General features: G+C 58.9%; 5 protein-coding genes and 1 long non-coding RNA gene across 11 annotated transcripts; 4 read left to right on the top strand and 2 right to left on the bottom strand.

Moving 5' to 3' along the window:
- Positions 1 to 11,288: 11,288 nt before the first annotated feature.
- On the top strand, positions 11,289 to 19,519 carry Ppp1r26 (protein phosphatase 1 regulatory subunit 26). Of its 4 annotated transcripts, XR_013090319.2 has the most exons (6): positions 11,672 to 11,746; positions 12,146 to 12,257; positions 13,284 to 13,392; positions 14,128 to 14,250; positions 14,429 to 18,255; positions 18,371 to 19,519. XR_013090319.2 is itself a non-coding variant. In XM_076845110.2 (5 exons), the coding sequence occupies exon 5, from the start codon at positions 14,486 to 14,488 to the stop codon at positions 18,134 to 18,136; it is 3,651 nt and encodes a 1,216-aa protein (XP_076701225.2). In that variant the 5' UTR covers positions 11,289 to 11,318; positions 12,146 to 12,257; positions 13,284 to 13,392; positions 14,128 to 14,250; positions 14,429 to 14,485; the 3' UTR covers positions 18,137 to 19,519. The 4 variants fall into 4 exon arrangements, 3 of the variants coding, with proteins under 3 accessions (XP_076701225.2, XP_076701226.2, XP_076701224.2); XM_076845110.2 differs by lacking the exon at positions 11,672 to 11,746 and adding an exon at positions 11,289 to 11,318 and having other exon boundaries at positions 14,429 to 19,519; XM_076845111.2 differs by lacking the exon at positions 11,672 to 11,746 and adding an exon at positions 11,469 to 11,539 and having other exon boundaries at positions 14,429 to 19,519.
- Positions 19,520 to 22,037: 2,518 nt separating this feature from the next.
- Pierce1 (piercer of microtubule wall 1) lies at positions 22,038 to 26,288 on the bottom strand. 2 transcript variants are annotated; one of them, XM_076843035.2, is made up of 3 exons: positions 26,091 to 26,288; positions 25,041 to 25,119; positions 22,038 to 22,304 (listed from the first exon to the last, which is right to left on the bottom strand). In XM_076843035.2, the coding sequence occupies exons 1-3, from the start codon at positions 26,231 to 26,233 to the stop codon at positions 22,116 to 22,118; spliced, it is 411 nt and encodes a 136-aa protein (XP_076699150.1). In that variant the 5' UTR covers positions 26,234 to 26,288; the 3' UTR covers positions 22,038 to 22,115. The 2 variants fall into 2 exon arrangements, with proteins under 2 accessions (XP_076699150.1, XP_076699151.1); XM_076843036.2 differs by having other exon boundaries at positions 22,038 to 22,301.
- A 933-nt stretch (positions 26,289 to 27,221) lies between these two features.
- Mrps2 (mitochondrial ribosomal protein S2) lies at positions 27,222 to 29,604 on the top strand. The gene is made up of 4 exons (XM_076843034.2): positions 27,222 to 27,293; positions 27,367 to 27,471; positions 27,903 to 28,032; positions 28,559 to 29,604. Exons 1-4 carry the CDS (start codon positions 27,260 to 27,262, stop codon positions 29,151 to 29,153), a joined length of 864 nt encoding a protein of 287 aa, XP_076699149.2. The 5' UTR covers positions 27,222 to 27,259; the 3' UTR covers positions 29,154 to 29,604.
- Positions 29,605 to 36,567: 6,963 nt separating this feature from the next.
- Positions 36,568 to 40,093, top strand: Lcn1 (lipocalin 1). Its single transcript, XM_076843033.2, has 7 exons — positions 36,568 to 36,657; positions 37,066 to 37,202; positions 37,611 to 37,681; positions 38,231 to 38,341; positions 39,099 to 39,200; positions 39,394 to 39,420; positions 40,064 to 40,093. The coding sequence occupies exons 1-6, from the start codon at positions 36,568 to 36,570 to the stop codon at positions 39,417 to 39,419; spliced, it is 537 nt and encodes a 178-aa protein (XP_076699148.2). The 3' UTR covers position 39,420; positions 40,064 to 40,093.
- A 1,915-nt stretch (positions 40,094 to 42,008) lies between these two features.
- On the bottom strand, positions 42,009 to 42,899 carry LOC143641380 (uncharacterized). 2 transcript variants are annotated; one of them, XR_013155303.1, is made up of 2 exons: positions 42,409 to 42,899; positions 42,009 to 42,209 (listed from the first exon to the last, which is right to left on the bottom strand). It is a non-coding gene; the product is annotated as an uncharacterized LOC143641380 (long non-coding RNA). The 2 variants fall into 2 exon arrangements; XR_013155304.1 differs by having other exon boundaries at positions 42,009 to 42,062.
- Positions 42,900 to 63,118: 20,219 nt separating this feature from the next.
- On the top strand, positions 63,119 to 65,618 carry Obp2a (odorant binding protein 2A). Its single transcript, XM_076844968.1, has 6 exons — positions 63,119 to 63,211; positions 63,726 to 63,862; positions 64,105 to 64,175; positions 64,581 to 64,691; positions 65,209 to 65,310; positions 65,593 to 65,618. Exons 1-6 carry the CDS (start codon positions 63,119 to 63,121, stop codon positions 65,616 to 65,618), a joined length of 540 nt encoding a protein of 179 aa, XP_076701083.1.
- Positions 65,619 to 66,666: the final 1,048 nt, after the last annotated feature.

Genomic DNA, 66,666 nt, shown 5'->3' with positions numbered 1-66,666 from the left:
GGCTGCCGGCAAGGCCCTCTGCAGCCCCCTGTGGGCTGGGGCTCCCGAGGCTGGGCCCCTGGTCCACCTGGTTGGGCTGGACAGCTGGCCAGGGCTGGGGGCCCCATTGTGCTGGCCAGAGCCTGGAGACGGGTCCCCTCTGTGCAGAGCCCATGGGAGGGTGCGGCTGTAGAATGCCCTAGACACTAAACACTTGGTCCCTCTGCATCAGGACCTGTCTGGCTCTGATTCCTGAGCCTGACCCATAAAAGGCCAGAACCCAAGCCTGTGCTGCCCCTCTCCTATACAGAGATGGCCTCTGTCAGCTCGGACAGATGAACCGAGTGGGTCTCGGCCTGGTCTCCATCTCTCGTTCCTCACTTTCCCTTCATTTTGGTGCAGAAACCCAAATCGAGTTCCCCAGTGTGTCCACTCCCCTCTTTGAGAGTCACTGAGCATCCCCAGGCCCCAGTGCAGATTCCATTATGGGACCAGGCCCTCCGTTCTGCCAAATGGCCTCTCTACACCCACCATGGGACGTTCCAGGTTCCAGGTAAGACCCCTGTCTCTGGTTGACCTAAACGACGTACGGGTCCCAGGAAATGACCGTTGAATGTCTGGCACTCCCAGGGTTACCATGTGGTCAGGGGCGCCCCCAGCCACAGCTTTCACGGCTTCGGCTGATCCCTACTGTTGACCGGGTCTATGGGTGGTCTTTTATGTGGGTCCTGGGTTTTGAGGAAAACCACCAAGGGTGATTGGGAGTTGCTCCTGTGAGACCTCTCATCTCTACCGCTTCTGCCCCTTCTACGTAGTCCCAGCCGGGTGCCAAGTGCCTCTGAGGGCTACTCCCCCATTGCTCACCCAGCGGTGGTGACGACCCTGTGTAACTGTCCTCCCCACTGGGTGATCACTAGAGACTGGGGGATGCCCCACCCCTAAACTCACCTCCTCCATTCCCTCCCAGAGTCCCCTGGGCTGCCTCCTGGCTAATCTAGGGTCTCTCTCACCCTGGACCTAACCCCCCCAAAACTTGTCAGCTTGTGTAATCAGATCTGGCTTCAATATCCTTTGGATAACGACTCTGAATAGCTGCTTAACGGCACTCTACATCCCAATATTTTTTTAATATTTTTTATTTAAAAAAATTGTTTTTGTAGTTGTGTATGGACAGAACGCCTTTATTCTGTTTATTTTTCTGTGGTGCTGAGGATGGAACCCAGTGCCTGACACCCTAGACCCCAGTGTTGTCAGGGATCTTTTTCACTACTGTGAGAATTCGGGAAAATGGAAGAGAGATCCTAGCTTCAGGCTTCTCCTCCCTGCATCCCGAGCCCTCTCTCTGCAACTCCTGCTCTCCCCACAGTCCTCTCGGCTCTCACCTCCCTGCGCCTGCTGCCAAGGGTCAGGCGGTCCCATCCAGGGCTCCTCTTCCATCCACCCACACCACAGTTCTCTTCCTGAAGAAGCCTCCAAAGCAACTGTCCCCTCCGCCCCTCGGCCCTTCTCTCCTCCCGCCACCCGCTCACGGCTGCCACTGCCCAACCCGTATCTCTGTGTCCTCTGTGCGAGGTGGCGGGGTGGATGGTGTCATCGGGGAACACATGCATTCTCTTGGTCTCATCTTTCACAGATAGAAAAGTGGCTTGGGTCCCCTTCTTCAAGCCCCAGCACATAATCAAGGAGTCTCAGTACCTGACCCATCACAGGATTTGACCTTCCCTGATGTCCATATGACCTTGACTAACACCCTCCTGCCCGAGGAGCACAGGTGAGTTTGGGAGCAAGCTGACGAGGTACCTCAGACCTCCCTGCCCATCTGATGGGCACTGAAGCAGTCCCTGGTCAGGACCCAGTTGGGATTATAGTTCGCCTGGAGGAGTGACTCGTAGAGACCAATTCCTTACTCGCCTCAGGCAGGACTTGGAAAGGCGGCCCATGGGCTATCGACTGTGAAAGGCTCCAGGAGGTCCCCCAAGACAAGAATGAAACCCTTCAGCACCTCAGACCCCTGACCAGGGCTGTATTACAATATACCAACCTGGACCCTGGACTCCAGGGGAGACCTCTACTAATGACCTACTTTTCTCCCAGAGTTTTCCCGATATTAAGGCCAAACTAGGGCACCTCGAGAGGGGGCCCTAACTGCCCAAGCTGAGGTTCTGGGAGTGACCTTTAGGGTGTGTAACGGGAGAGACGAGAAGGCCCACAAGCAGAAATACCAGATGGTCGCTCAAGCCGTCCGGCCGGCCTCCGCATCTGTCCCTGGTTCCACTGGCCCACGGAAGGGTCTCTCGGGACCACCCAGACTCTGTTTTAAATGTGGTCAGATGGGTCACTGGGCTCATACTTGACTCAAGCCTCACAACCCTCTGGCCCTTGTCCTAAATGCCATCAGGAGGGACACTGAGCTGTTGACTGTCCCTGAGCCCATAGCAGCCCCCAGCCATCTGGCCCTTCTGGTTCCCCTTTCCAACTCTTAGGACTGGCTGCAGAGGACCGACGAGGTCCAGGTCCCCATCACTGACCACCACCTTCACTCCGCAGGAACCCAGGGTCACTGCGTATCTCAGGTGGCCTGCCTCCTTCCTCCTGGACACCAGGGCTACTCAGTCCTCCAGGGGTGCTGGGGCTACCACTCGCTCTGGGACCTCTGTTGTGGGCAGAGGGAGAACCTGACCAGCCCTGCAGACACCTGGCCTTGTTGGCACTTTGGTCTCTAGTTTCCACCCACCCCTGTTGGTCACTCCACAGTGTCCTGTCCCCTATGGGAAGGGACATCCTCACAAAGTTGGGGGCTTTACTTCCCTTCTCCCTCCATATTTGCTTCCACCCAGATGCCTGCCACTCCCTGATCCTCACCCTGACCTCAGGACCATCCCCATTCCGTCTGCCAGGGCCTCCCATGACCCCCTTCTGAAGTGGACACTACTCTCCGGGATGCTTCAGGTCCTGCTATGCCTCACACCAGGAGCCCATTCTCATCATCTCACAGACCCCCTGCCCAGTCACCGTCCCACTGTCCCCCCTGCTGCCGTCTCTCTCCTGCAGAGGAGAATCCCTGTGTGCAGGCCTTCTCCCTTCTCCACTCTAGGCCCGCCCCCTGCTATCCCGGCTCCCCGTCAGGTAAAGGGCCTCCTCTTCAACTGTTATCTCTACAGGTCCCCTGGGGGGGACCCAGGCTTACCCTCCACACCTGCTCACCTTCAAACCCTGCCTCTCTCCTCCCCGCGCCCCAGGACCCTCCACCTCCCTCCTCCCCGCGCCCCAGGACCCTCCACCTCCCTCCTCCCCGCGCCCCAGGACCCTCCACCTCCCTCCTCCCCGTGCCCCAGGACCCTCCACCTCCCTCCTCCCCGCGCCCCAGGACCCTCCACCTCCCTCCTCTCCCCGTTCATGCACTAATCTGAAGGAGCTCCTTCCCACCCCTCCCACACACAGGAGGCCCTGCTCCAGGCCACTGTGGGGTTCACAGATGGCTCCTCCTTCCCCCAGGAGGGAGTCCGTGGGCAGGGTGTCTCTCTCACCCCTGTTGTGGAAGCGGCTCCCTCCCCAGTAACACATCCGACCAGCAGGCTGACTGGCTGCCCCCATCAGAGCCCTCACTTGGGCACAGGGAGCCCCCTCGACGTTACTGTCCCTTGAGTTACATTGAGAGTGGACTAAACTCCTTCCCTTGGCTCTTCTTAGGTATGGGCCCCCCCAAAGAAGCCACCCAACATTTCCCCTTTGAGCTCCTATGCGGACAGCCCGTCCCCTGCCCAGCTCCCCCGATTCCCCACTGCCCCTTGCTCCTCCTCTTTCCTGGCCCTTCCTGCAGACATTAGGAGCCTCTTTGGCAGCACCCGATGCTGTTCTGGCCAAGCCGAGCTCTGCCTCTCCCCCTCCCCGTCTCCTGGAGACCTGGTACCTTTTAACCCCCTGAACAGGCCCCCGCCCCCTCAACCCTCCGCAGAACGGACTGGACCCTATAGGGTCACTCTTACCCCTCCCTCGGCGGCCCCCCTTGAGGGCCTCCCATGCTGGGTTCACAATCCCACTTAAAACGGTTTTCTCCGCCCTTTTATACAGTGACACCCCAGGCCCCTCAAGCTGCATTTCTCTGAGGCCGGAACCCCCAGTCTTCCTTTGGCCTCTGGGGACCACAAGCACACTGCAGAACCCTGAGGTCCTCCTTCCCCTGTCACCTTTGCCCCCTCCCTCCTCCTGCACTCACCTCCCAGGGGACGTTACCAGCAGTCACCACTCCAGTTTCTCGGGGACTCACAGCAACTTGCTCAAGCCTTACTGACCTCACGGTCCCAGCTCGATTTCTCAGCTGCTGCGGTTCTGCAGAAGGAAGGGGCCTCGGTCCTTGATGGCTGAACAGGTGGACCTTGTCTGTCCCTCGGGAGGGACAATCCACCTGGTGCACAAAGGACAAGACAGACAGCCCAACAGGACCTTGAAGGTTGCAACAGCGCTCCTCTGCTGGGGAATGGCAGCTGAGCACCCCTTCTCCAGTGGGCACCTCCCTTCCTGACCCCCCTTGTCACAGGCCTGCTTGTCCCTGCGTCACTGGATTGGCTCAAGACCAGATCCAAAAACTCTCTGACCAAACTGTGGACCAGCTTTGGTTACAGGGATACTGGCCCCTCACCAAAACCGGGGTGCAGGGACAGCATCCCTCACTCTCCACCTCCGTCTCCGTCCTTCGCTTCTCACTGACCGCCTCTCGTTCCTCGCTTTCCCCTCAGTGGAGGCCATGGGCGCGGAGGGCCTGTCACCACGCCCTCCACCCTGGGCTCTGTCTGGTTGTCAACTCACCCCCTGAATGTCGCTGAAAGCTGGGCCACACAAAAAGCATAAAGTCCCTGCTGTCTGGGCACTGCAGAGGCCCCGTGGCGCTCCTGCTGAGGGGACGGCGTGTGTCCACACAGGGCCACCTCTGTCCCACTGTCCACCTGGCTGTGTGAAGCCCCTGGCATCCTGGAGCACAGTGTCCCCTCTCTGGCTTCCAGGGACTCGCTAACCCCCTTCTCTTTCCAGCAGTTGGCTGAACCTCCCCGGAGTCCCCAGCGGGACAGTGGGTCCAGAAGACAGCCGGGAGGTCCCGCGCCTCCTGTAGACAGCAGGTGGTGCCTGCAGTGGGCGAGCTTCGCCCTGGGGTTCTCCCCTCCGAGCCCCACAGCCCCCGCCTCCCATCTCCACAGGCCCTCGGGCAGCTCACCCCATCAGCCCCCACCTTCATCAGTGCTCTGGGACATGCTGGCCACGTGTGCACAACCACACAGTACCACCTGAAGAGCAAGCACACTCCTCGACCTGACGCCTCAAAACCTCAGTGTGAAAGCCAGAGTGAAACCCTGGCCACCTCCCCAGGCCTGGGCCCAGCACCTCTGGGCCTAGGGTCCCTGCGCTGACCCAGCAGCTCCCTCAGGAGGGGCGTCCCCTCCTCACAGCCCCGCTGTCAGGAGAGGGCCCTGGGCATGGCGAGTGACCAAGGGAACCCACCCCGGGACCAGCAGGAGCAGGGCCACACAGAAGGTCCCCACACTGTCCCCAACAAGTGGAAGCAGCTGTCCCCTTCCCAGCACATCTGCCAGCTCCTGCGGGGTGGAAAGGGCCCGGTGGTTTTCCTGGGCCGTGCAGGGGCAGCTGTGTGGGGGACATGCTATGGAAGACAAGGCTTCTGGAGCAGGTGGGCAGGGCCTGCGGGTGGCTCTCCGGTGGCACCCTGGGTACATCCCGCAAAAGTGCCTGTGCGGACATGTAATCCTCCCACAACGCTTTGGGGGAAACAGGTTAATGAGATCATGAGGGTGGGCTTTATGAGGAGACCTGAGCTGGCACAACTGTGCCCTGCCACGTGACACCCTCCACCATACCAGCATGCAGCAAGATGCCAGCCATGCTCTCAGACTCCCAGACTGCAGAACCAGAGTCAAATGAATTTTTTTTATCAATCACCCAGTCTCAGGCATTTTGTTATAGTAATAAAAAATGAACTAAGACATCCATCAACTCCTTTCAGTCTGGGCTGGTCCAGTGGGAAATGGGGACCCCATGTACCCGTAACTTACTCCAATGGCCCCAAACTGCTGTACAAAGAAGCGATAAACCTTTACCAAGCCTGGAGGACATGTGTTACATCCCATCTTTCAGGATATCAGAAGTAGATTTTCATACCAAAAACTAAAAAAATGTAAGATGTTCCACACTGCCTTCCAAAAACTCAGACACTACACAGCCAATTCTTGCTTCTTTCCGTCCTACGATACCTGAAATAGACTGCTCTCCATGGGCCTGGAGAACATTTCGGAGACTCGACAGGAACGTGCTGAGCTTTCTCATCTTCACTCTGCGCCACATTCACCCGACACGACGACGTGTGGCAACTTCCGCGTGGCAGGTCATGCGGGCCGGCTTCCTCCATCACATCTGCCGTCACGTTAGTGCCGCCGTTGAAACTCTATTCTGGGTTTTTAGATCTAAGTCCCATGATCTTAGAATTCCTGACACATTTTCTGCAGCTTCTTCCAATGAACTTATTTCAAATAAAATGTCTGAGAGATTTAACAAATTAACAAACTGCCTAAAATAGGGAGCGCACGGCTCCTGGTAGAACTTTCACAGAAGATTCCAGAGGCTGGTTCTAAAGGAAGAGCACGGGAGCCTGGAAGGCTGGTGGTGCACACAGGCAGCTAGCGGCCCGGGCCTCAGGGTGGAGGTGCTGGGGGCAGGAACACCCCGTCCCTGGCCCACGGCTGCAGTGCTGCGGGAGCTTCCCCAGCAGGGCACTTCTGGGCTTTCCTCACGTGGGGCACGGTCACAGTTTGGAGGTGTCTCCAAGCTGCCGTCAGTGCAGGGATGTTCAGAGGTGAACTGAGGGACTGTCACCGCCTCAGCCCTTCCTAGTGTGAATGGACCGACTGGGTGTGGGCAGGTGGGTGTGGCTGAAGGGGTTGGGCACTGGAGCTGTGCCCGGGAAGGGGGCATCTGTCCTGTGGCCCCTTCCCCTCTGTCTGCTGGGCCCTTCTGCCACGATGTGCAGCCCAGAGCAAAGGAGCTGGCCATCTGTGGACTGGGACCTCGGACACCACAAGCCGAAAACGAGCTCTTCCTCCTCTAGGTCTTCTAGCAGTAAAGAAAAGCTGACGGACACTCCCTCTGAGGGACTGCCCCAGGCCCACGTCCTGTGCCAGGGGAGGCTTCTGTGGCATCTGCAGGACATCCCAGCTGCACTCTCTGCCAGACCTGCCACCGGGATGCTTACAGCCAAGTCCCTCACAACCTCCCCTGCCCACCTGTGTGGGGCCCACCTGTGTGTGGGGGCCCACCTATGGGGGGACCCACCTGTGCAGGGCCCACCTGTGTGGGGCCCACCTGTGTAGGGCCCACCTGTGTGTGGGGGCCCACCTATGGGGGGCCCACCTGTGTGGGCTCACCTTTGCAGGGGGGGGCACCTGTGTGGGCTCACGGGTGCAGGGCCCACCTGTGTGTGGGGGCCCACCTGTGTGTGTGAGGGCACATGTGTGGGCCCACCTGTGCGGGGCCCACCTGTGCGTGGGGGGGGCACCTGTGCGTGCTGCTGTCCCTCATGTGAGTGATGCACCACGCCCTCTGCCTTTGGGAAAGGGACCTTTCTGGCCTGTCCCCGACCCCAGGTGAGCTCTGAGGACCTCAGTGGGCTCCACAGGCCCTCGGTGAAGAGAGCAAGTTTCACAAGCTGTCTCATGAGAAGAGCCTTTCAACAACTCACTTTTCTGTAAAAACCAGTGAGAAAATAATCCTTCTCTCAAATCTCGACTTGGCAAGCGCCCTTCTCTTTCTTGAATGAACCCAGAGTGTCCTCGTTTTCCCTTTGTGGTGCATGCAGGGCCCGCCTGGATCATTCTGTCTCCGGAAACTGATTTTCCGCCATAGCTTAACATGCTACTTATAAATAGCTCATCTGAAAGCCACGCGGCCTCTGCCATTGTAAACCACACATCAGGTAAGATTCTTGCCAGAAAAATTCTAAGAACCTAACACTCAAGAAACAAAACCAAAGTCATTGCTGAGGTAAAAGGTTTTAAAGATTGTTTTGCAGAAACAGAATTTCCAGAGATGGAGTCCAGTGGGCCGAGGAGTCCCTCAACCTGGGCGGAATAGGCTGTCTCCCTTTCTGTGGGCTCAGGAAGGATGAGGGCACTGCCTCCCACCTGTGATGGGTCTGCTGCCCCAGGTCAGGTGAGCCCCCCTACAGGACAGGTGAGCCATACATGGCTGCATCTGCATGTATCTGTAGTCACCCACTTTCATTAAATATAAGCTCATTTCTCATGTTTAAGAAATGATGATCTTAGAAACTCAAACAGCATGAGAGCACAAATGAAAACATGTCCCCTCCCCAGCCCACCCAGAAGGGTCTCACTGGTAACATGGCACACCAGGCAGAGGCAACCCCACCTTGCTCCTCCACCCTCCTGGAGATAGAACCCAGGGTGCCCTACCGCGGACCCACATCCCCAGCCCTGTTTATCTTCTTGTTTAGAGACAGTCTTGCTAAGTTGCTGAGGTACCTGGAACTTGCCTCAAACTCCTCTGCCTCAGCTTCCAGAGTCCTAGGATCACAGCGGCAGCCCCGTGCCTGGCCCCTACCTGGCTGTTCTAAAGTGCACCGGGGTGGCCCTTCCTGGTCTGTGGATGGCCTTTCCCTCCAGGATGGGCCTCCTGGGAGCAGAGGCTCAGCAGTGCAGGGCATCCTCCCAGAGTGCCCTGCAGTGTGTTCTCCCACCCTGGGTTTGGAGCCGCACCCCCAGGTCTGGGATCTCTCGCTCAAGAGGTGGGAAACACCTCCCTTCACGTGTTCTTTAATTCTCTGTAAAGGCACGCAGAGCCCAACTGAGACCTGGGGCTCATCTCAACAGAGCCCCGGCTGACACTCCGCCAGGTCTCCCTGGAGGCCTCCCTCCTCCACATGCACAGTGACTGTGGGAGAGTCCCAAGACTTTGCTCCTTCTACAGAGGGCTGTGCAGGGCCCTCAAGGGTGCACTGTCCACACTGGCCACCGAGCCTGCCCAGAGGCTGGGCGAGAGGGAAAATGAGAGTTCCCAGCATCAAAGCCAGCACCTCAACAGTGCCTCTCCGGGTTCCCCTGAGGAAGACCTCACAAGGTGCAGAGGTGAGGTCTCCTGAAAGTTAAAAACCCACCTACCAGGACCTGAAGATCAGAAGTTTCAGGAAGAAGAGAAGAAAGTGCCCTCTCCCCTGAGAAACAGCTTCTTATAGGCCACATGCTCCAGGGTGCAAATCCCCCAGGAGGCCCTGGTCTTATTTTGCAATCTGCCCATGAAACCAGCAGATGCTTTGGAAGTCTCCGCAGAGTCAAGACCATCCTAGGTCTTAGCCCAAAGCAGAACCCATCCAAGAGAGTCTGACAGATTGACCTGCAGAAGTTAAAAGTGTGTGCAAACAGAAACACCCAATCCAGAGTCCAGAGACAGATGACCACCTGAGGCCCACCGACACAGGTCCACAGGTCCATGGCAGAGGCAGCTGCACCCCTTAATATCAAAGGCTCTCAGAACCAACAGAAAAAGGATGTGGTCCAATGGAAGAGTTAAACATGAACTGAACATACACAGGCAATTCTCCAAATGGCCAAATGATAAAATGAAAAGAGGCTCAATGTCTCCAGCAGTTGAGAGGAATTAAAATTAAAGTGACAAAAAGCCTTGTTTTACCTGTCAGACTGCCAAAGACGAAATGGTGTGACACCACTCAGAACTGGCACAAAGCCAGAAAAACAGCATCATCGAGGCTGGATGGCAAGTTAGAGCAGGGCTTCTGGAGGGCATTTTGGCAAAAGGCACCATGGTTCTGCCCCAGCAGGCTGTCCTCTAGGAAGCTATCCTAGGGAAATATCCAGTATTCCAAGGACATCCAGCTGTTCATCATGAGCTGGCTTAAAAACCGCATAGAGCCCAGAGGGCACACAGCTGGGATCCCAGCCTCTGGAGGCAGAGGCAAGAGTATCACAAGTTTGAGGCCAGACTCAGGAAATTAGAGAGGCCCTAAGACCCAGTCTCAAAATGAAAAATAAAAAGGGCTGGGGGTGTGGCTCAGTGGCAAAGCACCCCTGGGTTCAATCCCTGGTACTAGAACATGCCAAAATATTAATAGCCCATGTCTTGGGGGTGGTGACTATTAATTATTCTCCCAGGTTTAAGTAAAGAGTATTAATTTATAATGAGGAAAAAAACTTGTTTCTTGTAAACAATTCGCAGAGGCATTACAATATTTTAATGGGTTTCTTGACCCCCAAACTTGATCGCAACTCCCCTTCTCATTCTCTGGGGTTGACCCTATCCAATCTCCTACTTTCTGGTCAGGAAAGAAACCCCCAGTGCCTTGGCCCCTCCAGGAGTGGGAGCTGGGCTCTTCCCTGCCATTATCAGAGACACTTGGGGTGACCCCAAGCCTGGACAGGTATCTCCAGACCATTTGATAAGGCGAAGGAAACTAGCCCAGGACTTCGACTTCCATGGCCAGTGAATTGCAGAGACACATAGGACAGGACCTCCGTGCAGAGCCGGTCACCTGAAGTGCATGACTCTGGAGGTCACTTGCCCAGTCTCAGGCTCTGGGTGTGGGCTGAGGCTAGGAAAGCTAAGGTGTGTGGCAGTGCGCGCGACACAGAAGCATTCAGCAACAGGGAGCGGAAGACAGCTGGAGGCCTGGCAGCGCAGGCAGCGTGGGGGGCGCCCGCAGAAAGCTTCCAGCACAGGAAGGCCAGGTTCAACTCTAGCTCTGTGCACACCTGCGCAGGGCATCACGGCATCTCCGGAAGCCTGCGGAAAGGGAAGGCCGCGCTGGGCAGGTGCCAGGCACCCGGGACACGAAGCAGCGCCTAGCAACGCGGCAGCTTAGGACAGTAATAACTACGACAGTCAAGTGGCCTCCCCGCGCTCTTCCACGGCCACACCCCTCGCCTTGGTGGACTTCACAGCGCGCGACCTCCAACCCGCTCGGCGCGCACTCGACGCAGGGCGCACACCAGGCCCGGGCCCAGGACCCGGCGCACAGCGCGACGGCCGGGTCCCCGCGCGGAGGTCTGACTCGAGCGGGGACCCGGGACAGGCAGCCCGGGTCCACCACCGGTGCAAACCGCGGTGCGCGCCCACGCAGTCGGGCCCGGCAGGGGTGGCGCGGGCGCTGGCGGCCCCGGCGCGGCGCGGCGGCAGGTGGGCGCGCTCTCGCGGGCGGGGGTCCGGCCGGGCCGCGCGCCTCCCCCGGAACTCGGCCGTGCCATTCCCATGATGCCCAGCCACCGGGCACGGCTTCCGGAGCGCGGCCGCCGCCGCCGCCGCCGCGGGTAGGTGGCGGGGAGGGGGCGGCTGGGGGGGTCGCCCCGCCCCCGCGCCGGCCCCGCCCTCCCGCGCTTCCCACGGCGCGCCCGGGCGAGGGGCGGCGGCGCGCGGGGCGGCGCGGGCCGCCGGACGCCCCGCGGCCTCTCCCGGCGCCGGGCCGAGGGCGGAGCGCTCCTCCCGGCCGGCTGCCTTCCCGGGGCGCGAGGCGCGGCGGGCGGCCGCGGTGGTGAGGCGGGGCGGCGCCGTGCAGGCCGCGACGGGCGGCGGGGCTCGCGGGAGGGGGCGCCGCGGCGGGCGGGCTCGGGGGCGGGTCCCCGCCCGGGCGAGGGTCGCGGCCCCCGGAGGCAGCTCCCGCACCCGCCAGCCCCTGCGCGCGCCCCGCGTCCCTCGGGAGCAGGCGGGCGCCGGCCGGGCCCAGGTGAGTCAGGCGCAGGTGAGGCCTGCGGCGCTCGGGGACCGAGGCGACCTGGGCCTGCCCGGCCCCCAGGGCAGCGCTCACGCCCTGCGCCAGGCGGAGCTTCCGGGAGGGAGCCGAGCTCCGGGCCGCAGGCTCCGAGCCTCGCAGCCCGGAACGCAGCGCGGGGGGCGCAGACCTGCGGGGAGGCCTGACGCTCCCGGGGGAGGTTCCGCGCCTCCCAGGCCGAGGGCCAGGCTGCTGCTCCGGCTCCCGGGGCGGCGAGCCGAGCCCAGTAGCGGGCGCTGAGGCTGAGGTGCGGGGCAGGAGCAGCCAGAGGCTCCCCCGCCTCCGGCCCGGCTCGGGGATCGCTGCAGTTTTGCTGGGGGCGGGGCGCGGGTTGCGGCTACGACTGAATTCCAGCCCCGCCCCTTTCAGGTTGGTGGAGAGGACCCTACTGCTGTGGCCCCCTCGCAGATGGGCTCCTCCTCTCCTCTCGGGCGTGCAGACCCTGGCTTCCCCTAACCCTAGGAAAAGCCCCACCTGGAAGGTAAGAACACAAGTTGATCCCGGTGTTGGTGTGGGGGCATTTCTGGAAGGTAGAAGACAGAGTTAGGTGGCCAGGGCTTGAGTGTGGCTTTGTTCTCTCCAGGGCGTGGGTGTCTAGACCAGGAGGATGTCCAGATGCCTTCCACTGGCTCTTAAATCTGACACCAGGTGGCTTTGGCCTGCAGGTGCTAGTGTCCCTACAGTCACTTAGAGACCAGTTTCTAGGGCCCTTGGGTGCATGGCAGCAGTTGGACCAAGCCACACTTTACCTCACCTTGGCGGGGTTCTTGAGATGACTCCTCTCCTGGCTGTTTTAAATCCAGGCTGTCTCTGGAGCTCTCTTGGCTTTTTAACCTTCTAGGACTAAGTAGTTGGAGAACTCAGAAAACTTTTCCCTGGGCGACCAGGCTCTGTCTGTACCACTTACAAGCTGTAAACTGGTTGATAGAGGTGGGTGACTCCCTGCTGCAGCTTTGCATCTGGAGTGGAAATCAGGGCGCCCCAGGGTCCCACCCTCCCTGGGCCCCTTTGTTAAGGCAGGATTCCTATTTAAGGAGTTAATGTTTTTGGTTTAGACTCTTCACAGCCCAGAGCTCATGCAAATGTTTTGTCATTTCTGTGACTTTGTCCTGGCAATTTGAATAATGTCCACAGCAGAGTGGGCACAAGCCCCCTACCCAGTGAAAGAGCCCAACCCTGTCTTCTGTCCCCTACCACTGCTTCCTCTGGGGACCTCTCCAGAGGTGACATTTTGGGGAAAATAGGGCTGTAGTGGACACCAGAACTTGAGAGCCAGTAGCCAGCTCATGCACCGGGAGCTTTGTAAAGTAGCTGTGATTAATGTCTCAAGGTAAGTTCTTCAGCTCTGGGAGCTTTGTAAAGTAGCTGTGACTAATGTCTCAAGGTAAGTTCTTCTAGAACTTAACTCTGAGCTCTTAAGTTAATGATAAGTCTTTCCAGAAAAATATTCATGAACTATAGCTGCAATCTCTGAATTAGCTGTCTCTGATTCTCTTAATTCTGGTAGTGGAACGTGTGTTCAAGCAGCTGGCAGAGGGCACCTCTCCCTGAGCACGGAGTGACGAAGACAGCCTTGAAGCCTTTGAACGGGAGCCTGGACTCGAAGAGAATTTCAAGTAATTGCAATAAATTCTTCCGTTTTAGTTTCACTTTTTGAGCACAGATTGGTAATAGCAAGTGAGTCAGTTCTGAATTTGGCATGCCCTCTGATTGCCTGTTCCCACCGCTTGCCCCTTTGCTGGCAGGTGGCGCCTGGCCCCCCCTCTCTTGAGGAAGGTGTGTGGTGTGTAAACAACCAGATCACATGCTTGTGGGATGGACATTCCCAGCTAAACCGAGAAAGCTGGTACACAGGATCCAGAGGAAGCCAAGGAAGGTGCAGGCCAAGCCCACCCAGCTCTTGAGGCCTAGGGTGGTGATGGCTTCCTAGCACCCTTCTGAGGGAGCCCAGTGTCTGATGGTGGGCCTCCCGTGCACTCAGTTTGGGGATGGGGTCAGAATTATCAGCCGTGCCATCATTGGCCACCCAGGGCACATCATGCTCTGTCATTGGCCACCCAGGTCACATCATGCTCTGTAGGGCAGTCCAGGGACTGACCTTTGCTGGCCTTCAGAGTGTTGCTGGGAGAAGCTCAGCTGAGACCCCAAGACCAGGGAGTGACTGCAGGGGTGGAGAGGGCGTGAGACGGTGTTTGGGGCGGCTAGCCTGCTAAGTGGCTAAAACAATGATTCGGGTCCTTGAGACCGTCCAGCAGACGTACATTTGACGTCTTGGTCTTAGTAGAAGTAATTGGAAGAAGCTTGGGGAAGCGGTCTCTGAGCCGCTCACGGCACATACCTTTCTGTTTCAGGAGTGAGGTGGTCCTGCCAAGAATGAGTCTTCCTGTGAAGTCACCCTCACCGGGATTTGTCACAGTCGTTCTTTTTGACGTACGGGACTTGGTCACACCAGCACGTCCTGATAATCTTTTGAGGTGAGTAAAACCTCAGTCCTCGAGGGGAGGCAGGACAGAGAGTGGGGCGTTTTCTTTCTGGGTGTTCTCAGCAGGCCTGGCCCAGAGGGAAGAAAGGCCTCCTTTTGCAGTGGAGGAGCCTGGGGCAGCTGGTGCAGCTGGTCCCTGGACACTGGGCCCTGTGCTCTCTTTGTCCCAGGATGTGAACCCAAGGAGAACACAGCGCGGTCCCCCTGAGCCCCACCCATCTGCTAGGATGTTCCTCATGAACGCCCCTCCAGTGGTCGCTCTCCAGTCCAAATGGGAGGCCTTCGGCCCGCCGGGGAGCTTTAGGTTTCCCCGGTGCTTCTCAGAGTCGGAAGAGGCTGTCGCCAGAGCTTCGGTGAGTGCCAGGGTGCAGATGGTCATCAGCACGCTGCAGCGCGGTGAGGCCGCCCTGGGCACGCACGATGAGCGTGCCACGCAGAGAAGCCAGCGGGCGGAGGGGTGCCGGGAGGGCAGGCTGGCTGCCAACCCTGCCCTGCGCAGCGCGCCGCCTGCCTTTGCTGCCTGTGGCCTGGCTGCCCATCGCCACCCCCCAGCCGAGGAGGGAGCTGCCAGCCTTGGCCCGCTGGCGCTGGATTCCGACAGTGACGACTCTGTGGACCGGGACATTGAGGAGGCCATCCAGGAGTACCTGAAGGCCAAGAGTGGTGCTGCACAGCCCATGCCCAGGGGGGCCCAGCCTGGTGGGGCCGCAGGTGGGGGCAGCAGAGGCAAACCAGAGCCTCCACACGGTGGCACCCCGCCCGCCCTGTGTCCCCCAAAACTTGCCCCGGTGTCAGGCAGTGTTCCTGGCAGCCCTGGGGAGGCCGGCGGGGACCAGGGCTCAGCCTCCCCCGTCAGTGTGAGCAGCGAGGACTCCTTTGAGCAGAGCATCCGGGCAGAAATAGAGCAGTTTTTGAATGAGAAAAAACAACACGGAAACCAAAAGTGCGACGGGTCTGTGGACAAGAGCACAGACCCCAGCGAAAGTCCAGCCCGATCCACCCTGAAACCCACCCAGGAGGCCCCCGTCAGGGCGCCGCCCCGCCACAGTCTGATGGGCGCCTGTAAGGAGTTTGTCTTCCGCAGACCTCCCAGGTCAGCAAAGGGCAGCACGGCACCTGGCAGCCTCAGGCTGAAGGTCGCCACTGAGCCCGAGAACCCGGGCAGCACAAGGCCTGCCGCCCCCAAGCCTCAGGCAGCCCAGAGCAGGGGCGGGGGCAAGAGGAACTGCGGAGCTGGAAGAAGGGGCAGCCGCGGCAGGAGTGTGGCCCCCCAGCACGAGGCCTCCGACTCCAGCAGCGACGACGGCATCGAGGAGGCCATCCAGCTGTATCAGCTGGAGAAGACCAGGAAGGAGGCCAGCGGGGACCCGCCACTGGGAGCCCAGCTCAGTCAGGAGAAAGGGCCCGACGTTCCCGCCAGCAGCCCGGGCAGCTCACTGAGAAGTGCCTTCCCCGAGACCCCCAGGAGAACTCCGAGCAGGAGGAAGCCGGCGGTCCCCAGGGCCACAGACCCCAGCCCAGGGGGCCTGGACTCCGACCACCTCTCCAAGCCATCCAGGGATGCCAGGGCTGCCGTACCTCCGGCAGGCACCGCCACCAGCAGCGGGCCTTGGGAACGGGCCTCGGGCCGTGCAGACACCTCGGCCGAGCTGATGTGCGCTGAAGCCATCCTGGACATCTCCAAGACCATCCTGCCGGCGCCTATGGAGGGTGGCAGTGGGCCCATGTCTGTAGGCCCCCCCTTCTGCTCCCCCAACGTGCCTTCCCGCTCTGATGGGGACAGCAGCTCGGTGGACAGTGACGACAGCATAGAGCAGGAGATCCGGACGTTTTTGGCTCTGAAGGCACAGTCAGGAAGTCTGCTGGCCAGAGCTGAAAACTGCCCACAGCCCACCCCAGGCCCCCTCTCCCCACCAGGCCCCAGCAGCCAGACCAGTGTCCCCAAGTCCCCTCTCTCTAAACCCCCAGACCTGCCCCTGAGCTGCAGAAGGAAACGCAGAGGTGGAGCCAGTGCTGTGAGGATGTCCACCCCCAAGAAACCAAGGGAGGTGAAAGACAGTGCCCAGGATGGCGACTGCAGCCAGGGGCAGGCTCAGCCTGGCCACAGCGGGCAGGACCCCCCCAGCCAGGGGAACGCCGGCGAGGCCCCGGGCAAGGAGTGCCAGGCCAGGAGCCAGCCTGTGCCCTCCAGGCCTTTCCTGCTCAGTGACGCTTGCGTGTCGCAAGGCCTTGGGGTTCAGGGGAAGGCAGGAGAAGGGAGGAGTGTTGGTGAGAGAGAGAGCTCCGAGGACAAGAGCAGCTCGCTGGACAGTGACGAGGACCTCGACACGGCCATCAAGGACCTGCTGAGATCCAAGCGGAAGCTCAAGAAGAGGTGCAGGGATCCCCGGGCAGCCTGCAGGAAGAAGGTCAGGTTCAGCACCCCCGAGACACGGTTGGTGCACACGCTGGGAGGCCTCCCGAGAGCCTGGAAGGACAGAGGCCCGCGGGTGCTGAGGAGCTGCCTGTCCACGTCCAGAAGGGACAGCAGGGCGTGCCTGGGGAGACGACCGCCCGGTGCCTTCAGTGGTCCAGCAGAGGGGAGGAAGCTGGGGGGCAAGGACGCAACCCCAGCTCTCCAGTCCAGGAGGAGACCGCCCGAAGGGACTCCGTTCTCCAAGGAAACACCCCGTGACCATGCATGCTCTGCCCCCAGCTCCCTGTCTGAGGACAGTTCAGTGGACAGTGACGACAGCATCGAACTGGAGATAAGAAAGTTTTTGGCAGAAAAGGCTAAGGAGTCCGTGAGCAGTTCACCAGTTCAAGGAGGGGGCCCAGCCCGGCCAGAGGAACCCTGCAGGAAGGAGCTGGCCCCCAGTCTGCAGCCCGGCATGTGCACACGGAGCCAGAGGGCCAGGGGCGGCCCTCCACTGGCTGAAGGACTAAGGGGCACAGAGAAGGCTGGGGGCACCCCCAGCCTCTTCATCGCCTGCGGGAAGGGCGCAGCCCGCACCGAGCACACTTCCCACCACCCGGCTGCTGCAGGCAGGTGTGAGCCCACACTGCCCAGGAGTGCCAGTGGGAACCCCTCTGCCAAAGGGTGTCCTGCGAGTAGGAGGAATATCTATGTTCACAAAGACCAGAGCCCACCCCGCGCTGAGCCCGCAGCCACAGAAAGTGCTTTTGGTCAGCTACCCAGCTGTGCCACAGGAGGAGCTGAGACCGGAAGCTCCGGGGGACCCTTTCATGTCAACTATGGGAGCCAGAGCTTATTGTCCCCTAGCCCAGGACCTCAGGCCGAGCTGGCCCTCCCCTGGAGTGACCTGGCCCACCACAGCAGGCTGCCCAGCCCATGGTCACTGAATTCAGAAGGTCGGAGTTCAGCATGGACTGGGGGCCTTGGGGGTGAGAAAGAGAAGGGGACCCAGGGGCAGGCCAGGGTCCCGCACAGCCTCACCTTGGACCCCAGGAAGAACCTGTCCTTCCCAGGCTTCTCTCCCCTGCTGTCCACCCAGCTGTTCCACTTTGGGAAGAGCGTCCCCTGGGGAGGCCAGCAGGCCGGCCTCTTCAGTCCCCACCTGGGTCTACCTCTGCAGGGCCCGTCCTTCTCGGCCTTCAGAGAGACCCAGGCTGGTCACAGCCCCGTGTTTGGGGGCCCACACTTGCTCGTGAAGGACAGTGGGCACTGGCCAAGCAGGAAAGCCCGGGCAGGGCTCGGTTTGCAGGACAAGAGGAACTTGGGCTCAGAGGAAGGTATCCTGGACCTGAGGTATGGCCACAGGGTGGTGGACAGGGATGACCAGGACCAGGAGATGCTGGGCAGCGATGCCAGTGAATGCAGCGACAGCTCCCTGGAGGACCGTGGCTCAGTGGTGAAGGGCAGAGTCCTCAAGCTGTGACGCGCAGCCTGGCCCGCCCCTGTGCAGAGCCGCGTGCGCAGGAGAGTGCAGCCAGCGTCCTGTACATAGCCCTGTACATGTGTACACTAACAGGAGGTTTATTTAACAGACGTGTCCTGGTAAATATGATTTTTGTAGCTTTTTGTAAATTATTTAAAGTGCTGTAAAAAATATTTTTGGAAAACGTCTTGATTTTGAAGGGTGTTCCTAACTGCAGTGTTCTGTGGTCTGCAGGGAGCCGCAGATGAGCACACATTTTGGTTCTACTGTCACAGCGAGGGTCACCTTGGCCAGGACTCTAGCCAGTCGCTGGTTTAGATGTTCGGGCCTGGGGAGGCAGTGGCCACCCTCTGGGAAGCCCTCAATGCCCGTGTCTGTCCGAAGCTCCCGGAATAGTGCTTTCACTAAAGAACTCCCTGGTCCCTCGCAGCCAGAGCAGTCCCTCTCAACACTGCCATCACAGCCTTGGATCAGTGAAATGTTTCAAAGCACAGTGGCCAGCAAGTGAACTGACCGGCCAGTCCTGGCCTCGTGAGACCCCACTGAGACAGTGGCACACTCTGCAGCCCAGTCCTCCAGTGTCCAGGCTCCTGCAGTCACCAGGTGATTCTAACATCTAAGTAAATCTCTTTTCCTGGAGAGTTCTGTCCTCTCGATCGTGGGTCTAAGAGATCACACCGTATGAGCGTTTAACTGTCCTCCTTGATTTGTGCACACAAGTGAATAAGCACAGCAATTAGGTGGTTTGGTCCCCAGACACCTTGGCCAGAGCTCAGTGCTGGGGACAAGCCTTGCATACCTCCGTATCTGCCGTCCAGGAGCTGCAGCCAGTCAGGGTCTGACCAGTGGCCGAGCCAGTGCTGCCGATGACCTCCTGCAGCCCGCCTCCTGGGGCAGAAGGGCGCTGGTTGTAGGCCATGGCCTCTGGTCCCTGGGTCAAGGCCAAGTGATGCTGCTGCCTTGGTTTCCTCACCTTCTGCCCTGTGGCACCAAGGTACCCAGGGCCACTGTGGGGACAGGCCATGCTGGCCACTGATGCCCTCCAGTCACCCCAAGTTCTGCAACTCGGGTTCAGCTGTGAGGTGGTGTGCCGTTAGCTGGTGATGTTGGTACTCTAACGTGGATGTGAGTCTTCTACGCCCCCTGTACCCCCTTCTGTGCCCAGGGGCAGACCCCACCCAGGGTGAGCCTCTGCTGGGCCAAGCTGCAGTCCTGAGCATCCCGATGTGCGTGTGATAGCTTCCTTGTGGCGTGTTCCTTCACTTAAGTGCTCCATGTAATCCATGTCCTGACTCTTATTTAACTTTTTAAAGAGTGCTTTTAATTCCTGGATACAAACATCAGCTCATTTTGTACATAAGAACTTTTTTTTAATGAATAAATCAAGCATCACCAAAAAGTCACCTCTGTGGTCATGTGGTCTGTCCTCACTGCAGTCTAAGCGAGGGCCTGGCCTGTGCCGTGTGCTGGCGCGAGGACCCTGCACTTAGCCCTGAGGTCCTCTCCACCCTGCTGCCAGCCCCTGCCTGGCGAGGCCACTGTCCAGCCTCTCCCCCTCCCAGGAGCCCGGCTCGCTTTCACTGGACGTGTTGGGGTCCTCTGCACCAAAGCCCCCGCACAGCGCAGGCTAGAGCTGCTGCCACCCTGGGGAGACAGCACCTCTAAAACACTGCCGTCGGCTGTGATCGACACGTCCCACGTGTGCACGCAGGTAGGCGCAGGTACGTGTGTACAGGTATGTGCGTGTACGTGAGTAGACACAGGTGCAGGCCCGTGCAGGTGTGGCATTGCCTCCGGTGACAGGCCAGGCACACTGGTGCACAGCGCAGCAGGCCACACATGTGCTGGGGAGCACGCTCCAGAACCCCATCCTCCATGGTCACTCCTGCTGCTATACTCGGGCCTCCTGCTCAGCTGCTCCCTGCTGCCTCTGGGGCCAAGCTTTGTGGTCACCAGGGGGAGTGGCTTGTCTGCATGCTGGTAGATGGCCTTGACCATGGAGGAGCGTGGTGAGCTGTGCAGGCGTCCTCTGGCTCCTCGTGGGGGCTCCAGTCTTGCTCCTGAGGTGATGGAAGTCGCCTCCTAACCTCCTGTTTACGCTTTCAGCAACCACTCAGGCCCCTCAGAATCAGGTGACAGTGATTCTGTTCCCACAGGCTCACTTGTTTTCACACACTGGACGTAAACCTCTAAAACTGTGAGTCAAGTAAACCTCTATTCTTTATAAGTCTCCCAGCATCGGCAGGCATTTTGTTAAAGCAACAGAAAACAGACGAAGGCAAAACGTGAGTTAGATTGGAATTACCTGGGGCTTTAGTCTTTTCAGGCAGTTATTTAGAATAATGTGTGGAGTCCAACTTTGCGTTCATACAGCAGCTGTTAACAAGCCACACTCATTGGGCACAGCCAGTGAAGCATTTCTGTGCCCAGCTGTGATGCCACAGTCAAATCTGTGAAGCTTGCAGGTGAGCTCAGACCTGGACCGCCACACATCATTCGCAGACCCCTAACCCCAGCCCAGGCCCCCACATTGCCCTCAGCCTGGAATTGGGGGTGTGGTCAAGTGCTGTGGCTTCCCCAGCAGCCTGCTTTCCGGGACAGCTGTGCTGTGGCAGCAGACAGGTGCTCCCAAAGCTTCACGGCACCTGGACTTGCCAGCCTGTTCCTTGGAATCGCCAGGAGGCTGGGTTCGGTCCCTGCCAGCAAGTTAGAAACCTGGCTGGCAAGGCCGAGCAGCCTCACCTTTTTACTTCAGTGGAGGCCAAACTCGGAAGGGTTCTTGGCATTGGAGCATTTTTAAGGACTGTAAAACGTGCTTTCCGTTTGACACTGAACTGTGGGTTTTCCAGCTCAGACCGGCTTCAGGCACGGCTGTCTCTTTTCTACTGGCCACATTGATTTTCCCTGGAAACCACTTCCAATCCTTACTGGACGTTCAGATGCTGCTGGATGCTCCCTTTTGTGTTTTAATAATGATAAGTTCATTCTGAAGAAACAGCCAGCTGTAAGGTTCAGTTTCTTCCTTACTTACAAAGGAAGAGAATCCCTGTGGGCAAACGGTGCTGTGAAGAAGCTCTTATGGATGGCACGTGACAGTGTCGTCTTTTTAGATTCAGTATTTTCCAAATTCCCTGTAATGAGCACACCTTACTTTTATGAAGGAAGTAAAACTATGTGTGAAAGACCTATCCTGTTGCAGAAAGGAAAAACAGATGTTTTTCTTATTGCAGACCATATGGCGGTGGTAAACACTGATTTGGGACTACAGAGATATAAAGATTAATGTAGTTATTTCCCCTACCTAAGGAAAATACTGGCTATTCCCTGACTGCCTTCACTTTTCATTGAAATTTTTAAATGAATACAGAGAACCCTGTCACCCAAAGACTGAGGGTGGCCCACCCTGGTCCACCTCTGCCCCCGCCTGTCCCTGATTTATGGCTTCAGGATGTTCACCTTGAACAGATCACAGTGATACCCTCTTGAGCTCTGCTAAAGAGGTGCTGCTCTTCTTGAGCCCTGGTCCCGTCTACGCCACACCCAGGGAGGGCCGGCCCACGCTCCCCAGGGCCATGCTGTGGGGGCCCAGCTGGTAATGTGTGTAACAGTGCCCCCCGCCACCCCGCCCCAGAAGACACCAGTGGGCTGCCCAAGCCTTCCCAGTCTTCAGGACAGATAGGGTCCTAGAACACCCACAGCCTGCACCTTCATCACAGACGTCAGAAGGGTTGGAAACAGGCCGGGACAGTATTTTCGTGGGAAGCCAAGTCATACAATTTTTCTGTGTGTGTTTAGACATAAAAAATAGAAAAAAACAGCACCAAGCCTATTGCATATTTTTCTATTGCAGAAAGGAAAAATATTTCCAGAGAAAACAGTGAAATCTGCTCCTTCATAGTTGGGCAAACCGTCAAAGATCAGGGAGCACCATGCTCCAGGGGGCAGCGGCCAGATGGAAAGGCAGGGGCATTGGGCCCCCTCAGTCACAGATGGACGGCTTCCTGACATTGTAACTGGGGTGGAAGTTGAGCCGGTCGCAGTGGGTGATGTAGTTGTCGGGGCCCGTCACCAGGCTCTTCTCCATGCAGACGTTGAAAGCACTGTGCTGGAACTTCTCACTCGCTAAAATGTGTCTGGAGAACTTGGTGGAACATGGATAAAACACCTTCTGGGAGAGAGAAAAGAACGTGAGGATTAATGCCCCCAGTGGTCCTCCAGAGCAGGCAGGCAGGCAATTCTGGAGGAAGAATCTGAAAGAAAAATGCCATCTCCATCCCTCAGAAGCTGAGAGGCCAGGGTGGGCTCTGAGCACCGTGATTTATGCCTGGTGTCTGGGGCACTGGTTATCTGAGATTTCTTTCACCATCACCTAGAAGGAAAAAGAAGACATGGGGCCACCTCACTGAGGTATTTTCACACCTGTGTGTGACCATGAGCACTAAAAAGTCTGGATTGACCCTCGGGTCAGCTTTGCCCAACTGTGCTGTGCTGCACAAGTTACTGGGCCTCTCTGAACCTCAGTGTTCTGTGGAATGAAATAATGTCTGTCAGTAGGTGTATTGGTCAGTTTTGTGATGTACTAACAAAATACGTAAGATAATTAACTTAGAAAGAGGAAAGGATTATTCCAGCTCACTTTTCTGGAATTCCAGTCCATGACGAGGCAGACCCATTGCTTGGGGCCTCTGGTGGGGGTGCAGGATGTTGATGGTCAGGAGCATGGGCGGAACAAGCTGCTCACATCAGGAGCCAGGCAGCAGGAGAGGGCACCCTTTTCAGAGGCCCCCCTCCAGGGACCTGAAGGTCTCCGGTAGGGCCCCCCTCCTAACAGTTCTGCCCTCTCCAGCAGTGCACCTGCGACCACCCTTTAACACATGGATTCTGGGGAATTCACACAAACTGAATCAAAACCATCTGCAGAGCTCTAAAACTGTCCAGTGCCCACACCCCCCAACCACCAGGTGGGAGGGGCACCCACCAAGGCCAAGGTGCACTGAGCTCTTGCCCAGGGGCAGGAATGGCCCAGCAGGATGGCATCATCAGGCGGCCCTGAGACCTCTCCACTCGGTGTTATACCCTAGATAGGTGACCCATCCTTCACCGTCCATGTTTTGACTCCTTGGCAGGAAGCAAGTGCAAGAAGCTTCTGTACATTTTTAAAAGACTTTAAAGAGAAGATTTAGATCTACAGAAAGCTGAGCTGAAACTACAGGGAGTTGCCAAATTGCCTCCCACCAGTACACACAGTTCCCCCTTTCTATGGGTTGGACACAAGGGTCCCCCAAAAGTTCACGTTAGACAATGCAGGGATGTTCCACGGTGACATTATGGGATCATGAGAGCTGTGACCCAGTGGATTAATCCATTCCTTGGATTCATAGATTGAGTGCACTTCCAGGTGGGAATGGGGTGAGGTGACAGGAAATAGGTCACTGGGGTGGGTCCCTAGGAACTGTGTTTTCTCCTGGCTCCTCTCTGCTTCCCGGCTGCCATGAGCCAACCAGCTCTCCTTTGGCACTTCCTTCCACCATGGTTTTCTGTCTCAGGCCCAGAGCCAAGGAGCCAACCATGGACCAAACCTCTGAAACCATGAGCTAAAATCAACTTTGGCTCCTCTAAGTTGTCCTGCAGGTCATGTTGGCCACGGCAAAGCACAGCTAACCCGGGAACATCCCCTCACTGTGGCCCATCTGTACGAGTGAGCCAGAATTGGTCCTCTGTCATCAACCAAAGTCCGCAGTGTACCTCAGGCTCCCTCTCCAGACCCTTCTGTGGGTTTGACACACGTATCCACCATCCCTGTCACAATAAATCCCTTCCCTGCAGTTTAGAAAGATGGAAAGCACCTTCATTTCTGCCCTGACAAGGAAGGTGAACACCAGCTGCTCAAGGAGTCCAGCCTCCACATTTGGTCAAGAAGGTGAAAAACGGGCTAGATAGGCCATGTGGAGAGGTAGGAAGACCTCCCTCAAAACTCACCTGGGGCTGGGACACAGCCCAGCTGGTAGAGTCCTTCCTTGCATCCCCAAGGCCCTGGGTTGGATCCCCAGCACCACAAAAAGCAGAAACTTGTCTCTGATCCCCTGGGGCTCCATAACCCGTGGCCGGGTGGCACCAGTGGACGCAGAACCCACACAGTTTACGAGAGGAGCATTTTTTTTAAATAGCATTTTTTTTAAAGTTGAAACATCTGGATCCTCTTGAATGTGTCTCTTTTTCATCAAAATGACTGAGCCCCAGGGGAACATCAGAGTCCTTGATTCCGGGAGAGTGACTCCTGAGTGTCCCAGAAATGCTTTTGGGTAATGATTTTCTCCCAAGAGCTCCGTAATTCACACCGCCACTAAAGCAGTAACTCCCAGGCCTTCTAACACCATGGGGATGGGGGCCCCATGACATGCTCACCCCAAACAGTGGCCCTGGTGACCTGGGGATGCAGGGCTGCTACACAGGCCTGTCTGGCAGTTCCCATAGAGGCACCACCCTGTGCCTGCCCACGCACCCAGTTCCTGCAGCCTCAGCTCTTGGCCAGTGCTGCCTCTCGGTCACAGGTGAGGGCTTCACACAAGGTTTAAGACCAGAGAGAAAGGAGTTCTTCAGTCACCTGCCTCAGAACTGACCACCTAGGGGAAATGGCTGTGTGCACCTGTGACGGCACCTGCAGGCGTGGTTTTATCCACGGGGACAAGGACAATGAAGAAGCACACCCTGCACTCCTCCCGTTTTTGAAGACATTTTTCTCGTGAGTCCATCCACTCACCTCTTTCTATTCCTCCCTGCTCCAACATGGTCTGAGATGCCTCGGGGTCCCCCACCTCTACCCCTCACCCTCGTGATGTACTGCCTTTTTGAAGGCTTGTCCTCTTATAGACACATCCCCAAATGCCACTTGCTTCCCACTTACCGGCATCTCATGCACAGTGGGTGCTCTGCTCCCATAAGCCTGGTTACTGGTCCTGTACAGGGAGACCACCTCCTTGGCCCTGCAGAGCAGATATGGTTCCCCTGGTTCATTCAAAGTCTGCCCACGCCACAGTCCTACAGGATTTGCCTGATAGAGCTTTGTTGGCAGTGCCCCCAAGGAGAGCAGTGTGCCCGGGGCCAGTAACACAGCATGAACACTGGCCCCCATCACACACAGGGCTGAAGCCTCTCTGACCTCCTCTGCTGGCCACAATCCACTCCTTCCAACTCCTAAAGAGCACTCCACCAGCAAGTGCCAGTCCTCAACCCTGGTAGACCTTGATAGAACTGTTACTGGTTGGGTAGGTTCGTTACCCTGCTGGGAGCCACAGGTCAGCATCAGACCCTGCCTCCCGGGGGTCCCTGGCTGCAGGTTCACTCTCAGGATGCCCAGGTGCAGAAGAAGGAATGTGGCCAGGGAACACCACCTGCCTACTGTAGGCTGCAGCTGAACTCCACACTAGAGGCCTGGGAGAGTTGGCTCTAGGTGGCAGTGGTCTCCACCGAGAATGGGGCACAGGAAACTGTGGGGGAGAGGGTGCCTCACCTCCCCTGCAGCAATTCAGATTCCAGTTATGTCCTTGAGCCTCAGGGCCCCGGGACAGTCCCCACAGCAGAGCTGACATCTTACAGTTGCAGGAGGGGAGGAGAGGAGACCCCGGGGCACAAGACTGTGGAACTGGAACCAGAATGAGTTTTTTCTTTCCAGGGTCTCCACAATCCCCCACAATCCCCCACAATCCCCCACCGTACTGACCGTGGACGGGGAGTTTAAGGAGCTCACGCTGGTAATGATAACAAGGCTCAGGCCAAGCTCAGGCTCCTTTGGACTTCCGCAGCTGGAAGTTGAGGGTCTTTGGGGAGGGTGGGGTTTCTCATCCAGGACTACCTGAGCCCAGCCCCAGAACCACCTGTGGCACCGCACGTGCATCCGAGGCAGGGCCTCTCCGTGTGCCTGTACGGTGGACCCGGACCAGCCCTGCTTCCTTACCCGTAGCCACGAAACCACCCCGGGTTGTTGAACCTGACCGGCAGGTGGGGGCTCACGCGATAGTAGTCGCTGGTCTTCTCCGGGGGCGTCGCGGCCTTCGGTTCAGCGGGCTCCGCGCACTCCGGGGGGTTTTCCTCCGACATTTGGCCTCTAGCAGAAACCGGCTTTGGGCAGGAGAAGCCAAGGCGGGCGCAGCGTTCTGTTGCTAGGCGACGGTGTCACCTGACCCGGACGTCCAGTCCTTAAAAGCGCCGCAGGAAGAGCCATGGCCCCTGGGCAGGCAGGTCTAGAACGTTCCCTGGGCGAATGATCGAGGACCGGACGGATCCACGTCGGGGAGGAATCCCGCTCGGACCGTCCTCAGAGACGCCCTAAGCCTTCAGCCCGCTGAGGGGCAGGGCTCTGGGTGTCTTCCTGGGACTCTCCGGAGCACCACGGTATTCTCCCCAAATGCAGCAGCAAGCGCTTTGGATGAAACCACAGGCCCTGGGACTTCACCAGCAAATTGACGGGGTCTGAGTGCTGAACGCTCACGTGGCAAGCAACAATTTGGTGCTTACTGTACACACCAGGGGTGCTCCTTGACCCGGGTAATTCGGTGAGCCCGCGCCCCCACTACCCAAACTTAGACCCAAGACTTTTCTACGTTCACGGAATCACATATTGTTTAAATATTAAGCACGATCTTGAAGAACAAGAGGTTGCTCTGGACTTGGAGCAGAGGTCGAGGGTCCGCATCGCCCAAGGGGTCCCTCGAGAGATGTGGGCCTCACCGGCCTGCACTGTTACTTTTCTTTTTTGAGAGGGGGACTAGGGATGAACCCCGTGCTTATGCACGCTAGGCAAGTTCTTCCACTGAGCTGCACCCCAGTCCTCTGCCCTACACTTTTGCAGGGAGGGGTCGAGCAGCAGGGCCAGGGACCGGTTCCCTACGCCTTGTCCACAGGGGCGGGGGCGCAGGAACCCCCACGCCACCCCGCTCCCCACCCCGCCAAGCGCGCCCGCGCAGACTCGGCCTCCGCCGGGACTCGGGGCAGCGCGCCTCCCAGAGATCTGTGTGCGGGCGGGCGGTGGCGGGTCCTCCGGGCCTGCAGGTGGCGCTGCGGCCCCGCGCGGCGAGGGAGGTGCGCCGTCCGCCCGTCCGCTCGTCCGCCCACGAGCCCGCCGCCATGGCGTCCGCCCTGCCCCGATTGCTCCGCGCGGGTGAGTCGCCGCGCCCGGCGGGGACCGGACTTGGGGCTTGAGGGCGCGGCGTCAGCAGGCTCTCTCTCCGCAGGTGCGCGGCCAGGCAGGCGCTGGCCCGGATGGCTGCAGACGGCCGGCCCCGGCAGGACGGTCGCGGGCATCCCGGCCCCCGCGGCCAGCGAGCCCGAGGACAGCGGTAACGAGCCCCGGAGGGCGCCGGGGAGGCGCGGAGGCGCGGCGGCCTGAGGCTCGGAGCTTGTGCTGGTCACGTGGCCCGGGGACCCCTGGGCACCAGGCCGTCCGCCTTGCTGGGCTCCTGCAGGGGAATTTCTGGCGACGGACCTGAGTCTGTCTGCCAGGCCTGGTGGCTGGGAGGGCCACAGGGACCCCAGACACGGGATGGTAGTGACCCGGCTTACCCACAAGCTGGGTCTCCTTCAGAACCTGGGTCCAGCTCTGTTTACTGTGAAGGCCACTATGGCTTCCTGGGGTCTCTCCTGGGGCTTGGTGCATCTTGGCTGCTGGGCTTCTCCCAGAACCCCCCAGCCCTGTGGCCTCCACTCAGGGATCCCTGGTTGCTGGGTGGGCCCAGTGGGAAACCACAGCTTCCTGCCCTCCCTGCCCTAGAGACCCACCGCAAGATCCTGGAGGAGCCCCTCAGACATTCTGACTTCTTCAACGTCAAGGAGCTGTTTTCAGTGAAAAGCCTCTTCGATGCCCGAGTGCACCTGGGACACAAAGCTGGCTGTCGGCACAGGTAGCTGAAGCACCTGGCCAGGGTGTCCCAGGGGTGGTTCCCAGGAGGGCCCAGGGCCTTCCTGACCTGGACTGGGGCCTGGCTGCTACTGGTGGGATTCCCCAAGCCCCCTGAGGGCACTTAAATTCTCCTGTGTGTCTTGGAGGGAGCCTGCAACCTTGGGTCAGTCCTGCTGGCTGGTGGAGGCTCTCAGGTTCCAAGGTAGGCCAGGGCCTCCAGCCAGTGCTGGATGGAGCAGGGCCTCCAAGGCTGTGGAGATGAGCAGGAACTGGTCAGATGTTTGACTATAGAACATCCACACCTTCACTTGGGTCCATCCTACCCAGCTCCTTGTGGAAAGAGGCGGAGGGTAGGATTGGTAGTAATGTGCCGAGGCTCCTGAGGGGCCTCTGCAGCCCTGAGCCCCCACCTGTCAATCATTGGACAGAGTTCCACAAGGGAAGTAGATGCAGTTTGTGCCTCCCAGCCCAGGTGCCCAGACAGAAGCGCAGGGTTGACCTTTGACCATTGATGGGGTCTGTGGCAGGTTTATGGAGCCCTATATCTTCGGGAGCCGCCTGGACCAGGACATCATCGACCTGGAACAGACAGCTTCACACCTCCAGCTAGCCTTGAATTTTACTGCCCATGTGGCCTACCGAAAGGGCATCATTCTGTTCGTGAGCCGCAACCGGCAGTTCACACACCTGATCGAGAACACAGCCCGGGACTGCGGCGAGTATGCCCACACCCGCTACTTCAAGGGTGGCCTGCTGACCAATGCCCCGCTCCTCTTCGGCCCCACGGTCCGCCTGCCTGACCTCATCATCTTTCTGCACACACTCAACAATGTCTTCGAGCCCCACGTGGCTGTGAGGGACGCAGCCAAGATGAACATCCCCACAGTCGGTGTCGTCGACACCAACTGCAACCCCTGCCTCATCACCTACCCCGTGCCTGGCAACGACGACTCCCCACCATCTGTCCAGCTCTTCTGCAGGCTCTTCCGCACGGTCATTACCCGGGCCAAGGAGAAACGGCGGCAGGTGGAGGCCCTGCATCGATTGCAGAGCCCCAAGCGGGCAGAGGGCCACAGGGCAGCTGACTCTCCTCCCAGAGTGGATGTGAGCCATTCCCTGTGACAGGCCACAATCCTCGTCCCAAGTCACCATGAGGCCTGGTCTGAGCTGGAAGTCTCTTGCATTCTCTGTCCTAGGCTCTTGTTAGTAACAGCACTCAATAGCCCCAACCCCCGGGGTGAGACTTGGCTGCATCTTCATGGGGCAGACACGCAGGGCAAACCGCATGTCCCCAGTGGCCTGGTTAGGACCTGAAGCTGATACCTTGACTGCTGGAAAACCAGGTTCTCCCTGGCCCCTGATAAGTCCTGGCTTCCACCTTGACACTGGATGTCAGGAAGGTTCAGATACCAGTTCAGTTCCCAATCAGAATCCCCCTGGTGGGCTGCTTTCCCTGGCAGCCTGGCTTCAGGGGCCATTTTGCACTGTGATGTGGCACAAGTCCCTGGGAAGTTCTGCCTGGGACAGGCTGAGCAAAGCAGCTAGCAGCAAAAATAAAGTTGTTTGAGCAGAACATGACTCGGAGCGCAGGTCTCTACTGGACCCAGGGTGTGGCCGGGCAGGCTTTGTGTAAGGCGAGCCCTGCTGCAGTCTGCAGAGGTGCCAGCTGCCACTTAAAGGTGTGCTTTTAAGTGTTGGGGCCCAGGAGGAGCCTGCAGGCCAGGGAAGTTGCAAGGTGGCCTTTGCCCTGACAGACTGGGTGTGGGTGCAGCCTTGAGCTAAAACTGGAGGGCATTTGTCTATTCGCCCTGTGGTAAGGACAGCTATGGGCCTGGGAGTGGGCTTCAGATGTCCTCTCAGGGCCCCTCCTGGGTTTCTGAGGATTTCTGCCCACCCCAGGGAGCCCTCTGTCTTGAGAAGTGCATGACTGTAGTCCAGTGGGACAGGGTGGCTTTCAGGTGGCTCAAGGCCTGAGCACCTGTGGCAGCCAGGCTCACTGGGACCACACCTGCAGGAGTGTCTCCAGGAGCAAGGGGCTGCTGGCCAGGGTGGTGCAGGTGGTCTCTAGATGCTACTGCTCCTGGTTTGGGAGCACCAGGAAGTGAACTCTGGCTGGAGCTCAGTTACCAGCACGACTCTCCAACCCCAACCTGAAGGTGCCTGAGTGCTGGCAGGGGCCATTTGGGCAGTCAGTTGTGAGCCAATCCAGGCATGGCCTTGGTGCTACACAGGAGTTCCCTAAGTGGACCGCCTGTTCCCATGATCTTGGGGAAGGCTGGCTCTGGGAACAAAGACCCAGGCAGTCACAACGCAGTATGAGGCTCCCTGGGAGCCTCTGGAACTGCACCAGACCCCCATGGAGGGCAGCCCAGAGTTGGTCACGTTGGGCTGGGCATATGTGGCATGCCCAGGATAAACCCACAGCACTGGGAGACTGGCTCCTCCCTGCCTTGCTCCAGCCTGATGGAAGGGAGCAGGCTAGGGGATGGGAGGCCAGCCAGAGGCCCGGTGGGCAGGGAGACAGGACCCAGCAGGCTACCCATGCCACCTCCCCGTGAGCCCAAGCTGATGGAGGCCCCAATCCTGCCATCCTCAGCCAATAAGGGCCCCTGCAACTCCCACTGGACCCAGGCCTATGAGGACAGGCAGGAGCTTGTACTGGGAGCTGCTGTGTTTCCAGGTCTGGGGATACCAGGAACAGGGTGGGCAAGGTGGCCCCAGCAGAAGGGGACACTCGGTAGACAGCTGACACCACTGAGCCCAGCCACTTGAGGTGGGTGTTGAGGACAGCAGCCATGATGGTGGGGCTGCTCAGGAAGAAGAGCCAGCGGGGCTCCAGAGGGCCTGGGTGAGGGAGGGGCTGAGGGGACAGTGACTCCCCCAGCCCTCTCTCTCCCTGAGCCTGAAATGCCCCATTAGATGTGGCCTCTTCTGGACCCAGGCAGAGCCAAGACCAACCAGCTGGCATTGTGGGGAAGGAGCCGGAGCCCCCAGACCCAGGACCTGGCAGAGTTCTTAGGTGTGGAGGGGGTGTTCAGGGGTCACATAATCTTGGGGATCTGCCACATGCCAACCTGGGAGATGACCAGAGGCAGATGGGGTCAGGCTGAGAAGGCTTCAGGGCAGGGCCCTGGGCCTGGCTTGGCATTCCCAGTGATCCCCACCTGGGCACGTACGTTCCTCCTGCAGATGCTGGACAGTATCAGGAAGAACTATCTGTGAGTGGGCCTGGGCTGACAGCAGGGGCAGAGCAGGGAGACCCTGAGCCCGGGGCTGCACTAGTCACTGGCTCTGTGACCGTAGCCCTCACCACCGCCACAGCTACACACAGTTGATGTCAGTCTCTGGGCACCTGGATCCAGGCTAGCTCTCAGGAGGCTGGGCTGTGGCCTCCGCTGAGGCTGGGCGGGCAGGATCTGCCTCGCAGCTCTTTCTGTGTCCTTAGCAGGCTCCCTGTGGCCCGTTGCAGTGCTCTTCTGTCTGTCCTGTCTGTCGACTGTGACAATGGGATCTTGCCCCTGGACCTGTGCACAGGGCAGCTGGTGGCATCTCAGCCTGATTTCCTGGAGCAGGAGAGGTGGAGAGGGAGCCTAAGAAATGACTCTTGCTGCCCCCAAAATAGAACCACTTGCCACCATTCCTCCTGAGGTGGCCCCTCCTGCTGCCGGGTCCCAGGGTCCCAGGAGATTCAGCGTAATTTGAGGAGCGAGGAAGACCCTGGACAACAGCACCTTGCATGACAGCTCAGCACAGGAAGGCGGGGGATGCTGCCTGACCTCCCGAGCAGCCTGCGCTGGGACGCTGGGGCCCCACTCCCTCACCCGTTCCTCAGGGGCCTGCCCCTCCACCCGTCCCCCATCCATCCTCACGTTCATCCACCCACTCACACGTTCAGCAAATATTCAGTGGCCCCTGCCTGTGCCCTCACTGTGGCTCCCAGTCATCCTCACCCTCCGGGAGTGCCCCATGGGGCTCAGGTCCACGGGTGTGGCCTGGGGATGTGTGCAGGGATGGCAGCACCAAGAATTCCTCCTGCTCCAAAGTAACAACGCAGATGGGCAACATTGTTTCAACTCAGTGCTGGGAGAATCCCCTAGTTTAGTTTTTCTTTTTACAATTTTTTTTTTTTAATATTTATCTTTTAGTTGTGTTGGACACAATATCTTTATTTTATTTTTTTATTTTTATGTGGTGCTGAGGCTCGAACCCAGGGCCTCGCACCACTGAGCCACAACCCCAGCCCAAACTTTGACAAATGGATCAAAACATTCATACGGGTAGAAACAGTGGGCAGCAGCGGTGCTGTCCGGACATGGACACTGGGAGCCTCACGTTTGCTGGAGGGGTGGAAGTGGAGTGAAAACCACTCTGGCAGCTCTCTAAGCATGTCACCCTAGAGCCACTACATGACCCAGCAAGTCCACGCCTGGGCAGTCTCCAAGATGGCGGCAAGCGTGTGTCCACATGACACTGGACACCAGTGTTCACAGCAGTGTATTCACATTGGCCCCAAAGTGGCAATAACCTAGGTGTCTGTCAACTGAGACGAGATGACAATGGATGTGAAGGAACCTCAGACGAGCCTGGAGACCTCGCGGGCGTGGAAGGAAGCCAGTCAGCAAGCCACGCACTGCACGATCCCATGCACGTGAAATGTGCAGAACAGGAATTCTGTAGGGGTGGCAAGTAGATCCGTGGTTCCAGCTGGGGTGGGACTGGGAACCAAGTGCTGATGGGCTTCAGGGACCCTGGGGGTAGTGTTCTGAACCTGGACTGTGCGGATGGTGCACAGCCCTGCAAAGGGACTCAGCCCACAGACGGATACGCTGGAGGTGGACTGGCATGACGAGAGCCACCCTATGGGAGCAGAACTGCTCAGAGGGCCCCAGGAGTGAGTCTGCTCCTGAGAGAGGCAGAGGAAGAAGAGAGAACTTAAAATAGCCCAGAACAAAGGCAGCCCGGTCTGAAGAATGGCCGCTGCTGGGCTGAGCTAAGCTGAAGTGCCAAGCTCAAGTGCTGCACTGGGGTCACAGCTGAGCTTCTAGTTCTGGGACACTTTCTCCTCAGGTGTCGTCTGCCCTTCCCCAGGCAAAGCACAAGGAGAGCAAGGAGCCGGTCCTGGGGCCTGCAGGAGGGAGGGTGGTGGCCTTGAGCTGCCCCTGGAAGTCCCTGGGTTGCCTGGTCCCCTGTCTGGCAGCCAGTGCTGGGGGCTCTGAGCCAGTAGCTGCTCACTTCCCCACCGAGGGCCCAGCCAGCGGACGCCAGCCGGACAGACAGGCACGTGGCCCTGCAGGGTACAGAGAGCCGGGAGCTGTCTGAGCCCCACTTCCCTGAGAAGGGCCCAGCTGGCCAGAGCCAGCGTGACGCAGATCCCGAGGCCGGGCCTTCAAGGGCCCAGAGCGCCACACAATTGTTTGGGGGCAAGGACTCACACGGGTGAGATAAGCGTGCTCTGTCCGTGGTGTTTGAAAGGTCAGTTGCTACAGTTTTCAGGACACATCCTGTTGCCCTTCCAGGTCCCTGTTCCTCCTGGCTGGAAATCAGCAGTGGCGCTGCCTCTGAGGCTGGCGGGGGGGCCCTCCGAGCCCCACATCTCCCCTGGCTTCTCCCTGCCCAGAGACACCCGCATCCCTCCGTCCCTTGTCCACAGCACAGCGCCCAGCACCACAGGGGCTCTGTGCCCTCCCCACGCGGGGAGTCAAGCTGGCCGTGCAGTGGTCCAGGCTGGAGTGCAGGGTCGGGCAGGCTGTGAGGCCACGCAGGACCTGGGCGCTTCCTGTCTCTGCCCGGGGTCCTCTGAGGGGCACTTCCCAGAGAGCTGCTCTGTGGTTCTCAGAGGAGCTGTGCCCGGCTCTTCTCTCTGCCGCCCACTCTGAGCCCACCAGACGCCGACCCCTCCCCTCTGGGGACCAGCCCTCTGGACCGGGGTGTGGAGGAGCCCGTGGGGATGCCTCCTGGCCTGGAGGTGAGGCTGGCAAAGCTTCCCCAGAGGCCACTTCCACATGCAGCAACTTGGCAGCCGGCTCGGGCGGACACTGGTCCAGGAGCCTGCAGGCACGTTCCTGCCTGTGTGACGGTCACACAAGTCAGCTCTCACTCAAAGCATCCCGTGTTCAGATAGGCCAGGGCCTTGGAGGAAATGGAGAAGAGAGAGCTTGGGTGCAAACACAGCCGTGCCCTGGACGCAGCCCCTCTGCACACAAGGGCGTCCGGCCTCCCAGGTGCACCCGGGCTCTCGTGGCCAAGGCAGATCCGCTCCCCTCAGCCTTCTGTGACTTGCTGGGTACATCCGTCCAGCCAGCTTTGCCAGCCCAGGCCTGGGTGGACGAGGAGCCCGGGTGGTGGGGACGCCAGACATGAGCTGTTCACATGGCTGTCACTCCACAGGGGAGGCACCAGGACCAGTGATAGGGACATGCCAGACAGATGTGACAGGCCACGACCCAAGAGGCCCCTCTAGGCTGGATGGTGACACCCGTATCATTCCGTCCCTTGTCCTCAGCACAGCTGCCCCCAGCACCACGTGGGGCTCTGTGTGCTCCCCACGCTGTGAGTCAAGCTGGCTCCCCCCTTCCTGGCCCTGGGAGGCGATTGTGCTGGGCTCTGGAGGTCACAGAGGAGGGGAGCATAATGGAGAGACCCGCTGGGCCCGGCAGGCCTAACTGCACCAACCCAGGCAGCTCCTGGAGCCCTCTGCGGTCACTCAGGAAACAGGACGCTCACTGGGGACAGGACACAGACTGGATGGTGAAGCTGGAACCTCGATGGACCTTGGAAAACGAGCCCCGGGTTGGAAGAGGCTGTGCTCACGCCCAGATCGACTTGGCCCCTTGCCTGGCTCGCCTGGGAGGTGGCGGGGTGGACACGGGCAAGACCCCTGGATGTCCACCCTGAAGCTCCTGTGGCCTCTCCTTCCTGCCCACCTGCTCACCTCCATGGCTGCTGCACTCTGTGGTCCCCCTTCCACCCCCCGTGGCCCCACAGCCCCGCCCACACCGAGGAAAGAGACACCGTGGCCAGTTCTGCAGAACCACCCATCACCTAGGACTGCCGGCTGCGTGCCCGTGCGTGGGCGGGAGGCAGGAAGATTTGGGGGTCAGAAGGTCCTTCAGAGTGCGGGGTCCAGGGCGTCCTCATGTTTGCCCCCTAGGGAGCTGCACGGATGAGGACCTCTGGGCGCCTGGTCCCTCAGCACTGGTCAGGTGTGGCGTGTCCCCGCCTCAGGGCAAGACTGCGCCACCTCCCTGCTTCCCTCGCGGAGGCTGGAGCCGCTTCTCCCCTCTGAAGAGACGCAGCTTGACCGACTTGAGGACCGACCACAGGGTCACAGGGACACCACCGTGTTGGCTTCCGCAGGCTGTTTAATGTGCTTTTCATATTTTAAGCCTTTACGCTCCCCGGAGTGGCTGTGCGTGGCCTGAGGTCAGGAGCTGGACTCCCCTCTCCCCACGAAGGTGAGAGGTCCCATTTTTCCATGTTTTCCCCCACAAATGTTTCTGCGTCTCCAGTTCTATCTCCGGCTGTTCCTGGACTCTCTCCTGGACACTGACCCAAGGGTTCAGCTCTAGGACAAACCAAACCCCGCTGTCGATGGCAGAGGCTGGCCAGGGAGCACCGGCCTTCCCTGGCTGCACTCCTCGGGCCTCTGCAGCTGTTCCGTGACCCCCGAGTGTGCGTCACATCACCCTATAGGACCGACTCGGTGCTGTCCTTGCCACTGTGACCTGGGTCCGTGGCTGTGCCTGTGTGTGTCTGACCCACGGCTGTTCTGAGCGTGGAGCGGGTCCTGGTGCACACAGTGCTCAGGGATCTCAGCTTCTGTGAACACACTGGCTTCCTGTCCACACTGCAGGTCCCTCTGGTTTGCTCCTCGTCAGGGTTGAGGACTGAACCCAGGGGCTCTACCACTGGGCTACATCACCTGCTCTTCTCCTTTCTTTCTTTGGAGACAGGGTCTGGCTAAGTTGCCTGGGCTGGTCTTGAAGGTGGGAGCCTCCTGCCCCAGCCTCCCCAGGAGCTGGGATTACAGGGGTGGCCACTGTGCCTGGCCAGGTCCCTCCTTTTGCAAGATGAATCTGAGGTGAAGTGACCTGTCGTGGATGCGGGAAGGTCACCAAGACCAGAGCCCAGGGCTCGCTGAGTCCCCCTGTGTCAGCCAGGGAATGCCATGAGGGGAGGGCCCCAGGGTTCTGCTGCCACCGCACACACCCTCGGGGCTCTGTGCACGGGGGCTGCACCCTCCACCCGGCTCATTTCCTGCCAGATGAAATGTGGAGTGGCTCCCCTGGACAGCGGCCCTGTCCTGATGATGCCCTGGGGAACGGACACACTGTTACTCAGAGCTTCCAACAACAGTGACATTTCATTGCTCCACTGCAGACCAGCCACGCTCAGTGGCCAGGAAAGGCCTGGTGGGTGCTCTGTGCCAAGTTCCCCGGGGGCCTGCCCCGAGCAGTATAAAGGGCGGGGAGTGAGGAAGCAACGCAGCCACTCCAGCCCAGAGAGCCGCCCAGCAGCCGCCAGCACAGACCCCGGCATGAAGACCCTGCTCCTGACCCTGGGCCTCAGCCTCCTGGCTGCCCTGCGGGCCCAGACGCTCCCAGTCGGGGACCAGGAGAACCAGGATGTGAGGCTCAGATGGGCAGGGGGCTGCGGGGGCAGGGAGGGCCAAGACGGCTGGGTGCAGACCCCATCCCTCCCCCATGAAGGAGACCCTCATTTGGGCACCAGGCCTTGAACCCCTGCCCCAAGGAGACATCACACGGCGCACGGGGTCTGGGCCAGATGGGGCTGCAGAGGGCTGGTGGAAGCAGGGGACACATCTGCCCTGGGAGCCAGCGCCTGGGGTCCTGGCCGAGCTGCGGGAGCTGGGATCTGGCTCTCGGGGTCCTGGTGGGAGTGGGGGTGAGCTCGGGTGGGGTAGGGGCAGAGGATGCTCCAGGTCCCCGGTCCTTGGAGCATAGAGTCCAGGGTAGCTGAGGAGGGGGGGCCCTGGAGGTGGGCCTGAGCCCTGATGGTCAGGTGCCTTCTGCAGGCGTCAGGCACGTGGTACCTGAAGGCCACGGCATCAGACAAGGAGATTCCCTGGAAGAAGCTGGAGTCTCTGTCTGTGACCCCCATGACCGTCAAGACCCTGTCAGGGGGCCACCTGGAAGTCACCTTCACTGTCCTGTGAGTGTCTGCTGGCTGCATGGTCCTCCCTTTCCACGGAGGAGAGCCGGGCTGGGTGGGGTGCACACCATGCCGGGGGCCTACTCGGCCCTCAGCACCCAGCACCTGGAGCCTTATGGCGACTCTGCCAGGGGGGTTCCTCCCAGGCAGCCTGATATCCCCTGGCAGCCAGTGAGGGGGGTCGGAGGACACAGAGTTCTGGCCACTGTGGGCCCAAAGGCTCTTCGTGGGACACAGAGGGCCACTGGTGCCTGGACCAGTTCAGGATGCTCAGCTTCTGTGAACACCCAAGACTTCCTGTGTGGAGAGGCCTGCTGCTCCTGGGCCTGTCTGGGGCCCTCCTGCCAGGCCTGGCCCCGTGGCTGCCCTGAGCAGTGCGGCGTTGCCCACGGAGCTTCTGTCCTCCAGGATCGGAGGCCAGTGTCGCGAGATCAGCACTGTGCTAGAGAAGACCGCCGAGCCGGGCAGATACACAGCCCGTGAGTGCTGGGGCCCGTTCAGGGCAGCTCCGGCCACCCATGGGCACATGGGGCCAGCTAGCACCTTCTCAGGGTGGCCTTTGGCCTGAGGCTCTCCTTTCTGGCCCTACTGATACCCAGCCTCCACCCCCACCAGACCATTTGTCCACAGAGTCAAACTCCCGACCCCAGTGTTGCTGAGGCTGGTGGATGAGGCCTGGGGGTCTCTGCCCAGGGCTCCCTCTTGGCCACAGCTGACCCCTGGCATTGGTCAGGGCCAGGACTGTACTTGGCTGGGGTTGAGGGTGGATTGTGCTGCCCCAGCTCCAACCTCTGCCAGTCTCATGCCCCAGACCTCCCTGTGACTCACCAGCTTGACATGTGCCATCTCTTGGGTGCGTTGGGTTCCTGAGAAGTGGCCCCAAGGCCTGGGGCCAGGCCAGGTGGGGACCCAGGTCAGGGAGGGGGGAGGGGGGGTTACTGAGGGGTGTTCTGGGCTGGAGTCAGCCATTCTGGGTCTTCAGTGGAGGATCAGGGCCACTCCCCAACTCGCCAACTGTCCCTCTGCAGATGGGGGCAAGCATGAGGTGCAGGTCCTTAAGTCCCAGGACGAGGACCACTACATCCTCTACTGTGAGGGGGACATGCACGGGCAGAAGATCCGAATGGCAAAGCTTGTGGGTGAGTCACAGTGTCTGGTGGCTCCAGCCTTGGTCCCTCTCCTTTCTCCCTAGCCCCCCTGCCCCTCCCCTAGGAGGAGCCACCAGGATCCAAGGACCTGGCTACCTTGTCCTGATGATGGGTTTTCCTAGAGGAAGCCCGAGTCCCACCTCAGAGCTCAGGCCTGGGATGGCCCGTCCCTGCATGGGAACGCAGGAAGGAGGAGGTGCTGTGGGATGAGTTGAGGACTCGTTGGGGAAACCTGGCAGGGCCATCCATGGTTACCTGTGGGGAGTCCAGCAGGGGTCAGGGAAGGACATGGATGGGGAGCCTGCGTGGGAAGTCCAACTCGGAGCAAACACTGGTGTCAGTCCAATCTAACTTGAAGACAAGGCCTGGCGTCCCCCAGCTCCCCCACAGCCAGGTGCATGGGAACACAGAGCAGTGGACAGCAGGGCTGTGCCTGAGCCTGGGGACGCTCCTCCAGGGCAGAGTTTGTCCTGCCACTCCCTGTCCTGTCCAGGGACAGGCTGGGTGGCTTTAGGGAGAGCGGCTCTGGGCCTTCTGGGTCGGCTGCCCTGGGTGCCCTGTGGATGCTCACTCCCCCTGGTCCTCCTCTCCTAGCTGGGCTCTGCCTCAGCCCCAGGCCTCTGGGTCCAGCCTCCACGTTGAGGTCTCCCTCCCCAGCACGGCGCTGGTCAGTCTTCCAGGCTGGGAAGGAGATGCCAGCAGCGCCCAGCTCTGCCCCCAGTCCTGTCTCCCTTGGCCTCTCCTACAGGCAGGTATCCTGAAGTCAACGTAGACGCCCTGCAGGAGTTTGAGCAGGTCGCAGCAGCCAGAGGCCTCAACGCAGACAGCATCTTCATCCCCAAGCAAAGGGGTAGGGAGAGGGCTCTGCAGGGCTCTCCCCGCCCCAGGAGCTCCAGCCAAGGACGGTTACAAGAGCCAAGAGCGAGCTGCATGGATCCTGGCTTTGCCCTTTGAGGGGTGGTGGGAAGTGCTGGCCGAGGGCGGGGCCCTGGGTCCCATGGAATCCCAGGCTCTTCTGAATCGTGTTTTTCTTTCTTCCACAGAAGCCTGCTCTCCAGGGAGCGATTAGGGTAAGACACCAGTTTCAGGGGTTAGGAGGACCTCCCAGTCCTGGGGGTGGAGTGATGGGACTTCCAGGGACACCACCCCTGTTTCTAGGTGGACAGGAGAGCCACCACCTGGCCGGGCAGGTGTGCTCTGCCCCAGGCGTGGCCAGTCCTCGGGTGTCGTCTTCAGGTTTCTCTAGGATGTCATCTGGGCAGTGAGGGAACCCGCCATGGTGACCGCTCCTGGGTGGGACCGCTGGTGGAGACCCTGGCCCTCTCCCCCAACCCCCAGAGTGCTTGCCAGAAGGTGGGAAGTCCCTCAGCACCTCTCTGGCCCTCAGTGGTGACACCATGTGCCCCATGAGTTGCTTGGAAGGTGTGGCAGCCATGCCTGGGGACTTCAGAATCCCTGGTCCCTTGTGCTGTGTGATGTAGGGACTGCCCAAGGTCCCCTGCCCAGGTGTGGGCAGAGCCAGAGTCCACACAGCATCCTGTCCTTCCCTGCCCTCCACTGGCCTGAAGTCACCGTCCCTCCTCCCCCACAGAAGAGGAGCTCTGGGCAACTTGCTCTGACCTCGTGGATGGAGCCCAAAGGTCCCAGCATGCCCCGCTACTGCAGTCCTCCCTTGGCCCACCCCTGGGCTCACTGACCTCCTCTTGTTCCCAGGGCAGGGACGCCATGCTCCGCGGCATCCCCAGGTGGCACCACCAGAACCTCTGGCCTGGGGGACATGGAGGGTGGCCCACCTGGGCCCAGCTGGCTCCCCCCTCTGCCCTTCCCCCTCCCACCCCACCTTCCTGATTCTCCATAAAGAGCTTCAGCAGTCCCTGGTGACTCTGTCTGTCTGTGGGGCCCCTGTGGGTTGGCCTGAGCTTCCTCAAGGATCTGCTGGAGCAGGAGGGAGGGACGGGAGGGACCAACCTCATCCCCCTTCTGTGGTTGGTACACAAGGGCCAGGTGCACAGTGGGCACTGGGTGTGACCAGGGGTCCTATGAGTGCTTTCTGCAGGTCTGCTGCCCACCAATCCCTGGTTCACACACAGGTGGTGACGTGGGGACCAGGGGTCCTTTACAGAAAGCAAAGCCGCAGATGGGGGGAGCTGCCTCTCAAAGCTCTAGTCTTTCAGCAGAGACGCAGGTTTACAGCCTAAAGGGTTCCCCTAGAATAATCCAGCTGCCTAAACGCATGTCTCGCGCTTTGCCTGCAAGAGGACAAGAGCAAACTGCAGGTCACACGTGATATGTGACCATGTGCAGGCAGTGTAGGTCACACGTGATATGTGACCATGGGGAGGGCAGTGCAGGTCACACATGATATGTGACCATGGTGGGGGGCAGTGCAGGTCACATGTGATATGTGACCATGTGCAGACAACACAGGTCACACGTGATATGTGACCATGTGCAGGCCGTTCAGGTCATATGCGGCCATGGTGGGGGGCAGTGCAGGTCACACATGATATGTGACCATGGTGGGGGGCAGTGCAGGTCACATGTGATATGTGACCATGTGCAGACAACACAGGTCACACGTGATATGTGACCATGTGCAGGCCATTCAGGTCATATGCGGCCATGGTGGGGGGCAGTGCAGGTCACACATGATATGTGACCATGTGCAGGCCGTGCAGGTCATACGTGACCATGTTCAGACCGTGCAGGTCACACGCGATATGTGACCATGTTGGTGGCTTGCAGGTCACATGTGATCTGTTCACCCAGCCTTCTGCCCTGAGCCTTTTGGATTCTGTGCCACCTACAGATTTAGTGCCACACAGTTCCACGCTGCCCTGCTGGAGCTGGGCCCTGTCAGCCCCTTTGCAGCTGGTGAGGTCAGCCTTGTCAGTAGGGGGCGCTGCAGGGTCTGGGACAAGGCCTTCCCGTGGGGTCCAAGATCCTCCTCTTCCTTCTCTGTCTGGCAGGCCTCAGGGCGTGGCCAGCGAGCAGGATGCCCAGTGGGGTCACCTGGTGCTAGCAGCATCCTCGGGCTGCTCTCCAGAGAATTCCTCGGGTGCCCTGCCCCCGGGCCCCAACCTTGGCGAACCTTTCTGCCACCCCAGGGCGGAGCAGCGCCTCCCCCGGGCAGCTGAGCCCTCACTCCCACGCTCTCAGGGATCTCCCTGCCTTCAGTGGCCCCCGGTTACCCGTTAGAAGTTCTCCGTGTTGAGCTTCAGCTCTTCAGATCCTGTGCCGCCGAGGTCGCCTGCCTCCCCGCGGTGATCTCCATGCCTTTGCTTTGTTCTGGTGCTGGACACGGGGCCCTGCTGGCCCTGGAGGGACTGCCCCTTCCAGCATCAGCCAGTCCCCAGAGTCAGCCAGCGGCGCATCTGTGAGCCTTCCTGAGCAGACCCCGGCCCCGGCCCACCCCCCATCCACCTCCTCGTGCAGCTCCCGGCCCCGGCCACATCACCTGGCCCCACTCACCATGGCCAGGCCCAAACCACAGGACCAGCCTGTGCAGCGAGCCCAGAGATTACCCCAACCCACCAGCCCTCGGCCCCCGCCCTGCACACTCCGTGGAAGACAATGACACTCTCACTTGTCGCGACCCACGACTGAACACTTAAGGTCACTCCAGGTGAACTGGCTGCAAGAAATAACCACACAGAGACAGAGAAACACCTTTTTCTTTGGGTCCTGTGACGGCTCCTCCAACCTTAGGGGTCTGTGGAAAGAGAGAGTGACCCCTTTTATTGGGGAGAAGCCATTCAAATGAGGCAAGGGGTCAGGGGTCAGGGGGTTGAGACCAGCTTCCTGATGTCTGCTGTCAGCGGTTGACTGACACCTGGGGAGGCCACGCCCATCTCATGAGCTGTGTGGGGATCAAGGCAGGGCCAGTGAAAAGACAGCTGAGGCCCCCCCAAAGAGAGGGGCCAGGGGGGGTCCGCCCGCCCTGTGCGCTCAGTGCCCACGGTTCCCACCCAGCCCAGGGCGGCTCGCCACACCTGCACTCTCGCATCGCTCAGGGCTGAGGGGCACTTGGTTCCTGTGTGGCAGCTCCTGACACTCACCTGCTGCTCTTCTGGCCCGCCTGGTGCTGGGGGGCTGGTGGGGTGTGGGGCCCCCATCCTGCTTCCAGGGAGCTGCACAATAAACGTCCTCGTGACCGTCCTTCTCCCCGTCGCGTCCTTTCTCCGCACGATGCTGGAAACAGTCTGAACCTTAGGACCAGCTGCGAGGCTGGCTCCAGGCTGGGTGGGCTCTGCCCGTGCTGAGGGCAGCTTGGTAAACGCAGGTTTCACAGCGGACACTGCTGGAAACCAGCCACAGTGCATGGCCAACTTCTGACAGAGGTGACCCGGTATTTAAAGGGGCCGTGAGGGAGGAGGAGAGGGCTGATCAGTGTGAGCGCCATGAGGGGTTCCCTCAGGGCTCTGTCCTCCTGTAGAGACTGGGAGACAGGGTCCCCTGCTCCTGATGGTCACAGTTCAAAGGGAAGGCTTGGGAGACCTTCTGAGTTAGAGACAGTCACAGTTCTAAGCCCTTTGCAGTAAATACTCCAAGAAAGGAGGCCAGGGGTTGGCCAGAGAAAACAGTGACTTCTCTGTGGGCTGGGGCTCTGAGGCAGGACCTGAGGGGTGGGGTCCCCCAGGCTGTGGCCTCGTGCCTCTGTTGGACAGGCAGGAGGAGGAGCACGCCCAGGCTCCCAGCGCACAGGAGGGAGGGAGGACCGGCCGCCCCCGCATCAGAGGGCCGTCTCCCCACTGCCCTCTCTGCCAGCTCAGCAGATTGTCCTCTAGCTCCTCAGTGAAAGGCGGTCCCCACTCTTGCCAACCACGGTGCCAGGGTGACGTTGCCCGTACTGGCAGAGCGCAGGGGCATCTGACCAATGGAAAGTGGGATGTGGGAGGCGCAGGACACAAAGTGACCCCCCAGAGCCTCCAGGTGTTAGCTGAGCTTGCTCAGGGACAGTCCCTGTGGGAAGCCAGGCTTTGGGAAAGGAACCAACCCGTGGCTGCAAACAGAGACAATGACCCCGTAAGAACCAGGGGTGGAGAGACTCTTCTGACTGCCCAGGGGATCTCAGAAAGGAAGAGTCCAGCCTGCTCTCCAGTGAAAGCCAAAACACCAGGGAGGCTGTTCCTTGTCCCTAAAATATTCCGGGGTCCTGTAGCCCCAGGGCAGCAGTGGCTGGGACCCAGGTCTCTGATTTAGTAGTGTGGGCTGCAGAATTGCTGGTTAGCTGTGTTCAAACCTGGCCAAGGCTCTCGTGTCAAAGTCGGGTTGATACGGAGGTGGTACTGACACGTGGCCGTGGGACGTTTATGCAAGGTCAGTGACACTCCTCCCAATGCTCCCAAAACTCTGAACATTCAGCTTCTGCTCGCTCTCACACAAAACTCCAGTCTTTCCGTTTTTGTGGGCTGAAATCAAGGGCTCAGTGGCTGGGGTCTTCAGGGGGCTTCTGGGGGGGAGGAGGTGTGTCTGACTCTTCCAGCTCCAGGAGGCCACCACCCTCCTGGGCTCAAGGCTCCTGTCACTTCCTCCAAGCTGTAGAGCCGCATCTCCACTCCTTTCTGCTCCAGGGCTCCCCCTACTCCTCACCCTCTCTCCTCCTCTGGGAGAGCAGAGCTGGCCAAGCTGCTAAGGAGCTCTTCTGCATAGCGGAGCTGGTTTTACTGGGCTTGGCTAGTTCTCCCCTTTCTGTCCAGGGTCAATCTAGAGTTGATTGGCACCTTGATTGACAGTTGAATTTGACATGATTTCTCTACTATCCTTGTGCAAGTTTCCTTTTCCCCAGGAAAATTCACAGAAGGGGAGAACACTGCAATGCTGACAGCATGTTAACTGGTCAACAAGTTAACTTTGGGTAAGTCCCTCCAGCTACTGAGCAGGCCTAAGACAGGGACTTTCCCTTCAGGGTTTTGAACTCCCCTATGGTCATCAGGTCTCCTCCTTTAACTGTAAGAAGGCCTGCTTTTCTGTCTCAGGAAAGGGATTTCAGGTGGGGTGCTGGGTGGGGTTTGACAGCCCTAGTGAGGCTAAGAGCCACAAGGGGGTCCCTTCCCCATGCCTGTCTCCTACCTAACAGATCCACATCTGCCACGTCCCTTTTGCCTTAAGAGGGCACACATTCAAGGCTCTTAGGATGAGGACAGGACAGCTCCAGGGCCATTGCGCATCCTACCTACCACATGGGACATTGACAAGCAGTGGGGTTGTGAGTGAATGAGCAGGGAACCCCAGGGAGAGACGGTCCTATAGAGCCCAGCAAGGGGCGTCCTGGGAAGTCTGGGAGGCCTCTCCGAGGAGGCGGTGAAAACACTGATGTCATTTGAATGCCATAAACGTCACCCTTTAAAATGAAATCATCCACTAGTTTTCAGTGTATTCTCCAGGCTGGGAACCATCACCACTATCTGAGTCCCAGCAGTTCATAATCTAGCAGGCTCCTCACTCCTGTCACCACTTGTCCCCCTTCAGCGCCCCAGCACTGGCAGCCAGTCAACTGCCTCAGATCTCCAGGGATTTGTGGGTTTAGGATGTTCCATGTACCTGCAATGACACAGATGCTCCTTGAGACTGGCTTCTCTCCCCTGGCCCCATGTTGGAAGTTCATCTGTGCTGTAGAGGGAGCCACACCTGCTGCACCAGGTTCATCTGTGCTGTAGAGGGAGCCACACCTGCTACCCCAGGTTCATCTGTGCTATAGAGGCAGCCACCTGTTACACCAGGTTCATCTGTGCTGTAGAGGGAGCCACCTGCTACACCAGGTTCATCTGTGCTGTAGTGGGAGTCACACCTGCTACACCAGGTTCATCTGTGCTGTAGAGGGAGTCACACCTGCTACACCAGGCTCATCTGTGCTGTAGAGGGAGCCACCTGCTACACCAGGTTCATCTGTGCTGTAGAGGGAGCCACCTGCTACACCAGGTTCATCTGTGCTGTAGAGGGAGCCACCTGCTACACCAGGTTCATCTGTGCTGTAGAGGGAGCCACCTGCTACACCAGGTTCATCTGTGCTGTAGAGGGAGCCACCTGCTACACCAGGTTCATCTGTGCTGTAGAGGGAGCCACACCTGCTACCCCAGGTTCATCTGTGCTGTAGAGGGTGCCACACCTGCTACACCAGGCTCATCTGTGCTGTAGAGGGAGCCACCTGCTACACCAGGTTCATCTGTGCTGTAGAGGGAGCCACCTGCTACACCAGGTTCATCTGTGCTGTAGAGGGAGCCACCTGCTACACCAGGTTCATCTGTGCTGTAGAGGGAGCCACACCTGCTGCACCAGGTTCATCTGTGCTGTAGAGGGAGCCATACCTGCTACACCAGGTTCATCTGTGCTGTAGAGGGAGCCACACCTGCTGCACCAGGTTCATCTGTGCTGTAGAGGGAGCCACACCTGCTGCACCAGGTTCATCTGTGCTGTAGAGGGAGCCATACCTGCTACACCAGGTTCATCTGTGCTGTAGAGGGTGCCACACCTGCTACACCAGGTTCATCTGTGCTGTAGTGGGAGTCACACCTGCTACACCAGGTTCATCTGTGCTGTAGAGGGAGCCACACCTGCTACACCAGGCTCATCTGTGCTGTAGAGGGAGCCACCTGCTACACCAGGTTCATCTGTGCTGTAGAGGGAGCCACCTGCTACACCAGGTTCATCTGTGCTGTAGAGGGAGCCACCTGCTACACCAGGTTCATCTGTGCTGTAGAGGGAGCCACCTGCTACACCAGGTTCATCTGTGCTGTAGAGGGAGCCACCTGCTACACCAGGTTCATCTGTGCTGTAGAGGGAGCCACACCTGCTACCCCAGGTTCATCTGTGCTGTAGAGGGTGCCACACCTGCTACACCAGGCTCATCTGTGCTGTAGAGGGAGCCACCTGCTACACCAGGTTCATCTGTGCTGTAGAGGGAGCCACCTGCTACACCAGGTTCATCTGTGCTGTAGAGGGAGCCACCTGCTACACCAGGTTCATCTGTGCTGTAGAGGGAGTCACACCTGCTACACCAGGTTCATCTGTGCTATAGAGGGAGCCACACCTGCTGCACCAGGTTCATCTGTGCTGTAGAGGGAGTCACACCTGCTACATCAGGTTCATCTGTGCTGTAGAGGGAGCCACACCTGCTACCCCAGGTTCATCTGTGCTGTAGAGGGAGTCACACCTGCTACACCAGGTTCATCTGTGCTGTAGAGGGAGTCACACCTGCTACACCAGGTTCATCTGTGCTATAGAGGGAGCCACACCTGCTACACCAGGTTCATCTGTGCTGTAGAGGGAGCCACCTGCTACACCAGGTTCATCTGTGCTGTAGAGGGAGCCACCTGCTACACCAGGTTCATCTGTGCTGAAGAGGGAGCCACACCTGCTACACCTGGTTCATCTGTGCTGTAGAGGGAGCCACACCTGCTACACCAGGTTCATCTGTGCTGTAGAGAGAGCCACACCTGTTACACCAGGTTCATCTGTGCTGTAGAGGAAGCCACACCTGCTACACCAGGTTCATCTGTGCTGTAGAGGGAGCCACACCTGCTACACCAGGTTCATCTGTGCTGTAGAGGGTGCCACACCTGCTGCACCAGGTTCATCTGTGCTGTAGAGGGAGCCACACCTGCTACACCAGGTTCATCTGTGCTGTAGAGGGAGCCACACCTGTTACACCAGGTTCATCTGTGCTGTAGAGGGAGTCACACCTGCTACACCAGGTTCATCTGTGCTGTAGAGGGAGCCACACCTGCTACACCAGGTTCATCTGTGCTGTAGAGGGAGACACACCTGCTACACCAGGTTCATCTGTGCTGTAGAGGGAGCCACACCTGCTACACCAGGTTCATCTGTGCTGTAGAGGGAGCCACCTGCTACACCAGGTTCATCTGTGCTGTAGAGGGAGCCACCTGCTACACCAGGTTCATCTGTGCTGTAGAGGGAGCCACCTGCTACACCAGGTTCATCTGTGCTGTAGAGGGAGCCACCTGCTACACCAGGTTCATCTGTGCTGTAGAGGGAGCCACACCTGCTACCCCAGGTTCATCTGTGCTGTAGAGGGTGCCACACCTGCTACACCAGGCTCATCTGTGCTGTAGAGGGAGCCACCTGCTACACCAGGTTCATCTGTGCTGTAGAGGGAGCCACCTGCTACACCAGGTTCATCTGTGCTGTAGAGGGAGCCACCTGCTACACCAGGTTCATCTGTGCTGTAGAGGGAGTCACACCTGCTACACCAGGTTCATCTGTGCTATAGAGGGAGCCACACCTGCTGCACCAGGTTCATCTGTGCTGTAGAGGGAGTCACACCTGCTACATCAGGTTCATCTGTGCTGTAGAGGGAGCCACACCTGCTACCCCAGGTTCATCTGTGCTGTAGAGGGAGTCACACCTGCTACACCAGGTTCATCTGTGCTGTAGAGGGAGTCACACCTGCTACACCAGGTTCATCTGTGCTATAGAGGGAGCCACACCTGCTACACCAGGTTCATCTGTGCTGTAGAGGGAGCCACCTGCTACACCAGGTTCATCTGTGCTGTAGAGGGAGCCACCTGCTACACCAGGTTCATCTGTGCTGAAGAGGGAGCCACACCTGCTACACCTGGTTCATCTGTGCTGTAGAGGGAGCCACACCTGCTACACCAGGTTCATCTGTGCTGTAGAGAGAGCCACACCTGTTACACCAGGTTCATCTGTGCTGTAGAGGAAGCCACACCTGCTACACCAGGTTCATCTGTGCTGTAGAGGGAGCCACACCTGCTACACCAGGTTCATCTGTGCTGTAGAGGGTGCCACACCTGCTGCACCAGGTTCATCTGTGCTGTAGAGGGAGCCACACCTGCTACACCAGGTTCATCTGTGCTGTAGAGGGAGCCACACCTGTTACACCAGGTTCATCTGTGCTGTAGAGGGAGTCACACCTGCTACACCAGGTTCATCTGTGCTGTAGAGGGAGCCACACCTGCTACACCAGGTTCATCTGTGCTGTAGAGGGAGACACACCTGCTACACCAGGTTCATCTGTGCTGTAGAGGGAGCCACACCTGCTACACCAGGTTCATCTGTGCTGTAGAGGGAGCCACCTGCTACACCAGGTTCATCTGTGCTGTAGAGGGAGTCACACCTGCTACACCAGGTTCATCTGTGCTGTAGAGGGAGCCACCTGCTACACCAGGTTCATCTGTGCTGTAGAGGGAGTCACACCTGCTACACCAGGTTCATCTGTGCTGTAGAGGGAGTCACACCTGCTACACCAGGTTCATCTGTGCTGTAGAGGGAGCCACACCTGCTGCACCAGGTTCATCTGTGCTGTAGAGGGAGTCACACCTGCTACACCAGGTTCATCTGTGCTGTAGAGGGAGTCACACCTGCTACACCAGGTTCATCTGTGCTGTAGAGGGAGTCACACCTGCTACACCAGGTTCATCTGTGCTGTAGAGGGAGTCACACCTGCTACACCAGGTTCATCTGTGCTGTAGTGGGAGTCACACCTGCTACTCCAGGTTCATCTGTGCTGTAGAGGGAGCCACACCTGCTACACCAGGTTCATCTGTGCTGTAGAGGGAGTCACACCTGCTACACCAGGTTCATCTGTGCTGTAGAGGGAGCCACCTGCTACACCAGGTTCATCTGTGCTGTAGAGGGAGCCACCTGCTACACCAGGTTCATCTGTGCTGTAGAGGGAGCCACCTGCTACACCAGGTTCATCTGTGCTGTAGAGGGAGCCACCTGCTACACCAGGTTCATCTGTGCTGTAGAGGGAGCCACCTGCTACACCAGGTTCATCTGTGCTGTAGAGGGAGCCACACCTGCTACACCAGGTTCATCTGTGCTGTAGAGGGAGCCACCTGCTACACCAGGTTCATCTGTGCTGTAGAGGGAGCCACCTGCTACACCAGGTTCATCTGTGCTGTAGAGGGAGCCACCTGCTACACCAGGTTCATCTGTGCTGTAGAGGGAGCCACCTGCTACACCAGGTTCATCTGTGCTGTAGAGGGAGCCACCTGCTACACCAGGTTCATCTGTGCTGTAGAGGGAGCCACACCTGCTACACCAGGTTCATCTGTGCTGTAGAGGGAGCCACACCTGCTACCCCAGGTTCATCTGTGCTGTAGAGGGAGCCACACCTGCTACACCTGGTTCATCTGTGCTGTAGTGGGAGTCACACCTGCTACACCAGGTTCATCTGTGCTGTAGAGGGAGCCACACCTGCTACACCAGGTTCATCTGTGCTGTAGTGGGAGTCACACCTGCTACACCAGGTTCATCTGTGCTGTAGAGGGAGCCACACCTGCTACACCAGGTTCATCTGTGCTGTAGAGGGAGCCACACCTGCTACACCAGGTTCATCTGTGCTGTAGTGGGAGTCACACCTGCTACACCAGGTTCATCTGTGCTGTAGAGGGAGCCACACCTGTTACACCAGGTTCATCTGTGCTGTAGAGGGAGCCACACCTGCTACACCAGGTTCATCTGTGCTGTAGTGGGAGTCACACCTGCTACACCAGGTTCATCTGTGCTGTAGAGGGAGCCACACCTGTTACACCAGGTTCATCTGTGCTGTAGAGGGTGCCACACCTGCTACACCTGGTTCATCTGTGCTGTAGTGGGAGTCACACCTGCTACACCAGGTTCATCTGTGCTGTAGAGGGAGCCACACCTGTTACACCAGGTTCATCTGTGCTGTAGAGGGAGTCACACCTGCTACACCAGGTTCATCTGTGCTGTAGAGGGTGCCACACCTGCTGCACCAGGTTCATCTGTGCTGTAGAGGGAGCCACACCTGCTACACCAGGTTCATCTGTGCTGTAGAGGGAGTCACACCTGCTGCACCAGGTTCATCTGTGCTGTAGAGAGAGCCACACCTGTTACACCAGGTTCATCTGTGCTGTAGAGGGAGCCACACCTGCTGCACCAGGTTCATCTGTGCTGTAGAGGGTGCCACACCTGCTACACCAGGTTCATCTGTGCTGTAGAGGGTGCCACACCTGCTACCCCAGGTTCATCTGTGCTATAGAGGGAGCCACCTGTTACACCAGGTTCATCTGTGCTGTAGAGGGTGCCACACCTGCTGCACCAGGTTCATCTGTGCTGTAGAGGGTGCCACACCTGCTACCCCAGGTTCATCTGTGCTGTAGAGGGTGCCACACCTGCTACCCCAGGTTCATCTGTGCTATAGAGGGACCCACCTGTTACACCAGGTTCATCTGTGCTGTAGAGGGTGCCACACCTGCTGCACCAGGTTCATCTGTGCTGTAGAGGGTGCCACACCTGCTACCCCAGGTTCATCTGTGCTGTAGAGGGTGCCACACCTGCTGCACCAGGTTCATCTGTGCTGTAGAGGGAGCCACACCTGCTACACCAGGTTCATCTGTGCTGTAGAGGGTGCCACACCTGCTGCACCAGGTTCATCTGTGCTGTAGAGGGAGCCACACCTGCTACACCAGGTTCATCTGTGCTGTAGAGAGAGCCACACCTGTTACACCAGGTTCATCTGTGCTGTAGTGGGAGTCACACCTGCTGCACCAGGTTCATCTGTGCTATAGAGGGAGCCAGCTGTTACACCAGGTTCATCTGTGCTGTAGAGGGTGCCACACCTGCTGCACCAGGTTCATCTGTGCTATAGAGGGAGCCACCTGTTACACCAGGTTCATCTGTGCTGTAGAGGGTGCCACACCTGCTGCACCAGGTTCATCTGTGCTGTAGAGGGTGCCACACCTGCTACACCAGGTTCATCTGTGCTGTAGAGGGTGCCACACCTGCTGCACCAGGTTCATCTGTGCTGTAGAGGGTGCCACACCTGCTACACCAGGTTCACCTGTGCTATAGAGGGAGCCAGCTGTTACACCAGGTTCATCTGTGCTGTAGAGGGTGCCACACCTGCTGCACCAGGTTCATCTGTGCTATAGAGGGAGCCACCTGTTACACCAGGTTCATCTGTGCTGTAGAGGGTGCCACACCTGCTGCACCAGGTTCATCTGTGCTGTAGAGGGTGCCACACCTGCTACACCAGGTTCATCTGTGCTGTAGAGGGTGCCACACCTGCTGCACCAGGTTCATCTGTGCTGTAGAGGGAGCCACACCTGCTACACCAGGTTCATCTGTGCTGTAGAGGGAGCCACACCTGCTGCACCAGGTTCATCTGTGCTGTAGAGGGTGCCACACCTGCTGCACCAGGTTCATCTGTGCTGTAGAGGGAGCCACACCTGCTGCACCAGGTTCATCTGTGCTGTAGAGGGAGTCACACCTGCTACACCAGGTTCATCTGTGCTGTAGAGGGAGTCACACCTGCTACACCAGGTTCATCTGTGCTGTAGAGGGAGCCACACCTGCTACACCAGGTTCATCTGTGCTGTAGAGGGAGCCACACCTGCTACACCAAGTTCATCTGTGCTGTAGAGGGAGCCACACCTGCTACACCAGGTTCATCTGTGCTGTAGAGGGAGCCACACCTGCTACACCAAGTTCATCTGTGCTGTAGAGGGAGCCACACCTCCACAGCTTTTCATAACTGAATACTGTTCTATCATGTGTGTACGGCTGCACATCTGTGTCCACAGAGCCATCTGTTGTGGACATCAAGGCCACTTGTACTTTTGGTTATCACCATGGACATCCATTTTTGAGTGTGTGAACATAGCGTTTCATCTCCCTGGGTACGGACCCAGGGTGGAACTGTGGGTCATGTGGTAATTTTGTGTCACTTTTATTATCTGACTTCTGATTCTGGCCATTCTAGTGGGTGAGAATTTGTATCTTGTGTGGCCTTGATCTGCCAACCAGGAAGCTGTCAATGCCGTCGAGCATCGTTCTGTGTGCCCTTTGGTCATCATCTTTTTAGAGAAATGTGTTCAATTCCATTGCCGTTTTCCCTGGGCCGCGTGTGTTTTCAGTATTCAGGGATAAGGATGTCTCACATGTCACCTGTGTGGGCCTGAGCCGACACCTACATGGAAGTACCATCTCGTTGTGCGTCCAGCTCTCGGGCTCCCTCACAGAGTCCTCCCATGCCCAGAGGCTGACTTTGGATGAAGTACACCTTGTCTCTCTCCTTAGGCTCCCTGCTCTGAGGCTGTCACAGCTAAACATGCCTGCTCAAGGCCAAGGTCACCAGGCCTCCACATCCTCTGGGAGTTTTATAGTGTTAGCTCCCATAAAATTGAGTAAATTTTGCTCGTGGCCTGAGGTCCAATATCACTCTTCCACAGCTGGCTGTCAGAAGTCCCATAGCCAGGTCTGGGCACTTGCTCTTGCCCCACTGGACTGTCTTGGCCCTGCTCTGCTTTTTGGCTGTGGGTGGCTAGGTGTGGATTTCCCCTTCAGCTCAGAGACGCTCCTCACCCCAGGTCGTCCTCCCTGGGCTGTGGGGCTCCACCCCCTGACGTGTGGCCGGGCATTTCCCTGGACCCTCTGTATGTGTCAGGGGCACCTCCTCCTCATGTGCCCTCCATCTGGGCATTGTCCCACAGGCTCTGGTCATCGCTGCTGCCCCAAGTCCCGCCTCTCCTCCCCTGGCCTAGGTGGCCTTGTCCCACAGGTCCCCTCTCTGGGTGGTGTTGGAATTCCCTGAGGCTCTGAGCTGCTGTGACGACTCCCGAGCTCCTAGCTCCCTCACTCGGGGATCTCGGCCTGATACCCTGTGCCCAACGTCTAGTGTGATCCTTTCACAGGTTCTGACGCGGCTTCCCTGTGCATGTGGTGGGCATGTAAGTCCACGCCCCATCACTCCTGGACACCCAGGTGGACGTCATCGCACTGTCATCCTGCCAGGATCTTTCCAACTGGTCTCGCTGATCCTATAGTCCCCCCATGTGCCCCTAAATCTGCCCCCACTGAGCGACGGGAGGGACCCTTTAGAAGAGTGAGCCACATCCCGACTCTGCCAAAGCCCTCCAAGGTCCCCCATTTCAGACTAGCAGCCAAGTCCTTCCAATGGCCCACGGTCAGTCCGGCAGTCCTGCTTCCCTCTCTCCTGGGATCCGGCCAGTCTAGTCCTGTGTCCTCTGCTCCAGCTGCTCCACCCTCCAGGCTGCTCCTGGCACATGCCAGGCACCCTCTCCCGGGCCTGCACCGCATGTCCCCTCCTGGAACCCTCTCCCGCCTGACTCCTCCATGGCTCACTTCCTCAACTCTGTGTGCAAATGTCACCTGGTGAGGCCAGCTGCACCCTTCCATTTACAATGCAAACACCCTGGTCCCCTTGCCCCCTCCGGCTTGTTCCATTTGCTTTTCCCCATAGCACTCACCTCCCTTTAAAATAATAGGTCATTATAGGAGTCCACGCTGGACCAGGGGACAGAGCCACACAGTGGGCGGAGCAGGGAAGCTGTACAAGGAACAAGTAACAATGCAGGTGTCAGGAGAGCTATGAGAACAGCTCGGGGTCAGGAGATGGAGGAGGAAGAAACAGGGGCGTGGGGATCCCTCCACAAGGCTGGTCAGAGCTGGCGGGAGATGGGGTGTTGCTGCCCAGGGATGGGGGCACGTTTGCCAGGTTGCCTGCGTCAGCGCTGGTCATGGTCAGTGCAGGTAGGAGAGGCAGGATGGCCAGGCGGGCAGGAAGCCTCTCTTCCCTCCCAGGGGCAGGTGGGCTCTGGCTGGGCAGCCTCCAGGCCTGGCTGCAATCCACTTGTGGAGTCCCATAAACCTCAGTAGGAAGCCGTCCATGCAGCCCAATGGGCTCAGTGTGAGTGAGTGCCCCAGAGGTCCCTGCTTGTGCCACTGCCAGTTGCGAAGCAGGAAGAAGAAATGGGAGAAATAGAAGCATCTGGAAGCAGGAATGAAGGCCCATCCTCCCGGGCTCCAGTAACAGGACCTAGTGTGGTGCCCGGTGCACAACAGAGTGTGCCTGGGGCAGGGCCAGGCATTGAGTGCTGGCCCCAGTTCACTCTTCTGCTTGGTGGGTTTTGTCCCAAATGCCTAGAGTGTGGGCTGGAGCCGGGCCTCGGGCTCGTTTTTGTCACCCGTGCCTGCCCTGGCCTGGAGGACTGCTCAGAAGCATGGAAAGGAACCACGGGACGCTGGAGTCGATGTTTCACAGTGTGACAAACACCTGGGAAACGGCCCAAAGCGGGGAAGGCTGATTTGGGCTCACGTCATCATAACCAGGCAGACAGGTGGGGGGGCTCTGCCCCTGTCGCCCCTCCCTGGGTGTCCGCCGGGTACCCCCGTCTCCTTGTGTCCTTCATGTCTGTTGGTGTCCCCCACGCCCTCACAGGGACACCAGGAACCTGCTTGGGGGGTGGTCATGGCAGGTGGGAGCTGTGGGGTGAGGGGGTCTGCCCCCCCCCCGGCACCTCTCGCCCCTGGGTTTCTCTGGCAGAGAGCTGCATTCCCGAGCAGCACTAGGGAAATGCCACCCTCAAGAGCATCACTCAGGCACAGAGTCGCCTGCTTGAGTGACCCAGGAGCAATGGTGGGTGAAGCGGCCAGGCTCCATGGTCTGTCCAGTAGGCCCCAAGTCTTCCCCAGGTGCTGGGGGCATCTGCTAGTGCACACTCTTCCCTAGACTCACATGTGTCCTGTCACCTGGACCTATGAGCCTCCTGAGTGATGGATGGCACCTTAGCCTTGGAACAGGAAGTCCAAGGTCCTGCCTGTGTCCCCAAGACCCCGTGAGCATGAGCAAGGGACTCCTCAGTCACACCAGCGCAGTCTCTCCACCGGGGGAAGAGCTTCGGTGCGGGAGGTGGAGCAGGACCGGCTCATTCTGCTGCAGCCCCCGGGACCAGCACCCTGAACGGCAGCCCTAAGGCCCAGCTTCCCACACTGCAGGACCCCTGGGCCCAGCTGGCTCCCCCCTCTGCCCTTCCCCCCCCGTCCACCCCACCTTCCTGATTCTGCATAAAGAGCCTCAGCTGTCCCTGGTGTGACCCTGACTATCTGTGGGGCACTTGGGAGGGCCCCCTGCTGGGAAGGAAATGGGTAGGGACATGGATGGGAAAGACAAGGTGCCCAGCACGTCCTGGCTCTCGTGGACAGTGCTGCTACAAAGGGCCTGAGTGGCCGGCTGAGGAGGTGGGAGCTGGCTCTGCCCAGGGTCCCCCTGGGGCTTTCCACATTGGCCACCATGAAGCCCAGTCTGGGGTGACAGGGAGAGGGTTGTGAGTGTGACAGAGTAGAGCTCCTCACCCAGGGGAGGGACCCAGCAGAACTTGGGCGCAGGGGGCCACCTGGGCTCCAGGGCTGCCAACCACCTGGAGGGGTGGCAGGAGTTGGGGGGTGATCACCCTTGAAGGCACAGGCTTACCATCAGGTCCTGACAGCAGGACACTGGGACCCCTCACCCACAGTGAGAGGGATCACATCCCCTCTCTGCAGCACTGGCTGGAATCAGGAGCTGCCCCAGGGAAACAGCTCCAGGAGGGGCCTGGCTCCAGACCCTGGTGCTGTGAGGACAGGTCCCCAGTCACTCTGGGGCTTTGCTCTGAGCCGCCGACATGGAGCCCCCTGGGGCCACAGGCTCTTCTCCTCCATGGATGAACCAGCCCAGTGTCCCTCTGACCGGGGGCTCCCTCTGCAGAAACCTCCCATGTCCCAGACCCGTAGTGGGGCTGGCCAACACCCTGGGCCCTCTCCTGGACACCAGAGGCCCGAACCCGGACTGCGGGGGCCAGGCAGTCTGTGTCGCAGCCCTGTGAGGAGCTGGGTGCTGCCAGGGGAGGGCCCTGCATGTCACGCACCCACCAGTCTGGGAGGGGTGTGGAGGCCAGGCCATCAGGACACTGGCTTTCTTCAGTGACGATGGCTTCTTCCCCTGTTCCCTGCCACGGCCGAGGCCACCACGCTGGGTGCCTGGCCGGTGTGAGCAGGTGGCTGCCTCTCAGCCTGAGGATCCGGCCCTGGGAGCCTGGGTCCAGCACAGCTTGTCCACCTGGCCTGACCTGCCCTAAGCATGGGCCTCTGAGTGCCCTGTCTCCGCAGAGCTTCCAGACCTGGGGCTGCACTGGCCAGATCCAGGGTCCAGGCCCTTCATGGGGCAGGGGCCCTGAGAGGGGCTTGGCATGGACTTCAGATGAGCTGGCCTTGCCCTGGCCCTGGGTGGGGCCTGGGCCCAGTGTCGGGCACCCTGCAGGGGGACTGGACATGGGGCTGACCAGGGGAGACGGCCATGAGCAAGAGGGGCAAGAGCCAGAGGCACTCTTAACAGAACCCCTCCACTGCCACTCACATAGGGCAGGACCCCCAAGGGCCCCATGAGGTCAACTTCTCGCAGGGAAGCAGCTTCCAAAGGGGCTCTGAGCTGCACCCCTCGGAGGCCACAGTCCCCCGTCCAGTGCACAGACGGGGGCCTCGGGTGCCCTGAGTGACTCTAGGAAGGGAAGTTGGTGTTGGGCTCAGCTCCTCCCTGACTGCAGCTGGTGGGGTGGGCCTGCCCTCACTGCTGCCCCCTACAGTCCCCTGCAGACTGACTCCCTCCAGACCTGTCCTGGACCCTGTGGCCTCCCTTCCTGTCCACCTGCGGGCTCGGGCGGACAGTGCTGCCCTTCCTCCCACGTGTGTTTGAAAGGGGTTTGGAGAATCCTCTGTAGCCTCGAGTCACACAGGTGTCCCCAAAGAGGGCTTCAGATCTGATGACCATTCACGAGCCTGAGGCCCAACTCAAAGGATGGAAATGACCAGAGCCCAGGCTGGCCCTGCGGGACTCCCAGACTCTCCCCGCTGTTTCTCTGGGTCAGCCTGGAGGGGTCACCACCCCTCAGAGACATGTTTTGCCTGTCCAGGGACACTGACCATTCACCTGCCCTCCAGGCCAGGTCCTGGAACCTCGGTCACCTCCCTCTTGCCCTTCTGGCCCTGCCCTCCAACCCCTCGTCCTGGCCTATGAGCCGTTCCTGCTCAGCCCCAAAGCCTCTCACCCGTGTCCTTCCTGTTGTCCCAGCTGGTGGGCTGTGAGCGACCTGACCCACCTCCCTGGGCAGCCAGACCTCCACTTAGGCTCGAGGGAATGTCTCTTCATCCTCTCAGCCACCGGGCACTTGCTGGTCCACCTCAGGGTTTCCACAGGTGCATTTTGTCTTAGTGATTTGGTGGGTGGAGCCACACAACCTCAAACCAGCCACTTGGTGGCAGGTGGCACTTGCACCTATTGTGCAGCCACCACCTCTGTCCAGTGCCCAGTTCTCAGTCCAAAGTGAAGGCCCCGCCCCATGAGCAGCCGCTGCCTGAGCCCCCACCCCAGGAATGGCAGCTGTGGAGCTGGCCCCGCCCTGGGCACTGGACTTTCGGGACCCTGCCCCCACGGAGTCCACAGTGTGCTGCCCAGAGCAGGTGTCTGCAGGTCCACCCCGGGGTCACAGGCTCGCTCCTTCCTATGGCTGGATGCTCATCCACTGTGGGGAGGGCCCAGCTGTGGTCTACTGATTCCTCGTGGGTGGGTGCTGGGCTCTGCCCACCTCATGGCTCCTGGGAAGGGGGCTGCTGTGCCCAGGTGGCCCCTGCACTTCTCTGAGATGCTGTTCTCAGTACTTGGGGGTCCCTAGAGTTTGCTGTTCCCAGTCTCAGTTTTATTAATGTTTCCAAAAGATTCCTGTTTCACTGCTTTTCTCTATTGCTCTATCTATCTGTCTGTCTGTCTATCTGTCTATCTATTTATGTATTTATACAGGGGATTGAACACATGGGTGCTTTACCACTGAGCTACATCCTCAGTCCTATTTACTTATTTGCTTTTTATTTTGAAACAGGGTCTTACAAGTTGCTGAGGGTCTCATTCAGTTGCCAAAGCTGGCCGAAACTTTCAATCCTCCTGACTCAGCCTCCCAAATTGTTGGGATTATAGGCATGTGTCCCTATACTAGACTCCATTTTCAATTTAACTGATTTCTGCCCTTTCTTATTTATTCTTTTTCTTCTCACTTTGGGTTTATTTGGGTTTCTTTTTCTAGGTTCTTGAAGCAGGAGCTGATGTGGTTGACTTTTGACTCTGTCTCTTTTCGGATGTGTAACTTTAGTGCTGTGAATGCCCCTCTCGGCCCTGATTTGGCTGATTCGCGTATCACACATCTTCATGTGTTGTATTTTCCTTTGAACTCAGCCCCATGTATTCTTTATTTACCTTAAGACTTTCTCTTTGACCCACGGACTGTTTAGATTTTTTTTGTGTGTGTTTTTTAGTCTCCAAGTGTGTGGGCAACAATCCCCCATTATGGTTCCACACTGATTTCTAGTTTGATCCCATGTGGTCAGAGAGCACATTCTATGGGATTTCAATTCTTTCAAATGTGCTGAGTCTCAGTTTATGATGCAGCCTTTGGTCCCCCTTAGTATGTGTGTTTGGAAGGACACATACTGTGTGGCGTGTCTACAGGTGACCACTGGGTTGTGTCAGCTGATGTGGTTGACTCCTTAATTCCCATTGTTTCTCCTGGCGGATGGATCAGTTCCTGAGAGGACAATATTGACACTTCCAGCCTCAGCTGTGACTTTGGCTGTTGCTCCTTTCTGAGCCTTAGGTTCTGCTGCACCTGCTCTGCACCTCTGCTGCCTGGGGCACCCCTCTTTTGAATGCTATGTTTTCTGTGGGGCTGTGTGTGATTACATGATCTGTCTCTGGCTCTGTTAATTTTTATTATTCTAAAGCTGTTTTATCTAATATTAAACCAATACTTCTGCTTCTTTTGATTAATGTCTGGATATTAAAATGTTTTAAATATTTTTTTAGTTGTACATAGATGCAATAGCTTTATTTTGTTTATTAGTTTTTTGTGGTGCTAGGGACCGAACCCAAGGCCTCATACATGCTAGGCAAGCGCTCTACCACTGAGCCACAACCCCAGCCCCTGAATATTAAAACTTTTTACCCAATTCTGCTTTTAACCTGCTTTGTGGTTATATTCCAAATAAGTTTCTGGCAAACAGTATATATTTTATTATAGTTTTAATTCATGCTGCCAATCACTGTTTTCTAATTGGCCAGTTGGAATGCTGAGGCCATTCACATTTATATAATTACAAGGGTGTCAGGTTTGTATTGTCCCAGGGCTGCTTTAACAAAGCGCCGCAGCCTGGGTGGCTTAAAACACAGACAGTTGTTCTCTCAAGGTTCTGAGAGATTGAGGGAGATACAGAAGGTGGAAAATGCAAGAAAAGGTGTGTTCACGAGAAAGTCGCCTTGTGGGGACTTGTGATCAGTGCTCCTGGGGGTCTCTGAGAACAGAGGGACCTTATCACCTTGTCCCACTGTAAGGCAGAGGACGTATCATTTATTGTCACGAGCTGTCCGTGGGCTGTGTGTGGACTGTTGCGCAGAGCGGCCTCCTGAGGGATCAGTCTGGCACTAGCCCCCGTGGCGCCCCCACAGGGATGGACCCCCTGATGCCGGTGAACCGCCCCCTCAGCTCTGCCAGGTCCCACACAGCACCTGAGGCGGGTGTCACCTGCCAAGACGCCAATCAACCTGCTGACTGCAGGACATCAGGAAGCAAGACTCCGCCCTGGAAACCTTATCCCCGCCTTTGATGGACCCCCTTAAATAAACCACCAGAGCCATCTTGCCTCTGTCTAGTTCAAGAGCCATGTGGACTCCCTCTGCCAGGGGCTTCGCTTTCCGTGAATATATTTCTGAGTATTTGTGCTTGTTACTTACTGATTATCTGAGATGGAAAGTTTTAGGGTAGTTTGCATTATCCTGGGCAGGAAGAAGGACCCCTTAATGAGATGCTGGCCATCATCCCCCTGATGATCCATCCGATTCGTGGCTATGCGTCTCACTGAGTGTGCGACTCCCTGCACCTCTGGGTCTCACCCGTGTGTGTCAGGGAGGATGCAGGCGACCCAGGTGGAACTCTGTCAAGTGTCAGTGTGTCCAGAACCATCCTCAGCAATGGGTGAGAGGGCTGGTCGGGAGAACCTCCAGCCACAGCCCCCTGCCCTGCCCTGACCCACTCGGGCTGCACCCCGAGTCTGACCTGTCACTGAGGCTGCAGGGTGGTGGTGGCCCCAGCTCTGATAACTAACCCAGTGGGACACGCTCCAGTCCCCAGGGCCCACTGACCTTGCAGGCTTCGTGGTCATTCCTCTCAACCCCCCATCCCTCCTAGGCTCCCTCAGCCCCAGCTGACCTGCCCTCTGTCCTAATGCTGCCGATCCAGGAGGCTTGTCGTGGGCTCCCTGTCCCTCGGGAGCTTATCCTTTCCTCGGTAACAGGAGGCGAGACAAGCCACTTCCCCGGAGAACTTGTCTCCAGGTCAGAAACGGGTGACTGGGGTGAGTGTGGGACAGAGGCCATCAAAATATTATTTCCAAAGGTTGAGTAAGGTCCAGACTCTGTCCACTTCAGTGAGGCACCTAGGGTTAGCAGCACTGGGATGTCACAGAAGTGGTGAGAGCCAGAGCTGAGCAGTGTGGCAGGCCAACAGGATGTCACACACAACTGCCTCGGCCACGGAGAATGGGGACACGTCCCCCTGCCCTACAGACTCCCAGGGGTGGCTTCCATGGGTCGAAGCCAACCTCTTGCCCTCCTCTCTTACAGCCTCTGCTCTGTGTAGACCTCCACCTCCTGCCCTACCTGCTGCCCATGACCAGCTGAACCTGGCCAGCATCTAAGATGGAGGTGGAGAACTCTGAAGACTGCAGCTTTCTGGGACATGGGGCAACCTGAGGGCTGGCCCCTGGAGAGCTCCAACGTCACGCAGCACAGGATTCATGCTGATGACCCTGTCCTGCCAGTCATCTGTGCATGTGGTCCTCCTGATGCTGTCCACCATCATTGACCCCAACCTCCTTCCCTGTTGGCTCTGGACAGTACCTAGCATCGGTTTACCACAATTTCCTTCCACACCATCTCGTTACAGCACCTACCAACCATAGACCCTGACCTCACCTTACTTCTTATCCACAACAGGTAGAGCCCCATCCAACTGCCCTAGTATCTCCTGACAGCATCTACCACTGGTGGATTCTGACCTCCTGCCATGTCATCCCATAGCAGTATTACCATCAATGGACCTTGACCTCTGCCTTGTCTCCTGTCTGGCATGCATTGACCCCAAACTGCTGTCCTACCTTCTGCCCACCATCTGATGACCCCTGCTCCTTGCCCCTATCACCTCGTGATGGTGTCCCCCAGAAGTTGAACTTAACCAGGATCTAGGAGGAGCAAGTTTAGAGAGCTCTGTAGAGGTCAGCTTGCCGGGACAAGGGGCAAGGTGGGTGGCCGGCAGGAGGCGCCTGGAGATCTTCCATTAAACCCAACATAGGCCTGTACCCGTGTCACAAGACCAACCACCAGTGGCTCATACAGAACAGGGGACAAAAGATAGCTAGGGCACAGTCAAACCAGAACACGGGCAGACCAGTCTCCCCTGTGTGGAGCCTCCAGCTGCTCCCTGGCCTCTGCTCCTAAAGAGCACGGGCCCCGCCTCCCCACCCGGGAGGACAGGCTTCCTGCTCAGAGCACCTTCCAGGCTGGGGTCAATCCTGGATCATGCCAGCACCTTCAGGACACCCCCACGTTATCAGAGGGTGCTCATTAGTATTGTTTAGCCAGACCCAGGCCAGAGAGGCACAAAGACACCATTGTGGGCCCAGCACCTGACTCCAGAGCCAAGGTCCCTGGGACTCAGGGCAGGAGCTCAGGCCTAGGAACTGTGGGGTCTGGAGGGCCAAGGGGAAGATCTGGCTCGGCTGGGGGCAGCTGAGGTTGAAGGAGCAGAGCAGGGGCCCAGGGGACTCAGCATGAACTCTGAGCACAGGTGGGCAGCAGGCCTCCTGAGCCTCTCAGGAGATCTATCCAAAGGGAACCAGGCTGTCAGGGGACCTGCGGTTGGTCCAAGCTGCTGAGGAGGGGAAGCCTTTGGGAGGGGGCTCTGCAGGAACGAGGAGGAGGGGACGCCCCAGGGAGGCTCACGGGAGGCTGTGGGGGCTCCCGTCCCTGACGCCCGCTCCAGGGGGAAGGTGAACACCCAGGAGCCTCGGCTGTGCCGGGGGGCAGGGGCGGTCCTCAGACGACCAGAGCAAGAGCAGCTGTGTGTCCCCTTGTTAGAGTGAGTCCACGGAGACTCTCAGAGGTCGACTAACTCAGGAGACACGTCTTCATGACCCCTAACACGGGCCGAGCTCCTCAGCTGCCCTGATAAAGCAGAGAACCGCGGAGCCAAGCCCCTCTCCTGGGGACGTCAGCTGCCACAGAGGAGGGGGACGAGGGACACAGAAGTGCCCTCGAGACAGCAGAGCTGGCCTCCTGGCACACAATGGGTGGATCAGGAGGCCTCCTCCATCCCTAGCGAGGCCTGGGGCAGCTCTGAGGGGTGATGGCTAAACTGCTCCTGGCCATGCGATGGTGTCCCCGCTTCCAGGGAGCTCTGGGGAGGGGCACCCAGGCAGGAAGGGCAAGGAGGGCAGCTCCCAGGGTGGAGAGCTGGGCTCTGGGGGCTGGGGCACAGCCTGTGGCCTGGAGATCAGTCCCCCTCAGCAGCAGGAGAGAGGCCAGTCCCTGGGGAAGCCGGGCCCTCCCTCCCTGGGGCTCCCAGCCACAGCCCACGCCTGTCCCCTCCAGGCTGGCTGGGCTGGAGCAGCACCTGGGTGGTGCAGACACTGAATGGCCTTGTGTGTCTGTCACCTTTAGGTGGCTCCAAATGTGACTCATGGGATCCAACAATAGCGACATTCCCCTCCCTGATGATGGGGATGTGGCCCTGAGTGACAGGCGGAGGGTGTGGCCTGTGCCAAGTCCACACAGGACACTGGCCGTGGGGGACATATAGGGCGTCCTGTGAGGAGCCGGCACAGCCTCGTCCTGACGCCCTGTGACCCGCCTTGGTGACCCGCCTTGACCCAGAGCAGAGCCTGGAGATGAAGTCCCTGTTCCTGACCATCTTGCTGCTGGGCCTGCTGTCTGCCCTGCAGGCCCAGGACCTCCTGACCTTCCCCTCGGAGGAGCTGAATGTGAGGCTGGGTGGGCCAGTGGGCGGGTGGGAGAAATGCCCTGAGCCCTGGTCAGCGGGCAGCAGCTGGGAGCCTGCTTCAGGGGTCACTTAAGGCCAGCTGACCTGCACTCCTGCCCTTGAGGGTCAGAGCTGGTATTCCCTCTGCTGGCCCTAGACAGGGCCCTTGCTGGGGACAGGGCTGGCGCAGGGAGGAGGTTCAGGTCAGGGTCCTGTGGCAGTGACACTGGAACCTGAATTCCTCTAGGGACAGGGCCCTCTGGAGTGACACTCATCCATTCCAGGCCCTTCCCCGAAATGAACAGATCCTTGGGGGCCGAACCCTCCACCTCCGTGGGGTCCAGGAGACCCGAGTGTGGGGCCTGCTCTACTGAGCGCAGGGAGCAGGCATGGGGGAGCCCGTCTTGGGGGCTCAGCTGGGCTCTGGGAGTCTCCTGGGCTGCAGGTCCCTGTGCCAGGGAGTGATGGGAGAATCTGGGTGGGGACAAGGTGACTCATGCCTTGACCTTCTCCAGATCACAGGGACCTGGTACATAAAGGCCTTTGTGGTCAACATGCCCGGGGTACCAGACTGGAAGGGGCCCAGGAAGGTGTTCCCCGTGACGGTGACAGCCCTGGAAGATGGGAGCTGGGAGGCCAAGGCCACTCTCCTGTGAGTGCTGCCCCTGCAGGACCCTCGATTCCCTTTCACCTCCCATCACCCATCCACATTTGAGAGTCATCTGAAATAAATCCCCTACTATGAGGGGACACAGTCCAGGAAGCTTCCCAAGGTTCAGGCGGGGTCGAGTGGGATTTTCAGTGTCACCATGTGAGGGCTGGCCCACCAGGTGAGCTGAGCTTGGCTCAGGTGCCTGTCCTGAGAGCAGCTGCCCATGTGCCTCCTGCTTCCAGGATTAAGGGGCGGTGCCTAGAGAAGAAAGTTACTCTGCAGAAAACCGAGGAGCCTGGCAGATACAGCGCCTGTGAGTCCCCGGGGCTGAGCCTGGAGCCCCCTGCAGGGGCTGCCTCTACTTCCCAGGGCCTTGTGGCTCTGACCCCAGACACCAGGTGTCCCACGCTGTCCCCAGCAAAGACTGACTGGGCAGTCGCTCCCTCTGAGAAGTCCTAGCTCTCGACCTTCGGGAAACTGAGGACTGGAGTCCTGGACAGGGCAGGGCAGCTGCCCGGGCCAGGGCCAAGCTCCAGCCTCCACGTCCTCCACGTCCTCTGGCATCTGGACTCCACAGCTGGGTGGCCCCTTCCCTGGCTGGGGTGGCTGTGGCTCCTGGGGGACAGGGGAAAGTAGAGGCTCCTCCTCAACGTGGTCTCCAGGGTTTTGTTTTTAACAATGAAGACCCTGAAGAGCTGCCCTCTCCGTCCAGCCACAGACCACGGCAAGAAGCTCGTGTACATAGAAGAGCTGCCCGAGAGCGACCACTTCATCTTCTACTGTGAAAGCCAGGACCCAGGGAAGAAGTTCCGCATGGGCAAGCTCATGGGTGAGGGTTCCTCGGGGACCACCATCTCCTGCCCCACGGTCCCCACTCCCCAAAGCCAAGGAACCAGCAGCCACTCCCTGGCACCGGGCACTAGAGCCTTGGGCTGGCCTCTGCGTGCCGGGCACTGTGAGCTGCCCAGGCAGAGATGAGCTCTGAAGCGGGAAGGGGGTCGGCGTGGGGGGGACTGTCAGGCACAGGGACAGACATGGCCCTCAGAGTCCTGACCACTCAGGAGGGGGCTCCAGCCACTTGGGCTGCCAAGTGCCACCTCCCAGTGTTTGGGCATCAGGACTGGTCAGCCTGAAGGGGGAGGGTCCTGGCAAAGACCTTCATGGGACAGGGACCCTCCAGGGTCAGGGGACAGCCCTGTGACTCTGGGACACGGGGTGCTTCCAGCTCCGGGGCCTGACACTGCAGACCTGCTCACTCCAGGCAAAGCTCTGGATGCCGGTTGGTGGCCCTGTCCCCACAGCATGTGCACCAGCCCCCCTCAGTTCACCTGGTCCCCTCTCTCCAGGGAGGAGCCCCGAGGAGAACCTGGAGGCCCTGGAAGAATTTAGGAAATTCACGCAGCGTAAGGGACTGTTGGCCGAGACCATCTTCACACCTGAGCAGACGGGTGAGGGGGCGGCTGCCTTTGTCCCCCACAACGTCCCCTCTGTGTTCCCTGTGCCACCCTATGTCTTGCATGTCTTTGTTCCCTTGTGTCTCTCTGTCCTTCTGTGACCCCAATGTCCCCTCTGTGTCCTTACGTCCTCTCTGTCTTCCCATGTCCCGAGCCCCTCAGGGACACCAGGGCCCTGCTTGGGTCTTGGTCCTGGAGGGCTGCAGCTGTGGGTGTGAGGGGGCCTGCACCCATCCTGGCGCCTTCTCACCACTGAGTTTTCCTTGGTTTCTGCAGACACCTGTGTTCCCGAGCACGACTAGGGTAAGTGACCGCGGGAGGACGCTGGAGGCGCCCAGAGTCCCAGGCTCTGGAGTTTCAGTCCAATTTCCCTGCCTCCTCCCATCCACCCAAGGGGGAGACCCCACCTGGCCAGGCAGGGGTGACGCCCTCAGATATTGGCCCTGGGGGCGATCCGGGACACTTGGGGACACTTTCCTCTACCAGTGAGGGTCAGCTCCCGTGCCCTCCCACACCCTGGCCCCTGATCCCATCCCTACTCTGGCCATCAGTGACCCGGATGGTCATGGCAACCTGGGACCCTCCCTGGGCCCATGGCTGTCCATCAGGGTCTTCCCCACAGCCTGGGGAAGGAGGAAGGTGGACCTGGAACCTGCTCAGCCTGCAGCCCTGCCCCTGGTCCTCCCACGGGAGGGTCTCCCACCTCAGCACCTCTTCTTGTCCCAAGGGCCACCTGGGTCTGCACCCCGTGAGCCCACTCTGCCACTGACAAGGCCTCTTGCCTCCTGGACCACCCCTCCTGCTGGACCACCCCTCCTCCTGGACCACCCCTCCTCCTGGACCACCCCTCCTCCTGGACCACCCTTCCCATGCGGCCACCATCCCCACCCACATCCCTCCTGACTCTAAATAAAGACCTTCTGCACCACTCTGGGCTTGGTCGAGTCTTTAGGGGCCTGGCGATGGCTCCCTGGGGGCCCTGCTAGGAGCAGGAGCCATGGGGGCAACTGGGGAGACATTGGCTCCAACAGTGGTCAGACCCCAAGCACAAAGGGGTGCTGTCCTGAGGTCCTCCTGAAGAGCCACGGCCCTGAGTGGCTTGGGAAGGTGCCGGGCCCTGGGCAGGGGCACTGGGAAGTCACTGGGGTGGGCAGGACTGGGGAGACATCTGTGTCAGGGCTGCAGAAGGTGCACAGGTCCCTGGCAGGGCTGCTGCCTCAACGGGGGCTTCAAGGATCCTGCAGGAGCCACACATGAAGCAGGCTGAGCCCAGGGGCAGGTGATGGGGACGGTGCCAGCACCTCCCTCGTCACCCCTCAGGCAGACGGAGCCAGGCACAGCCTCCCCTGG

The sequence above is a fragment of the Callospermophilus lateralis genome, chromosome 2, assembly GCF_048772815.1.
Source record: "Callospermophilus lateralis isolate mCalLat2 chromosome 2, mCalLat2.hap1, whole genome shotgun sequence".
Taxonomy (NCBI): domain Eukaryota; kingdom Metazoa; phylum Chordata; class Mammalia; order Rodentia; family Sciuridae; genus Callospermophilus; species Callospermophilus lateralis.
The sequence above is the reverse complement of the archived record's forward strand: the minus strand, read 5'-3'. Positions and strand labels throughout refer to the sequence as shown.

What these genes read in the sequence shown, in the direction of transcription:
- Ppp1r26 (XM_076845110.2), top strand. Translation starts at nt 14,486, where the DNA reads ATGTTCCTCATGAACGCCCCTCCAGTGGTCGCTCTCCAGTCCAAATGG.
- Obp2a (XM_076844968.1), top strand. Translation starts at nt 63,119, where the DNA reads ATGAAGTCCCTGTTCCTGACCATCTTGCTGCTGGGCCTGCTGTCTGCC. An exon ending in TCCCCTCGGAGGAGCTGAAT is followed by an intron (nt 63,212 to 63,725) that starts GTGAGGCTGGGT and finishes GACCTTCTCCAG; the next exon opens with ATCACAGGGACCTGGTACAT. An exon ending in CCGCATGGGCAAGCTCATGG is followed by an intron (nt 64,692 to 65,208) that starts GTGAGGGTTCCT and finishes CCCTCTCTCCAG; the next exon opens with GGAGGAGCCCCGAGGAGAAC.
- Pierce1 (XM_076843035.2), bottom strand. Translation starts at nt 26,233, where the DNA reads ATGTCGGAGGAAAACCCCCCGGAGTGCGCGGAGCCCGCTGAACCGAAG. An exon ending in GGGTGGTTTCGTGGCTACGG is followed by an intron (nt 25,120 to 26,090) that starts GTAAGGAAGCAG and finishes TCTGCTCTGCAG; the next exon opens with GGCCAAGGAGGTGGTCTCCC. An exon ending in CCACTGTGCATGAGATGCCG is followed by an intron (nt 22,305 to 25,040) that starts GTAAGTGGGAAG and finishes TCTCTCTCCCAG; the next exon opens with AAGGTGTTTTATCCATGTTC.
- Mrps2 (XM_076843034.2), top strand. Translation starts at nt 27,260, where the DNA reads ATGGCGTCCGCCCTGCCCCGATTGCTCCGCGCGG. An exon ending in CAGCGAGCCCGAGGACAGCG is followed by an intron (nt 27,472 to 27,902) that starts GTAACGAGCCCC and finishes TCCCTGCCCTAG; the next exon opens with AGACCCACCGCAAGATCCTG. An exon ending in AAAGCTGGCTGTCGGCACAG is followed by an intron (nt 28,033 to 28,558) that starts GTAGCTGAAGCA and finishes GGTCTGTGGCAG; the next exon opens with GTTTATGGAGCCCTATATCT.
- Lcn1 (XM_076843033.2), top strand. Translation starts at nt 36,568, where the DNA reads ATGAAGACCCTGCTCCTGACCCTGGGCCTCAGCCTCCTGGCTGCCCTG. An exon ending in GGGACCAGGAGAACCAGGAT is followed by an intron (nt 36,658 to 37,065) that starts GTGAGGCTCAGA and finishes TGCCTTCTGCAG; the next exon opens with GCGTCAGGCACGTGGTACCT. An exon ending in GCCGGGCAGATACACAGCCC is followed by an intron (nt 37,682 to 38,230) that starts GTGAGTGCTGGG and finishes GTCCCTCTGCAG; the next exon opens with ATGGGGGCAAGCATGAGGTG.